Consider the following 72,089-nt stretch of genomic DNA (forward strand, 5'->3'; position numbering starts at 1 on the left):
CTCGGGTAATGGACCTCCCTGATGAAATTGGCTGCGAGGAGCTTCCTGACCTCCTCGTCAACTGCTCTCCAACGCTTCGGGGCTAGGTTGCGTTTCTTCTGTCTAACGGGCCTAACTACAGGATCAGTGTTCAGTTTGTGAGTGATGACTCTAGGGTTTATGTCGGGCATCTCTGTCGCGCACCATGCAAAAATATCTAAATTTTTAAGTAAAAAGCTTACCAACTGAAATCGTAGAGGCTCCTCAATTGAAGCACCGATCTGGAGAGTCCGAGCTGGATCCTCTATCGAAGTAGGTACAACGACCGTCTCTTCTATGGGTGTAGCTCGCTCTTCATGCTACTCCGCTAGTCGCTCCAACTCGAGGTCGTCTGCCACCTTGGCTTTCCCTTTCAGGGCGGCAGCGTAGCATTTGCGAGATTCGAGTTGGTCGCCTCGCGCTACCCCTACTCCGAAGTCCTTTGGAAACTTCATAGCCAAGTAATAGGTGGACACCACTGCGCGTAGGGCGTGGGTGATTGGCCAACCTATTACGGCATTGTACGGGGAGGGAATCGCGACTACTAGAAAAGTATGGTCGAATCTCACAATACTAGGCAATGTGCCAACCTCCACAGGTACTATAACTCTTCCCAGGGGCCTGACTTCCTCTCCGCTGAAGCCTACCAAAGGAGTGTTCGCGGCACTCTCCTTGAGCTGGAGCTTGTCGAACGTGTCCTTGAAGAGAATATCCGCCGAACTGCTAGAGTCGACCAGGACGTGCTTCACCTCGAAGTCATTGATCCTTATCTTTATGACGAGAGCATTGTCGTGGGGGCACTGGACTCCGCGCTCGTCATCTTCGGTGAAGAAGATCGGCTCTTCTAACCTTAGTCGCTTTGGAGGATCCTGTTCTTCCCATTGGATTTCGTGAGCTGATATCTTTGCCGCAGCTGAGGTGCAGTTCGCGACAATTGACCTGCCGGTGATCATCTGTATGATTCCTCGAACTAGCCTTTCTTCGAGCAGCTATCTCTGTGGCTGCTCGTTCTGCCTGTTGCTTGACTCGGGAACATCTCTACCTTGCTCCCCTTGCTGACCTCTTTGATTTTTATTATTTTGTACAAAATTTTTCAAGTATCCGCGACGAATGAGTTCTTCTATCTCGTCGCGGAGATTTTTACAATTTTCGGTGCTATGACCATGATCTCTATGAAAATGACAGTACATATTTCTATTTCTAGTATTCGGGTCTCCTCTCATCCGAGGTGGCCACTTCACATAAGCTGCATCCTTGATCGCCATGAAGATTTCTACTCGCTTCGCGTTCAAGGATGTGTAGTTTGTCTTTTCAACTGGAGGAGCTCGAAAAGACTGGTCTGGCTTTCATCCCCGAGCTGGTTCTTCTTTCTTCCTCTTATTGTCCCCATTAGTTGAGGGCTCACCTTCTCTTTTCCTCTTCTCAAATGGATTCTCATTCTTTTGGTTCATCTCCTCCTCTATTTCGATGAACTGGTCCGCGAACTTGAGGAATTCAGTTACATACTTAGGCTTGTTGGCAACCATGTGCCATTTGAATTCTTTGTGTGTAATGCCTCTTTTAACTGTTGTGAACCTCACTACGGGGTCTAGGTTGGGTATCTGCAGGCATGCATCATTGAACCTCTTGATGTAGCTACGGATAGATTCTCCCTTCCTCTGGACTATGCCGAGAAGGCTTTCTTGGGACCTCGGACACCTCTTGCTGGTGATGAAGTGTGAGGTGAAGATCTGCACGAACTGCGCCCAACTCTTGATTGTCCCGAGCACGAGGTTTCTATACCTTGTGCGAGCTACCCCCTTAAAAGTAGTGAAGAAAGCTACACACATGTAGGACTCATCTGCCCCAGCTAAGTGCATTTGCAACTGAAAAGAGTCTACATGGTCATTCGGATCAAATGACCCATCATACTTGTTCAGGGGAGGTACCTTGAAGTCTTTTGGCAACGAGGCGGCCAGGAGTTCGGGAGACAGGGGAGACGGCACGGAGAGGAGTGGAGTAGTCTTTACGGTTCCCGAGCTTGCCTCCTTTTTTCCTTTGATGAGGTCGAGCAAGTTCTAGGCCATAGCTCGGCGAGCTCTACAACGTCTCCTTTGCCTCTTGATGGGCTCCACGTTGGTGCTACTAGCTTCTGTATTATCAGGCACAGTCCTGGCAGGGAGTGGCTCGGACTGCTGGCAGCAAAGGTTGTGGATGGAGGGACCTTGTCTTGAGCCCATGCCTAGGATCCCGAACCGGTTTTCCACGAGTGGGTCCTCGAACTAGGAAGGCCAAGGTGATGCAGGTCTAGTAGGCTGAGAGTCTCCCGACCTGACTACATGCTGCGAGGTGGGAGGAGTAACTTGTCTTTCCCTCCTGCCACGAGACGAGACCTGACTCCTAAGAGGGTTCTGAGTTTGGGAGGTCTCTCCCCGGTAAGGGGGGCATTCACTCCGACGGCGGGGCTTAGCTTGCTGTGTGGCCTGATGCCGAGGTGGAACTGGTTGCTGGTTCTGAGGCAGTGGGGGAAACTGCTCTTGGTACTGCTGCTAATAAACATGGTGCAGTACTTATTGCTGATACAGCTGGAACTGTTGGACCTGCTACATTTGATATTGCATAGCTCACATGTAGTGTACCAGGTCTTCAAGTTGGTTCTATCCGGCCACCGGGGGAACAGACAGTTCTGCAAAAGTTGCACCTACCGTGGAGGGGAGTGGAGCATTTACTGGTGCCATGATCTAGGGCACGTTCAGAGTAGGGACCACATCCGCAAAGAGAGGTACGATGAACTGACCTATGCATACCGTTGGGATCTGAGGTTGTCCCCCGGAGGTGTTCATGTCAGCACTGCGTTCGGCGTTGCTGGAGGAAGCCATGGAAATTTCGACTCAAAGTGCTTGGTGGAAAAGAAGCTTTTCAAAGTGCTTCCCACAGACGGTGCCAATTGATGCATCACAATCCAGCTGCTCCTAGCTGGAGGTGAGGAGGCTTCTGGTTGACGATGGAGGTGGCTGATCTGCAAGAAGTGATTCAGAGAACCCGGGGGTGTTTACCCGGCAAGGTCGCTCCGATGCTTAAGTCAGTATACTGCGAGCTGATATGAATTCAGAGAGTAAGGGCTATAGAGCAGAGATTGTGCGCGTACCTTAGGCCCCCGAAGGAAGGGCCTTTATATAATGGAGTCCTTGCGGGCTTTGCGGAGTAGTTCTGAGATTATCGCCATGATAGAGTTTGTTTCCGCGTTAATTAGGGATAAACGTTATCCAATCATGCTAATCACTTCCGCCCGAATCGGGCACGGAGATAATGTTGGGCGTTACGAGGTGTAATCCCACAAAATTAGGGAGCCGTTAAGGGTAGCTTTTTAGGACTCTTAGGAAGGCAGATCGGTATACTCGAGATAGTTTACCCGAACTAACATTCTCGAGCTGATGCTCGTATACTTCAGATTATTGTCGATGTCACGACCTTGTACCGAAGTACTCTTAGCTCGGGGTGATCCCAGCTCAGGAGAGTTTTAGCTCGAGATAGCGGAGTATTACCTTGTAGCGAGCTTTCATGCTAGGTTATAGCGAGCTAGTCATGCTGAGTTGAAGCGAGCTCGTTACGTTGAGTTGTCACTTATGTCAAGTCACGTCCACGTGTCTCCTTATTGTGAGGTCGGGCCAAATCACCCTCCATCAAGTAGTTTCACCACTTGGGCATCATCATGGGGGAACTAGACCCTGCGCATATCATCTTCTGTAAAATAAATGACTTCCTCCTTTCGTGGGCGCTTACACGGCTAGCTATCTTCTTGCTTCAATTCTCGCACTACATTCCTCTCGACAGACATGGTACAACCTACTATTATTGAGCCCCAACAATTACATTTATGGTCCCTCAGACCTACCTTTCTTGTGTTTGCTTACTCTGCGTAGTTTGATCCTGCCGCCTGATGTCCTGATGTACCTCCTTGCTGGTTCCCGCTTCAGGCTGTCATTCATCCTTGATGAAACATTTCAGGTAACCTCATTTGATGAGGTCTTCTATCTCGTTCTTTAAATTCCAACAATGCTCATTGTCATGTCTGAAATCCTTGTGAAAATGGCAATATTTATTTGGGTTCCGAGTATTGGGGTCTCCCCTCATCTTGGGAGGCCACTTTACATAATAATTGGACTGAATTTGCATTAGGATCTCATTCCTCCTGGTGTTCAGCAGGGTAAACACCCTCATGTATGCCAGTGGTGTTGCTGCTCATTGTACTGCCCTCCTAACTGACGACCTATGATAACTTTGTATTTTGATGCCTTAAGGGCATCCTTTCAGGGGTATTTTTGGCTTTAGAATAGTCAAAATGTGCCCTCTTCCCAGTTAAATTCAATACAGTGACCTCTGAGGGTCTTTTTGCAAATCTTGTGGAAAACTGGGGAAGTTTCAAGGCTGAAATGCAGCTTTTGGGAAGCTAGTGTGAAGTTCAGCCGAGAGAGGGGTGTTTTAATGAAAAACTGAGAACAGGAGGGCGCCTCCTATCTGCTAAACCAAGAATGGCACCCCTCCTACTGTATTAGCATGCTCTCCTCTCCTTAGCAAACCCTAGGGCGCCTTTTAACTCATTCTTTTCATTCTTAACAAACCTTAGCCCCCCCTAGTTGCTAAATCTCCACCTTCTGTCCCTTCTAATCTCCACCATTCATTTTAGGGCACTTTCTTTTCAGCTTTTTAATCGTAGGGCGTCACCTAACTTCTAATCCTCACCATTCAGCCCCTAGCCACTAGATCTCAGCCCTTCATTCCATTCTCTATATCAGCCATCCACTCTATGGCGCCACCCACTTCTTTTAATCTCCACCTTTCAACCCTAGGTGCCTCAATCTCCACCATCCATTTCTGGGCACCCAAATCTTAGCCATAGATAATATTGGGCATCCTCTCCTTTTCTTCTCAGCCTTAGGATCACCTTACACCTCTGAAAGGTTGCTGGTGCATTACATAATCCAAACGGCATTCTTTGGAAAGCAAATGTGCCATATGGACAGGTGAAAGTAGTTTCCTCTTAGTCTTTAGGGTAAATGGCTACTTGGTTATACCCAGAATACCCATCTAAGAAGCAAAAATATTTTTGCCTTGCAAATTTTTCTAGAATATGGTCAATAAAGGACAGAGGCAAGTGGTTCTTTTTTGTGACGGCATTGAGTTTCCTGAAGTCGATGCATACTCGCCATCCCGTGGTAAGCCGGGTGGGGATCACTTCACCTTGATCACTGGTGACCATGGTGAGTCCACCCTTCTTAGGCATCACTTGCGTAGGACTTACCCAACTTCTATCTAAAATTGGGTAGAGAATACCTGCATCCAACCACTTGATTACTTCTTGCTTGACTACTTCTTTCATATTTGGGTTCAACTGCCTTTGCATTTTCCTACTTGGTTTGGCACCCTCCACTAAATATGGTGCATACAAATGGACGGACTAATCCCTTTCAGGTCAGCCACCGACCAACCAATGGCACCCCTATACTCTTTTAAGACATCAATCAGTTTCTCTTCTTGTATAGGAGTTAAATCGGCTGCTATAATTACTGATAGTGTTTGGTCGGGTCCTAGAAACACATACTTAAGGGAGTCCGACAAGGGTTTTAATTCTAGTTGTGGAGGAGATTCAAGAAAAGGCATGGGTGGCTCACTCTTTAGGTCTGGGAGAGGTTCAATAGTAGGCCAAGACCGTAATGGGTGTGGAGACTTTGTTAAAACATTAGGTTCCTTCATTGGGTCATCCGCTATGACCGGTTTAATTTCTCTAGGGTTTCTATTTATATTTATTGTACAACAATCTTGTTCTGGGTAGGCAAAAGGATTCCAGACTCATACAGGTCTTCACACTTTCCCTCCCTTTGAAGAGCTGAGATTTCTTTATCATTTAGAAGTATGGGACATTAGAGGTTGTAAGATCTTGGTATTGGGGAAGACCTAGGGATTCGTTTTTGGGGTCTACAACTGGCTAACTAAGCATTGAATCATTTTCCCACTACAAGTTAGCTTCCATGAGCTGAATTACTTGGCTCTCTAATCTATCAATGGAATGCTGCTGAGCTAAGATCAGTTGTTGAAGCTGTAGAAATCTATCATCAAGTGAATCAGTTTGATAAGGCTGAGGGGAGGTTTGATATGGCTGAGCCGGTTGAGTCTCAAGGTAATCATTGTACTCACAGTGAGTCTGGGCTTCAGACCATTGAGAGTGCACATCTGTCAAAGTGGTTTCTTGGGCTTGGGACCAATAAGCGAAATTGGACTGATTTTCCCACCCAAGGTTATATGGACTAAAGGATGGGTTAACATTGGGTTGGAGAAATCTGTTAGCTGCATGTACTTGCTCTAGAATTACCGGTTGACATGGGCCCGCCGCAGGGCACTGACTAACAACATGATGGGCCAGACTTACACGGATGGAACATGTTGGGCAGGATGACAAGGTTGGGAATGGGCTAAATTGTTGACGACATGCAAGGACTTGGTCAAGTCTTTGGGCCATCCCATTAATCTTGTCCAGTTGTTAAGACACATGGTTCCAATCTATTTGTGGCTTAGGTTGGAAGTAGTTTCTCATTCCACAAAGTCTGGCCATTGAATTCATTTTATTTTGTTTTTAAATTTGATTTTCTTTTAATTTTTTTTGAAATTTAAATTCAAATTTAGATTTTAAAATTTAAATTCCTAAAATTTAAATTTAAATTTGAATTTTTTAAATTTTACAAAAGGATGCAAGCAATTCAAACACACGACCTACGGGCTAACCTAAGGTTTCCTATACTAGTGGTTCAACCAATGTGAGTCCTCTTAGGGTCACTTGGAATTACACCACCTCCCTTGGTTAGCCAGGTAAGAGGTGGGGATGTGGGAGGCTCCCCTTGCTCTCGCAAGGACCTAATTAATTAACCACAAAACCTGCTTAGGCTTAACCATTTAATCTCTTTCCTTTGACACCAACCATCGGTTATGTAAAGTAATTACAAGCTTCCCTAAAATTCAGCACACTTTTGAACCAAATCTGAGGCTCCCTAAAGGATCTTTCTATCCAAATTTTAAATTAGGTAGTGAACCGCACGTAAAGGGTGGTGATTTTTGGGCCAAGGAAGGGTGATGAAATCCCCACCTTAACTTATTTAAGTTGGATTGCCCTTAAATGGATTAATGAAAAAAAATAATAAACAAAATAAATGTAACTAATTACAATGCATGAACAATTATTTATAATATGCAATTCAACAATTTAACATAAAATAATAAAATAAACTAAGCAAAAGAAGCAATTAAAATAATAATAAAAAAAGAAAACCTAACACATTCACAACTAACAAGATAATTTCAACAATTAAATAATCCTATATGATGCATGCTCTAGCATATCAAACCCTAAATGTTGGAATGCAAATGCAAAACTTTTAAAATATTAATTAATTTTTTTATTATTTTTATTATTTTTTGAAATTTGAGATTTGAAATTTAAATTTTTAAATTCAAATTCAAATTCAAATTCAAATTTAAATTTAAATTTAAATTTTAAATTTAAACTCAAATTAAAAAATTTGTACAATTTCCTATTTAACAAATAATTATTCAATTAAATAACTAAAAAAATAAAATTAAATAAAGCAACAAATAATTATTGCAAACAGAAAATAAAAAATTAATTATGCTAAAAATAAATTAACAACTACCAAAATAAATTCTAACAAGAAAAAAATTGGCTACTTAAAAGATGAAACTGAAAATACAAAAAAAAAGAAAGATTATGCGGCAATAAAAAAAATAAAATAGACAAACAATTTTTTTATCTGAAAATAAAAAACAAACAAACCTAATAAAATAGAGATTCAAACAAGAAATTAAAATAAAGAAAAAAAATAGATCTAGAAACAAAACGAAAAAAAAATATAAATCAGATCTAGAAAAAAATTAATTAAAAATTTGAAAATCACTATTCTACCAAAGAAAAAGAGTTCAAAAACAAAACTAAAAAATAAAAAATAAAATGGGATGACTACACCTGAAACGCAATCCAATTTCTCTTCTCTTTTCTTTTCTTCCTCAGTCCGACAATGCTCCGGTACCCCACCTTTCGCTATTACGTCCTACAAAATCAAAGAAAAACAAGTATTAAAATAAGATTGCAGATCAAGTAATCAAACAAAAATAAAATAAAAAATAATGAAATAGATCTAAATGAAGCAAATAAAAATTTTTTCTTTGTTGCTACCCGGCAACAGTGCAAAAAACTTGGTATATCCGAAAGCGTGTCGTTAACCACTTTGGAACACCAGTTTAGAAATTTATAAATTTTTCCAATCCTCACGTAACCTTAAACAATGTAGTGCATGGTGAGGAAGGGGTTGAACCTACAAGGAAGCGAGGGAAATTTATTTTTTCTCTTTGTTCCGTACAAGTAAAAAGAAAATGGAACTGGGGATTGTAGAAAATAAGAAAATAAAATTTATTAATGCTGAAATTAAAGGTTCAGAATTAAACAAGACATTTATTAGAATTCAGAAATAAAAGAACACTGAAATCAACAAAAGAAATAAATAAAAGTGATCCAAAATTCTGATCCAGTGGCGGTAATTGTAGATTGGTTGGACGGCTTGCAGGAACCCCTCCTAACAAGATCTAGGCATCCTTCCCTTTTTCAGCCCCCGAACCCCTCGAGACACCTTAGCCTTGAACTGGACAAATTCGGATCTACAAAACACACAAACGAACAGAAATTAAATCTAAGAGATTGTTGAAATAAAAATAACATGAAAGAAAATAAAAGGATGGTTGATCAGATCTAGTGGCGGTAGTTGTAGATTGGTTGGACTGCTTGTAGGAACCCCACCTGACAAGAGTTGAGCGTCCTTCCCTTCTACAACCCTTGAACTCCTCAATAAACTTTAGCCTTGTGAACTGGGTGACTTGACCAACCCTTTCTCCAAGGCCCTTGGGGTCCTTTTTATAGACAATGGTGGACATAAATGAGATTAGAGAAAGAGGGGGGTGGTAGCTGGGTTTTTGCAAAAATATGGGTGCCCTAGGGTTGAGAATGGAGGGTTGGGATGGTTTCTCTATCTTCGGGGATTCCTTTGAAACTTGTCTCGAACACTTACGAAAAGTTTTTCAATGATGTGTCGAGACAAACTTGATACTCAGTTGGGAGAAGAGTCACTTCATGGTCCAAGAGGGTGTTGTCTTAGGCCATATAGTTTCCAAACGAGGGGTTGAGGTAGACAAGGCAAAAGTTTACATAATCTCTAAACTCCCACCTCTGTTAAGCAAATCTACTCATTTCTTGGACACATTGTTTTTATTCCTAGGTTCATTAAGGACTTTTCCAAGATCTCTAGGCCTCTATGCAATCTTTTGGCGAAGGATGTCCCATTTAATTTCGATGAGGCTTGTCTTAAGGCTTTCGATTATCTGAAAGAGTCACTGACCAAAGCTCCAATCCTTCAACCTCCCAATTGGTCGTTGCCCTTTAAAATAATGTGTGATGCCTCTTACTACGTCATTGGAGCAATTTTGGGACAAAGGGTGAATAAATGTCCTGTGGTAGTATATTATGCTAGTCACACCCTATCTAAAGCTCAGTTGAATTACACCACCACCGAGAAAGAACTGTTAGTTGTAGTATTTGCTCTGGAAAAGTTTTGCCCGTACCTATTCGGCACCAAAGTGGTTGTCTACTCAGACCACTCGGCCTTAAGACATTTGTTGTCTAAGAAAGAGGCCAAACCTAGGCTCATTGGATGGATCTTTCTTTTGCAAGAATTTCACTTTGAGATTCGTGATAAAAAGGGCTCTGAAAATGTAGTGGCTGATCATCTGTCTAGAATTCAAATTGAAAAGAGTGAACCTATGCATGACTACTATTTTCCAGATGAACACCTCTTGGCGGTTTCCCATAGTACACCCCCGTGGTTTGCTCATATTGTCAACTATTTAGCGGTGGGTAAATTCCTGAGGGGTGGTCCAAGAATGAGAATGATAGATTCTTCTCACAGCTCAAATATTATTTCTGGGAAGACTCTGAGCTATTCCAGATCTATTCGGATCAAGTAATCTGAAGATGCGTCCTTGAGTCTGAACACCAAAGTATCCTTAATTTTTGTCACACTCTTGCTTGTGGGGGCACTTTTCAGGGAAGAAAACGACGGCTAAAGTACTACAAAGTGGCTTTTATTGGCCAATTTTATTTAAGGATGCCCATACTTTAAGTAAAAATTGCCTAAGATGCCAAGCTGTTGGGAATGTGTCCCATAGAGACATGATGCCACTTAATCCCATTCTAATTGTAGAAATCTTTGATGTCTAGGGTATTGATTTCATAGGACCATTTCCGCCATCATCCAGTTATGAATACATCCTGGTGGCCATTGATTACGTTTTGAAATGGATTGAAGCAGTAGCAACCCGGACCAATGACCACAAAGTTGTAATGAAATTTATTCAAAAGAACATTTTCTCTATGTTTGGGTGTCCGCGATCAATCATTAGTGATGGGGGGTCACATTTCACTAATGCACAATTCCGTACTTTGCTCCGCAAATACGGAATCACTCATAAGATAGCAACCCCCTACCATCCTCAAATGAATGGTCAAGTGGAAGTTTCCAATCCGGAAATTAAGAGTATTCTGCAAAAATCCGTTAGGCCTAACCGAAAAGATTGGCCCGACAGATTGGATGATGCACTTTGGGCTTATCGGACAGTGTATAAAACTCCCATTGGAATGTCTCCTTATAGGCTAGTCTTCGACAAAGCTTGTCAATTAAGTGAGCTGGAAGAACTTCGCAATGAAGCTTATGAAAGCTCTCGCATTTATAAATCCAAAATGAAAGCGTTCCATGATAAAAACATTTGAACCTGGTAAAAAAGTTTGTCTCTATAATTCTAGGCTGCGATTGTTTCCGGGTAAATTAAAGTCCAGATGGGATGGGTCATTTGTTGTTGATAAAGTGTTTAAGTATGGTGCGGTTAGAATAGTTGATCCCAAGAATGGAATCATGTTCAAGGTCAATGGTCAAAGGCTTAAACCATACATAGAAGGAGTATCTGAAAGTAGAGGAGTTGAGAATTTTAGTTTGAGTGATCCAGTTGCATCTGGCTGAAGACGTTAAACTTAGTGTTGGCTGGGAGGCAACCCAACATAGCTTTTAGTGTTTCTTCTATTAGGATTTGAGTTTTTTTTCTTTTCTTGATTCGAGACTAGTTGGCAGACCTTGAACCCCTTGGGAAAACCCTAGATTGTTCCCTTTACCCCAAGTCCCTTTTGCATCAGTCCAATTATGCCATTGGGGACAATGGGACTTAAGTTGGGGGTGAGGAAAGAGAGAGAGAAATTTTGAAAAAATTGAAAAAAAAATGAAAAGGTAAGCCTCTAGAAATGCATAACTAAAAATTTTACTGAGAATTTTTTTTTAATTTTTTTCATTAAAAGAGATTCTCAAATAGAAAAAATTGAGGAAACTGATAAAAGAATATTGAATTTTGTAGAAAATGGTAGCAAGCGATAGGAGTTAAAATTGGTCTTATTTGAATATTGTCAAAACTGTTTAGAAATTAAAAATACTCTCAAGTTTGCCCCTATAAAGATAAAAAGAGAAAGATTAAGAATTTAGACAGAAATTCTTCAAATTGTTAGAAACAGTTGACTACCCTGAACAGTGTTGCAAAAAGGAAAAAAAATGTCAATGGACACCCTAGACTTAGTAACCAGGTCTCTTCACCTAAGGCAAATGTTGAGATTCACATCAAACGGTGGAAGGTAGCAATAAAAATAAGTGTGCATATCAAGTTCAGGGATAGAAATCCACTGTCAGAAATGATAAGAAGAATACACGCCTGATTTTAAAAATCAATCCCAGCTTATCGAGACAGGCTACAAATGGAAGGGTAAATAAGATTTTTAAGCCAAGTTTCTGTAATATTCAAAGCAAGACAATTTTACCCCTTAAGCCTAATACCGATCTATACAAAGTTTGAGAATTTTGGAATTCGGATACTTGGCTAATTTTGTTAAGGATGATCTTGCAATGAGAATGATCTATATGCTCAGTGTAATCTTAAGGCTGCATTGCTAAGGGACTAGCAATGGTTAAGTTGGGGGTGTGATAACTCTATATTTTGATGCCATAAGAAAATTATTTCAGGGGTATTTTCGGCTTTAGAATAGTCAAAATGTGCCATCTTCCCAGTTAAATTCAATACTGTGACCTTTGAGGGTCTCTATGCAAATCTTGTGGAAAATTAGGGATGTTTCATGACTGAAATGCAGTTTTTGGGAAGTTGGTGTGAAGTCCAACTGAGAGAGGGGGTGTTTTTGTGAAAATTTGAGCATATGAGGGCGCCTCCTATCTGCTAAACCCATAATGGCGCCCCTCCTACTGTATTAGCATGCTCCCCTCTCCTTAGCAAACCCTAGGGCGCCTTCTAACTCATTCTTTTCATCCTTAACAAACCTTAGCCGCCCCTAACTGCTAAATCTCCACCTTCCATCCCTTCTAATCTCCACCATTCATTCTAGGGCACTCTCTTTTTAGCTTTTTAACCCTAGGGTGCCACCTAACTTATAATCCTCACCATTCAGCCCCTAGCCACTAGATCTCAGTCCTCTATTCCATTCTCTATCTTAGTCATCTACTCTAGGGCGCCACCCACTTCTTTTAATCTCCACCTTTCAACCCTAGGCGCCTCAATCTCCACCATCCATTTCTGGGCGCCCAAATCTCAGTCCCACATAATATTGGGCACCCTCTCCTTTTCTTCTCAGCCTTAAGATCACCTTAAAACCATCCTAACCCTCCATTTTCAACCCTAGGGCACCCATATTTCTGCAAAAACCCAATTGTCGCCCCCCTCTTTCTCTCTAATCCCATTTATGTCCACCCTTATCTATAAAAAGAACCCCAGGGGCCTTAGAGAAAGGGTTGGTCAATTCACCCAGTTCACAAGGCTAAGGTTTCTTGAGGAGTTCGAGGGTTGTAGAAGGGAATGACACCCAGCTCTTGTCAGGAGGGGTTCCTGCAAGTAGCTAGCCAATCTACAACTACTGCCACTAGATCTAATCAACCATCCTTTGATTTTTTTTATTTTCTTTCATGTTATTTTTATTTCAGTAATCTTTTAGATTTAATTTATGTTCGTTTGTGTGTTTTGCATATCCAAATTCGTCCGGTTCGAGGCTAAGGTGTCTCGAGGGATTCAAGGGCTGAAGAAGGGAAGGACGTCCAAATCTTGTCAGGAGGGGTTCCTGCAAGTCGTCCAGCCAATCTACAGCTACCGCTACTAGATCTGAATTTTGGATCACTTTGGTTTATTTCTTTTGTTGATTGCAGTGTTCTTTTATTTCTAAATTTTGATTATTGTCTTGTTTAATTATGAACCTTTAATTTCAGCATTAATAAATTTTATTCTTATTTTCTACAATCCCCAATTCCATTTTCTTTTTATTTGTATGGAACAAAAAGAAATAATAACTTTTCCCTCATTTCCCTATGGATTCGACCCCTTCCTCACCATGTACTACGTAGTTTAAGGTTACATGAGGATTGGAAAAACTTATAAATCTCTAAACTAGTGTTCCGAAGTGGTTAACGACACGCTTTTGGATACACCAACCTGCTTTTTCGGCATGGTGAGCTGCTACGTCTTCTCCTTGGGGAGTTGCTCTTTCTGGGCAGCCTACTCCTTCGCCTAGTTCTGCTAGTGCTTGCTTCTTCTGCTCTAATGAAATCATTAGCTATTTTAAGGTATTTCTCCATGATAGTCGGGGGATGCAATTCAATTTCCCACTTCAACTCTCGGTGTTTAACTCCTTTCTTGGCCCCAATGAGTTGTATAGAGGGATCCAGGTCTAGAATCTACAGTCGTTCCATGTTGAATTGTCGAATGTAGTCCCTAAGTGTCTCATTGGGCTTTTGTACAATGTTGAATAAACATGTAGCCGATTTCGAATGTCACTTGCTGGTGACAAATTGATTAATAAAGAGTCTGGCGAACTGGTCCCAGTTCTTTATAGACCCTAGGGCCAACCCTGAATACCATAGCCATGCTTCTTTCTTCAAAGTGGTGGGAAACGCAATGCACATACTAGCGTCATTCACTCCATGGAGGAGCATAAGGGCCTAAAATATGGGGTCTGTCTTTCCTTGATAGGATTCAAGGGCGAGGGCCTGGAAGTTTTTGGGCCATGGTGCTTTAAGGATTTCGAGTGCCAGAGGAGTCTCGCGGGTCAGGCTATGTTGTTCTGAGAGGGAGACCAATTTACCAGTTGCAATGCTACATTCTCTAGGTGGTATCATACTTTTGTCTCGGACGAGCTATACTTTCTTTCCCGCTCAGTGTGTTCATTTTTTCTTCTTGGTATACTTGATGGAACTAGCTACATTGGACCCGGTCGATGCATTTGCTTGACTATTCATTTCAAACTACCGCTTCTTCTTTATCTGGGACCTGAATTTGGCTTCGCATTCGCTGAGGGGATGGGTTTTCATGATTGGAGTTATGACAATGAGGTTGTTGGTTGTTGCAAGGTTGACTTCCTCGCGGTATTTGCTGATTGTCCTACTGAACCGGTTGATCTAGTACCACAGGATGTGGTTGCCAATACTAGTGTTGCCAGTGTTGTTGTTGCTGTTGCTGAAGAGGTTGTTGTTGTTGTCTAGAAATGAATACAAATATATTTTCCCACGTTCGTATTTGCCTTGTCATGTTGTGTACACATCGTACCAAATCATTAAACTGTTGTACGTCCACTATTGCAAGAGGTGCCACAGGAGGTGGGAGTGGCATGTTCACATTGTTCTGGACATCAATTGGTGGTAAGGAATGTCAATTTGGCCTATCATGATCGTTGGCATTTGGCCATTGACGTTGGCAGAAGGGTTGCCAGAAGATACCATTGAAAGGTTTCTTTGAGGAAAATGAGAGAGATAAAGAGATAAATGAAAGGAAACACGAGCTTTTTGCTGTGTTTCCCATAGACAGTGCCAATTGATGAGGCATAAATCCGCTGGCTCCCTCGTGTCCCAGTGATGTGGCTCGCACTAGGTTCCAACCTGATGATGCCAAGCTGTGAATCTGTATCTTTGAGCTGAGGGATGCTGTGAAGGAACAAGGATCAGAGTGGCTGTGTATCTTTTACCTAGGGGAACACTCCAATGCTTAAGTTAGTAAGGAGATTTAGTGAGAATCTTGGAGAGAGTTCAAGAGCTTCAGTGCGCGTACCTTTTAGAGCGTCCCTCAGTTCTTTTTATAGTTACTAGGCATTCAGGTGTCATTGATCAACGTCTTTGAGCTTTCTGCTAAGTTATTTCCGCAATTTGAGGGAATAGTAGTCCGTTAGTTGGTAAATTCGTGCAGCGGTTACAAGTTGCCCACGAGTCTTGTGGCGCATGGTTCGACGAGCTATTCTTGTAATCTCAGTAACGATACTAGATTGGATATGGCATGCACGATGGTTTCGGATGAGCTATTTGTTGTCGGTGGGTCAAGCTCGCCTCAGCTCGGCCAGACACCTGTTATAAACTACCACGTGTTGAACTGACAAATTATCTTACTGAGTTGGATGCTGCGCTGCTGACAACGTTTACGTATCCACCATTAAGTGAGTTGACCAAAATGTCCCTCATCATTGAGGAATTTAGGATTTCCATATAATAAGTTGGTTTCGTTTTTATATAGATTATAATCACTATTTAGATACTGAATATCAAGATCAAGAATTCATTTGTTGCACTTTTTTCAACACTTACATTTCCTTGAGAAGATGACTGATTTGGCATTAACAATCTAATCTGAAATTGTGCAAGTGGATCTTTACAAGTTGATCTGAAACGTTATAATTTGAATCTCATTTGTTTATCTAATATTTATAATCTTAGATTGTGCAAGTTGATCTTTACAAGTTTTATGGACGTCAGATTTGTTTTTATATTTTTTTCTTGCTTCACCATGAAAAGGACAAAAATGGATTTTTGAAAAAATTTACATTATGCAAATCTTAACAAATTAGTAACGTAGAGGTCTTTGCCCGATGACGTCACCTAATAGGGGGTTTTAATCCATTTTGTAATGAAAGAGGAGGTTTCAGTATTTATGTTAAAATTATATATATATAATAGAGGTGACCAATCCATGGGGTGCTTCGATTGATCAAAGCTCTTTAGGTGTCATCATAGATTTAATTCTCTCTCTCTGATCCCAGCGCTGTCCTTAGTGCTACGTACTAAGGTTCACTCTCTCTTTCCAGTTTCCGCTAAGAGAAAATCACGGGTAATGTATATAGAAAATCCCCATTATAACGCTCATTTTTTACTCCTTACGTTTACTTTGTAAGTTACAATAGAGGCTAGCGCGCTACAACTAGCAGAGCAGCCTGCGGAAAAAGGCTAACGCGCTACTCTGGCTCGCTTCTGAAAGCGGAGCTCGCTGCTTTTCGCCGTAGTTTGCTGCGTTTATCGTAACTTACCGAACAGTCTGACTGTTTGAACTGAATAGTCGGCCCATTCTAACAAAAAAATAAAAATAAAATAAAAAACGATCAAAGCCATTGAATGGTTCGAACGATTCATTCGCCTGGATCAGTGGTTTGCTGATTAAATCAACGTTTTTTGGTAAAAATCCAGTTTTAGGGAAAATGAAACCGATCACCTGATCAATTCCCAGTTTTTCCAGTCCAACCATCCGATCCGATCCAGTTTTGAAAACTATGCTTAGAGGACAACAGGCTCACATTTCCATTATTGCAAGCTTTGGTTTGCGCGTAGGTTGACTGTTTGAGAGTGGTGAAGCAATCCGAAGAAGATGAGCTCCATTAAAATCCCCCTCTCAATTTCTCCCTAGTTTTTTATTAAAAGCTATATCTTGGTAAATCTACAAACTCTATTTTCTGTGTTAAAAGAGGGCTTGGCTCTATACATGATCTATTCATAATAATCTTTTTAAATTTTAATTATATTTTGTTTGGAAAATGCAATACTTTATATTTTATTTGTTATTTTAATTTTTACATTTCATTTAAATTAATTAATCTAATTAAATTAACTTTGTCAACTTAAAGTTAACTAGGTATTTGGCCTCCTTAACCTGATCAAGTCAGAGATGAGGACTGCTCTGGTGAGGATGAGACAAGGACGAGGAATAATTAGAATATCCAATTAAGAACAAGGGTGAGGATAAGGATTAAGGAGTGAAGTTGCAACCCTGGTAAGGAACCTGTTAGAACAAATTTTGAAAATAATTCTGTATAATCACAATAATGCCATTACATATGTTCCTCAAATTTCAATTTCTATGTTATTTTAGTGATTAATGATGATAATTAAGTGTCAAACCAGTTTAGATAAATGAATTGATACTTTTTTTAAGTAAATCATTTTCCCAAAGCATGCTTTAATTAAATAATAATAATTTAGGGATTCAAGTCCCTAATGGAGAACCTGTCCCAATCGAGGATGGAGATTCATTTTTCTCCTGGACAAAGACTCGGGACAGGGATGGAGAGTTCGCTTAGAAATTGGGGAACAGGGATGAGAAAGTATGGTGCCCAAACCCAACCATTGCCATTCCTAAATTCTGTCATGTCAATATATGTAATAATAGTAAAACAATAATAATTAATACAGCATCAACCTAGTCAAGCCTCATCCTAGTTTCATGGAATCAGCAACAACCTCACTCTTTCTAGCACCTAATCTTCTTTTTTATCAACCAAATTCCCAACTGGTAAGGAAAAAGATGACACTCTGCTGGGAAAAAAATAGTTTTAAATGCCGCACGGAAACTGTAAAAGAAACTCATATATTATAAATAGACTTGGTTTTTGTTTTCATGTAAACCAAATTTCAGAGAAAGAAAATATAAGCATTCTATCTGGAAATAAAACTCTACCAATAGAAATGGCTGCTTTCATTTTGTAAGAGGACAGTCTCCAATGAAATTTAGTCAAACAAAATTGTTAGTTGCTGCCCAACCCCAGGAATTGATCCACGTGCTGAGCTACAGATTTGGCAAGGTTCTCTGCTGCTTCCTGTGTGGATGCCTCTGCATATACACGTATGACATCCTCTGTACCTGATGGCCTTATAAATGATCGCCCCTGAGGGTATTTTGCTGCATTAAAAATAAATCAAGAAAATGGTAATTACCCATCCTTTGTCTGAAGAATGCCAAGCAAAGAGCAGTAACATCAACCGATTTGGTCCTAAAGGAAAAATTATCATAGACAAAATGTGCAGTCCTCATTCCCAGTTGTAAGGATTTCTAATAGGGTTACAGAACCGGTAATTGATCCAGTATTCCCAAATTTGGCCAACAGTGACCATCTTGGCTGAACATGGTATATGCATCTTTTTGTTCACACTTTCATAATCTCTTGATTTTGGAAGGAAACCACCCTTTTACTAATATTTTTTTGAAGGTAAGATACTACAAGTAGTATTTCCAAAATAGTATGAATTTTGGCTCATTGGTTGCAGTATATCTAAAGGATGGCCAACATCTGGACAGGCCAGATTGATGACATTTTGAAGCACATTTATGAGAACCCATATCAGCAAATAGATGAAGATTGGAATCAGTTTAAGAAATCAGGCTACAATAATATATGTGGTTACCAGTTTCAGCATCAATAACTTTCTGAAGTCCAGATGGCTTCACAACCACTGTTTCCGCATTTGCTGTAACAACAGCAGTTCTATCTGCAACTTTTACCTGAGTAAAAACAGAAAGCAGTTGAACCATTAACTTCCAAAACAAGAACAGCATTATTTTCTCTAAATAGATACATGAGGTACAAGTTTTCAGGCATGTATTTTTTTTTTCAGATCAGCAAATTTTCAGGCATGTATTGCCATCCCTAAGAATGGATGGATATTTTCAGGGGTATTCAAACTCCAAAAATGTGCAACCCAAAGGCAGTTAGTATATTCAAGTGTTTTAACCTATGATTCCCAGATACAGATATGGACATGGACACAGTCACACAGGCATGGGTACAGGTATCCCATTTAATATGCTTGTCTTGTGCTTTTATATCTGGCTTTTTTGAGTTCAAGGTCATTTCTCAAGACTTTGTCTTGCCAAATTTTATTAAATTTCTGACATGTATAGACGTTTTTATAGTATAGATTGTTAAAACATACCATTAAACATATTTCAAAAGTGCTAATGCTATAGGATACATAGTGTCTATGCACTATCCCTGTATCATAGGTCTCAAGTCAATTTGAAAACCAGAGTACCAAAACAAAGAGGATGGAATAACATAAGAGAATTTCCATAATTGGCAGTCTATGGCAGACCTTAAGTTGCCTACTTGGGAGATCCTGATATAGTTCATTCCATCTCTGGATTGACCATCCCTTATGTCGCAAGATGGCTTCCACCAAAAGCAATCCACTCAGAGCATCTCCCACTGCCTGATTGATCAACTTGCTCACTGCCAACAGTCTCAAAGCAGCTTTTTGCTGCTCTGAACCTGAAATAAGAAAATTATTTGTCAATTAATTTTGATACTTATAGTAATACAAACACTGCCAAAAACTTGAAACCATATCAAAAATAAACCTTTAGATGTTTTATCAAATTCAATATTTTTGCCCTCCAACCATGATACAAAATGTTCTGAGAACAAGATAGTCCCATGCCCATTTGCCTCAAAATAGATTCCAATATCATACTCAGCAGCTTTCTCATGTAGATACTTCACTCCTGTGGGAGTAAACATGACTTCTAGGCCCAACTTTTTGAGGTAATCTGTCGATGCTCCATTGGCATATGCTGTTTGAACAATGCCTAGCCTCACTGGATAACCATTTTTTGCTTCCATATTTTCCTTGTTGAGAATGCTTAATTGCTCCTGGATAAATAGAGCAAATAGAGATAATATCTTGTCTCCATCCACAAGATCAATCTTGTTACTTTCTGAAAGAACACGGAAATATACAAGTCGATCAGCATCTCCATCCAAGCTTGCACACCTGAAACACTAGAATATACACTTAGCAACTCTAAATGCAATGAATAGTGTTCAAAATCTCTAAAATTCACCCTAACTATTGGTAAAGTCAAACTGATTATGATGCAACAAAGCACAGTTTTTCAGGAATAGGCAAGTTGGTACTCGGCCAGAGTTTCGTTATTTAATCATCACCATTTCCTCAAATGATCATATGACCAGGACAATAAGAAATCTTAATTTGAGAACAAGATATTGAAGCATAATCAATGCCAGATCTGAACAGGAAGAAATATATTGATGTGAATAAACCCAATAAAGTATGTAAAAAGCTAAAGTATGTGGAAGGCTGGCCAAGTTACAGGTTTCTGGAAAAGCTGAAGTATGTAAAAATGAATCTAAAAAAATGGGGGAAAGAGGAATTTAAAGCATTCAAGGAAGAGAAATTAACACTGTTATCAGGTGGGGAAAAGGGATCTCATCTCATGAATTGGTCCCAGGTGTGCAATTCTAAGGAGGACGGAGGCTTGGGAATAGGTCATTTGAGAGAAAAAAAAAAATACAGCTCTTCTAAGTAAATGGTTGTGGAGATTTCCTCAGGAATCGAATGCCTTATGGACAGAGATCATCAGCAGCAAGTATGGGAAGCACGCCAACGGTTGTGACTGCAGTTTACACTTGAACCGGATCAAGGACATAAACCCTTGGAAAGGTATACTCTCAACCTACCAAACTTTCATTCCCTTTATCAGGTACAAAGTGGGAAAGAAATGGGGATAAAATAAAATTCTGGACTGATGTTTGGTGGGGTGACTCTACCTCAGCTGTATCCTTTCCTCGCCTCTACAGCCTTACTCGAAACAAAGAAGCTCCCATCTCCCTTGTCTTATCCTTATATCACTCTCAGTTCAACTAGAACCTAGACTTTAGAAGACCTTTGAGAGAAAATGAACTTGAGGAAATATCTACATTCCTACACACTCTCAGAGAAGTGTACCTCTCCCCAAATACCCCTGACACTCAAGTCTGGACCCTACACCCAGCAGGTAGATTTTCAACTAAGTCCTGCTTCAGGGCTCTAATCAAGGAAGCTAGACTCTGATGTGGTGGCCTAGCAAAAGCTGGTGCTCACAGGGGTTTCTTGTTTAGTGATAGTTTTCTTCCTACTTAACATTTGAGTTGTAATTTCTGTGTACATCTTATGTACCCACTGTTTCATTAATAAAGTTACCATCTTTTTCAAAAATAAATAACAAAAGCAATAAGCAGATAGTTCCAATAATTTGTTCCACCTATTGTCAAATACACTTTAAAAAGAATAAATGGTCAGATGGGTGAAACAGTAAGTAAAGCTTCATTCTCGATCATGGTGAAGGCTTCCCCCTGTCTCCTCTTATTGTTACTCTTGTGTAGATGTTTTTGTCACCTAGCCAAGAAAAGCAAAGATGGAGATTGGATTTATAGATGCCATGTAGGGAGGGAAAGGGCTCAGATATCTCACCTTCAACTTATAGGTGATATGGTTCTCTTTCTGGAAGCAAATAGAGAGACAATATTTCAAGGATTTATTGGGTTGCAGGATGGATGTTGGAAGGGCACTGATCAAATATCTTATGTCCCTAGGAGGCAACTTGAAGCTTCTCTTTTTGGGAGGCAGAAATCTAATGCCACTTCATCAGCAAGTTTTTTTTTTTTTTGATGAATGTTATCGGCAAGTTTATTTACTGAACTTAATTTTTATTTACAAACAAATTTTTCTAGTTTAGGTGATTCTTTCGACTTGAAGGAAATGTATAATTTTAATATTTTAGCCTGGTAGAGTGGACATGAAAAAAATTATCCAATCCTTGTTGCCATGACACGTGATCTACTAACACCTCTGGTGTCTACAGTTCCATCAGAGTCTTGTTTTAGTGCAGGTACTAGGGTGCTAGACGACAAGAGAAGTTGCATGGATGATGAAAATCTAGAGATGCGCATCTGCTTTAAAGATTGGCTGGATGTTGAGGATAGATTACAAGACAAAGGAGGGCATGACATTACACCTAATCTTTCACCTAAAACAGATGATCAAAGTCAAGGAGATGGAGGTGCAAGTGGAATTTAAAGAAAATGATGAAGTCAATATTTTTTGTATACTCAATAATTGTGTAGCATGTTTTCAAATTATTGTAAATTGTGTTTTCAATTTTATTTAAATTTGTTATGATTCGGTCTACCTTGAAGTTCTATCTGTCTGAGATCAATCACGTAGAAAGAGGTAGAAAGGTGAAAGAAAGAGAGAAAGAGAAAAGGAGAAAGTCTGGTTCGAATTGGAAGTCAAAAGACCATTCCTCCCATTCGGCCAGACAGTGCTTTTATTATTAAAATTAATTGAAAAGACATATGTGCCCTTATTTAAGTAAGGAGCACTGGTTCTAACACAACATTACAGATCAGCAACCTTAATCTAGGTAATAAAGACAGAAATACCCCTACGCTAACACTCCCCCTCAAGCTGGTGAGTATATATGTAGTCCACTCTTCCCCGACTCAAGCCTTTTGTAAATAAGTCAGCCCACTGATTTCCTGTATTAACATATGTAGTGTCTAGCTCTCCATTCAGCACCTTCTCCCTCACAAAGTGATAGTCAACCTCAATGTGCATGGTTCTTTCATGAAACACCGGATTAGAGGAAATATGAACTGCAGCCTGATTGTCACAATAGAGCTTCATTGGAGTATTGATGTTGTACCCTACTTCCTGTAGAAGGTTCCTTAGCCACACTAATTCACAAGCAGTGTGCGTCGTAGCCCTATATTCTACTTCTGCACTACTTCTTGCCACGGCTGTCTGCTTCTTACTTTTCCATGTCACCAGGTTACCTCCCAGGAAAGTGCAATAGCCTGTGGTAAACCGCCTATCAGACATAGAACCGGCCCAATCAGCATCAGAATACCCTTCTATTTCAAGTTTTCCGCCACTCTTGTATATCAAACCGCGACCCGGAGCCCCTTTTAAATACCTCACAATTCTCAAAACTGCATTCCAATGAGGAATCAGAGGTTTCTGCATGAACTGACTTACCACACTAACCGCAAATGAGATGTCTGGTTTAGTAATGGTTACGTAGTTCAGTTTCCCTACAAGTCGTCGGTATCTGCCAAGGTCTTCAAACACTTCACCCATATCACTGCTTAGCCTAGTATTTGTGTCCATAGGTGTTTCAGTTGGTTTAGCACCCAACAAGCCTGTTTCTTCCAACAAATTAATACCATACTTAGATCTTGCTACCTCCATCTCCAAGAAATATTTCAGTTTACCAAGATCCTTTGTCTGAAAATGATCCTGCAGATAAGTCTTCAGCCTGTCAATACCCATGTTATCATTTCCAGTCATAACAATATCATCTACATACACCACCAACAGTATTTTTCCTCCCGGAGAGTCATGACTGAATACAGAATGATCAACTTGGCATTGTTTCATACCAAACTTCTTTACTACCTCACTAAACCTACCAAACCATGCTCGAGGAGATTGTTTAAGCCCATATATAGCCTTCCTTAGTCTGCACACCTTACCATCCTCCCCCTGAGCAACAAACCCCGGAGGTTGCTCCATGTAGACCCCCTCGAGTAAGTCACCATGCAAAAAGGCATTCTTGATATCAAGATGATATAGCGGTCAATCATACATAGCGGCAAGAGAGATCACAACCCAAACTAAACCTATCTTAGCAACCGGTGAGAAGGTCTCTGTGTAGTCAATACCATAGGTTTGGGAGTACCCTTTTGCAACCAATCGCGCTTTCAGGCGTTCAACACTACCATCAGGCAGATACTTAACTGTATAAACCCATTTACAACCAACAACTTGCTTCCCAGGAGGAAGAGCGGTGAGGTCCCAAGTATGATTATGATGAAGGGCAGAAATTTCTTCTTCCATTGCTCGGCACCACCCTGGAGAGGCAAGGGCTTCTTGGGCATCCTTAGGGACAACAACTGAGGATAACAAGGTGACAAACTAGCGATGGGAGGCGGAAAGGTAAGTGAAACATAATTAGAAATAGGATGAAGGGTGCAAGTGCGTTTACCTTTCCGCAAGGCAATGGAGAGATCAAGCTCAGAGGCTGGGTGCGGGTCTGGTGCCCGATCTGTCGACGGAGATGTAGCCGGAGGAGTAGCAGCTGGTACGCGTAGGCGATGTGTATATACATGACGGATAGGTGGGCGTTCAACAAGTGGTGGCACCGGAGGCAAGGGTTTGGTCACGGCTGGAACAAAGGGAAGAGGGTCGGCAACGGGAAGTGGAAGAGGAGGAGGTGATGAGGAGGAAGAAGCATCACCAGACCCCAAAAAGAACGGAGTAGACTCAAAGAAGGTGACATCAGCACACACAAAGGACCGTCGAGAACTAGGATGGTAACACTTATACCCTTTCTAGGTCCGAGAATAGCCAAGGAAGATGCACTTAAGAGAACGGGCATCGAACTTGTCATTCCCGGGACCCAAATTATGGACGAAGCAAACACACCCAAATACCCTAGGCATAAGAGGAAATGGAGACAAGGCGGGAAACAAAACTGTAAACGGAGAATGACCATCAAGGATGAACGTGGGCATCCGATTAATCAAAAAGCAAGAGGTAAGCACTGCATCACTCCAAAAGGGTTTGGGAACATTCATGTGATGCATTAGGGATCGTGCTGTTTCCAGGAGATGGCGATTCTTTCTCTCAACCACCCCGTTTTGTTGTGGGGTGTAGGTAAATGAGGTCTGATGGATAATGCCGTGTTGGTCCAAGTATTCTTGAAATGATGAGGATAAATATTCACGGCCATTATCAGAACGGAAAAATTTAATGTGGGTACCAAATTGATTACGAATCTCAGCATAAAATTTCTGAAAAATGGTAAACAATTCAATTCTTTCTTTCATTAGATAGAGCCACGTCATCCTTGAAAAATCATCGACAAAAATGACAAAATATCTATATCCATTATATGACATCACTTTATAAGGACCCCAAACATCGAAATGAATCAAAGCAAAAGGACTCGACACACGATTATCAACCCTAGAACTAAAGGGAACACGATGGTGTTTCCCAAACTGACACGACTCACAATCCAAAACAGAAAGTTGACTCAAAGACAGAACCAAAGACTTCAAAACTTTTAGCGACGGATGACCAAATCGGCAGTGCCACTGGAGAGGAGAAAGGGATGACTGGAAAACTGTTGAAGTTCTACCACCGTCGTCAAGATAATACAGTCCACTAGCTTCATGCCCTCCACCAATCTTCATCCCCGTCTTGAGATCCTGAAAAACACACATAGAAGGATAAAAAGTAATGGAACAGTTAAGTGATTTGGTCAACTTACTAACAGACATAAGATTAAAAGGCAATTTAAGAACATACAAAACTGAGGAGAGGGATACAGGGTCTAGGTCAACATTACCAACACCACAAATGGAGGATGCGGAACCATTAGCAAGGGTGACAGATTGTGATGTTGAGCAATGAGATAAGGAAGAAAACACGCCTGGAGTTCCAGTCATGTGATCGGAGGCTCCAAAGTCGATGATCCAATGATTGGGTGTGGATGCCAAACAAGCCATACCTGAGTGAGCAAAAGTTGTCGTGTTCTGTTGTGATTGGATAAACCTCTCATATTCATCACGGGGAACACTCACCATCTCCTTCACGGGACCATCTGTGGATGTAGGAGGTATCTAATCAGATGAATGATTCTCCTGTCTAAAGTTGGAACTGGAGTCACTAGTCACGGCATGATTGGCCTAGGTTGAGGGTGGACCATGTAGATCATAACAATAGTTAATGGTATGTCCATCCATACCACAATGAGTGCACTTCCTCGGGCCTGAGCCACGTCCTCTATCACGGGCACCCCCTGAATCTTTGCCCCCAGTACGACCACCACCACAATTATAAGTAGGCCCACCATTGCCACTTCGGCCATACACCGAACCACTACTACCACCACGGCCAGACTGAGCTCCCCGAGCTCCACCTCTAGCACCAAGGCCTCTCGACACAGCAAAGGCAGATCTATCTGAGATATTAGAGTTCTCAGTAGATCCGATAGAAATCCTCTGGAATCGAGCAAATACCTCTTCTAAAGAGGGGAGAGCTGATCCTCCTAGTATCTGAGCCTGCACTGGTTCATATTCAGATTTCAGTCCCACCGAAAATCTAGTCACAACAAGTTGTTCTCTCTGTTGTTGCTAAATCTTGACACCAGAAGTGAGAGGGTGATAGACATTCAACTCATTACGAATGTTTCTCATGTTGGAATTGAAAGAATGGTAGGATTCATCGTATGGACGCCAAAAAGGTTGCGGAATGGGTGGGCGAATTTCAAAAATTTCCTACCTTTCTTCCAACTGGGAATCGTATTCCCTTATTTTAGAATCAAGATTCAAGGATCCTACTCGAACCAAACCAGACCAGATCTGAACCAAGACCAAAGGGAAGGGTTATACCTGATACGGAGAATCACGATCTCCCAACGTCGGTGTTCACGCCCAAAGAAAGATCCAAGATCTGCTCCCGCTGAAGATGACACAGCGACGGTGGGGCAGAACCAACAGTGTACATCCTACGTACTAAACTCTTCGCAAGAATCCGTTGGAAGCTTAGAGCACCGAACCAAATCAATCTTTCAGCAAAGACTGATATCAAGAACTAGCTTCTTGATCATCCCTTCAGAGGAGTGCGAACCAAGCAGTAAGGTGGCGGCGGCTGGAGGAGTTCCTAAGGCTAAAAGTGGCGTGGATGCAGATTTCAGCTTAGGAAGATGAGATCCTATCTCAAACTTGCAGGGTTAGTTACTGCAAAACCCTAGGTCGAATTCTTGTAATTCAAGATTAGGGTTTCCTCCTTTCTTAGTGATTAAGAAACCTCCTAATCCTATTAGGAGTTATCCCAATCCAAGTCAGCATTTGGATAGCATCTTAATCCTATCTGTAGATTAGGTCAGCCCACTCTTGATCTTATCAGGAGGTTACCAGATTCAAATCACATTTGAATTTGGTCACCAAGAGTGGATAGGGTCAAAACCCTAATCCCATATACGCCCCTTAAGTGGGTGATCACATCAGCCCAGGTCGAAATGGGCTTTAGGCCCAATAAGTAATCAGTGCTCAATAAGTTTCCAAACTACTGCCCAGTTGGGCTTCTTTGTATGGCGTGGGACCCAAGCATTGATCTACACATCAGCCATATAGGTTCAGCCCAACCTTTGTTACAAGGCCTAGCCGAAATCACTAGAAAGCCCAGTGAACCCCTTGAGCCCATCACATGGACTCTATGGGCCCAACACTTACACTAAGTGGTCCCTGGGCCAAGCCATCTTATAAAAACCCAGGGACTGTGGGCAGATGCAAGATTAGCCCATCAGGTATTACCCTAAATGGCCTTACACTTAACCTCTCAGCCCATAATGATCAAACACTGCCCGACAAGAGATGACCTTTCTCTCGGCTACAAGGAACAGTGTTGCACTCTCTACTCACTTGGATCTCGGGAATTAAAACCATTTGCAAACATTTTGAAACCGTATATAAATATATATCATATATACAAATTTGCAAAACAAAATTCCAACGATTGAAATCAACTGCCGGCAGTTTGGTTTCCATCAGAGAGAATGCATTCCCAATCATTACCTTTGTCCGAAAAAGGGGTTGATCCTATCACTATGATCACCCACTCAGATGAATTCTCAGATTGTCCCAACATACCTAGGTTTTGACCCCCGCTAAGGATCTCATTGATTGGCATATCAAAGACAGCCCAATCCGACACCTAGTGCAGTATCATAATCGAGTCTAGGGGTCAGGTGTAACTTTCCAATTTTGCCCATCAATCTCTAAGGTCCAGGGCAATACTGGAAATCTGGTCCGGTTCAAAGATTCAAGTAATCCTACACTACATGTGCCTTGGGTCTCACCCTGGCGGCTGAGACAAGCCACCCCAACATTTGGCAGCACACCAGTGTCAGCCTTGGCAGGATAAATCTCCCCAGACTTATCCAACGGCTGTGAACATTTAAAACTAACACGAGTCTCATTAAGTGTCCAGTTTTAGGGTATTACACAGAAGCATACCGCACAACATGAATCAAACATGTACTTTATTCATTTACACTAAATGTCAAAAGTACATCAAATCTGATTGGAGCTAAGGGCATACAAAACTATCTAATAAGCATAATACTCCTCAAGACTCTGATTGCCCTATTGCAGATTAAAGTACTCCTGATACAACTGATACACTCTGGTTGTATTGTCCTGACCCGAATACAATTTCTTCGCATGGTCCCACACATCTTTGGTAGTGTCAAGAAACATGAAGTTTACACTAATCCGGGGTTCCATACTATTCCACAACCATGTGATGATCTGAGCATCCTCTTGCTCCCAGTCTTCATACTCGTGAGAGTCAACGGAGGGTTTCTCCTCTCTTATGTGTTTTACCTTCTTCTTTGCCATCAGAAAGACTTCGACGGATTTAGCCCAAGGCACATAATTCTCTCCATTTAGTTTAATGGAGGTCATCTGAACATTCAGGTAGTCGTAGGCACCATCACATTAGGTTTACAATCACTGTTATCTCCCATTCTGTTATCACCAATTCTACACACTTGCTAAATTCTATTACCACAGAATTCTGCACACTGCACACGACTAGATCACACTCGTCACACTAATTTCAACACTTGTTGCTAAAAAGTGTACTCTTTACACCACAAACCCTACTCCTACGGCTACCTGAAATCTCACCACTATATGATCACAACTCTTCCTTCGAAATACACAAAAACAGCATAAACCCTAGCACGCTATTGTCTGAAACCCCAACATATGATCTGAAACATACTACCTATTTGATCCATAACAGAAATCATGCAATAGAAATCTCTTATCTTATCACTGAAGGAACAACCATACGAGGAGAAAATCAGTCCACACAAGACATCCACTACACCAGACAAACCAGCCCTACATCGATTAGGGGAGGGCTTAGAAACCACAGCAACCAACCACACAAGACACGACTGGAGGCATAGAAACCTCCAAGGGGAGAGGGCAATCACTCATTTTCAGCCCTTTCCCTTATCTCTAGTTGAATTCAGAAAAATCAAGAGAAACCCCAGATTGGGTGCGCAGAGAATAGAAATCTAGGCAGATTCGAGTTGCTTCGATACCATGTTATGATTCGGTCTACCTTGAAGTTCTATCTATCTGAGATCAGTCACGTAGAAAGAGGTAGAAAGGTGAAAGAAAGAGAGAGAGAAAAGGAGAAAGTCTGGTTCGAACTGGAAGTCAAAAGACCATTCCTCCCATTCGGCCAGACAGTGCTTTTATTATTAAAATTATTTGAAAAGACATATGTGCCCTTATTTAAGTAAGGAGCACTGGTTCTAACACAACATTACAGATCAGCAACCTTAATCTAGGTAATAAAGATAGAAATACCCCTATGCTAACAATATTTGATATTTTTTCAACAATATAATTTTCTATTTTCAATTTGTAATTGTATTGTACTTTTCTATATTTTATTAATTTATTCCATTTTCCATGTTTTACCCATCCGACCATTGTATTATTCAAATTTAAATGAAATAAAATTCTTATTTTTTCCAATTTGTTGTCCACTTTGTATTTGGTTAAGTATTTTTTTTCATTTCTTTGTTAGATTTCTTATTTTTTCAATTTGTTCCCAATGGAAAGTTAAGTATTTTAGTTTTACTTAGCAAAAAAAGTAAAAAAAAAAAATCCAAATGTCAAAAAAAATTAACAATCTGGCCTGGTTCAACACAGGCCTAGGCCCAAGGCCCGGCTTGTGGCCTAGCCCGGCATGGCCCAGTCACCCAGGCCCACGACACGGTTTGTAGCCCGCCCAGCCCAAGCCCACAGCACAACATGGCACAGCACGGGCCTGCATAGGCTCGGGCCGTGGGCCGTGCCAGGTTGACCCCCCAAATTATCCCAGGGAGAGAAGAATGGCCCAGGACGGCCCGCGGGCCAGCACAGCTCGTTTTACAGGTCTATGTCTACAGCCCAAATACTGATAGGAAAGACAGCTTTTCTAGGAGGAGCTGGTTGAGATGAGAGGAAACTCAACATTAACATGGATAATCGGTGGCGACTTCAATGTAACTAGGTTTGTTGAAGAAAAGAAAGGAGGTCAGGATAGAACAAGGGCAATGCAGGACCAATGTTCAAATTATCGGTACGCCCGGCGTTTTGATACTTGTTTTCACTTTTTTTTTTCAAAACTGGTTCAGGGAAGCCGGTCTAGGACCCCTCCATCCCCTGAACCGGTCAAATCCCCGATACACCCACTGTAGGGGCATATCGGAAGGGTCCCGGAACGATACGTATCGGCCGATACGGGTCGATACGTAACGATATTTTGAACCTTGTGCAGGACATTTCAGACTTTATAAACAATTTTGAGCTGATAGATTTACCTCTCTTAGCTACAAAATTTAGGGGTGTTCAAATTCGGTTGATAAGCCGAAAACCAAACCGAACCAAACCAAATAAGCAAGTTCGGTTCGGTTTCGTTTTTGTTTTTTAAAAAAATCGGTTTTCGGTTTGGTTGAGATTTTCAACTGAACCGAATCAAAAACTGAATTAGTGTTTATTTAATGAAGTATATTAAATATTTAATGTGATCTATTTAATACTTTATGCTAATTAATCATTATATTTCCCAATGACCAATTTGGCACTTTCTCATTGGGCTTTAATTGTCTGTGAATAACTTTTAATTAATAATTGTTGATTAAAACCTAGACTAATTGGCAATTTAATGAAAGTATTTCAAGATTTCCACCAAACTGCAGCTCTGGAAAGAAGCCTAAATTCCACTTTCATCTCCTTAATTCCTAAGGTGGAAGGGGCCACTAACATTAAAGATTTTAGACCCATCAGTCTGCTAAATAGTTTCTATAAAATTCTATGGTTGCAAAGAATCAGTTTGCATTTGTGCCGGGTAGACAGATGTTAGACAGTGTTCTGGTGGCAAATGAACTGTTAAACTCAAGGAAAAGGGAGGGTAATACAGGGCTGATTTGTAAATTGGATCTGGAAAAGGCCTACAACCATGTCAACAGGAATTGCTTGGATTTAGTCTTGGAAAAAGATGAAATTTGCACAGAAATGGAGAAACTGGACCAAAGTTTGTGTTTCTTCCCCCAAATTTGCAGTACTAGAAAATGGTGAATCAGCAGACTTCTTTAAAAGCTCTAGAGGCCTCAGGCAAGGGGACCCCCTGTCCCCTCTGTTGTTTATTTGTTTAATGGAGATATTGTCTCTATTTGTTAACCAAGATGGTGAAGAAGGTGTGTGGAAGGGGTTTGAGTCAGCACTAGGAGGAGAAAAGGTTCAACTACTTCAATTTGCAGATGACACCTTGTGTTTTATAGATGCGGATCTAGATCAACTGGAGGTCATGCTTGGGGTGTTGAGTTGGTTTGAAGTGGTAACAGGCTTTAGGGTTAACTGGGCCAAGAGTAGAGTAATTCCAGTGGGGAAGATAGAGAATCTTGAAACTCTAGCAGAAGCTCTTGCATGTCAGATCGGTTTTCTGCCAACAATGTACCTAGGCCTCCCCTTGGGGGCTAAGTGCTCTACCTCCCTAATATGGGACCCGGTGGTGGAAAGATTAGAAAGGAAGTTAGCGTCCTGGAAAGCCAAAAATCTTTCTTTGGGGGGTAGAATCACTCTACTGAAAAGTTCTCTTTCTAATCTCCCCTCCTACTTCCTCTCCCTCTTCCCAATACCCACTAAAGTGGTGCATAAATTAGAAAGGCTTCAGAGGGAGTTCCTATGGAAGGGTTGGGAGGAGGAAAAGAAAATCCACCTAGTCAGTTGGAAATAGGTTTGTACTCCAAAGGAAAAAGGTGGCATGGGGGTGAGAAGTCTGAAAACTTTTAACAGAACTTTAATGGGAAAATGGATCTGGAGATTTGCTAGAGAAAGAACTAGTTGGTGGAGGTCTTTAATTGTAGTCAAGTATGAAACAGATAGAGGGGACTGGTTAACCACTTTGAATCTCCCTTCCCTGGAATGCTCTCTTTGGAAGAAAATCATGGAAATCTACCCTCTGCTCCATAATGGTCTATCCCCTAAGTTGGATTCAGGACATCGTCTGAAACTTTGGAAAGATAAGTGGTGCAACAACAGGTCCTTTGAAGAGTTGTTCCCTCGACTTGTGGCAGATTGTTGTGAAATGATTGGAAATAGTCTTGCCTGGATTCCTGTTTTCAGAAGACCTTTCCAAGACAGGGAAGTAGACCAAGTGGAAGATCTGTTAGACTTGCTTTCTAGCCAGATCTTGAACCCCCTTGGAAGTGGAATGCAGATGGAATGTTCACTGTGAATTCATTTGCCAAAAGATTATCTGGTGGAGGAATTGAAAACTTTCCTGCTGCTAAAATTTGAATTCAGATTCCTCCTTTCAAAGTGAATGCTCTGCTTTGGGCGATAGTTTTGGATAAAAACCTATCTAAACAGAATCTGGCCAGAAGAAGAATTCTGATTCAGAACATGTTTTGTGAGCTGTGTGGTCAAGCAGAGGAGGATAATAACCATCTTTTCATCCATTTCCCTTTTGCAGCAGTATTATGGAGCCATCTCCTCTCTTCTGAAGGTATTTCCTGGGTCATGCCAAAGCAGGAATCAGAGCTGTTATGGAGTTGGGATCTGCAAGGTCTATCTAAGCTGGCTAGAAGTGTGTGGTGGGCTATCCCTGCAGCTGTGATCAGTTCCATCTGGACGGAGAGAAACAGAAGAATCTTTCAAAATAAAGCAAAGGAGGCAGACTGTCTTGTTTCCTGTGCAGTGGGAAAATTAGTGTCTTGGACTGCAGGCATGAAAGGCTTCCATCCTAGGGTATTGGGGACTCAGTTAAGGCCTAAAAGTGTGCTTGAATTGTAATGTAATCTGAGAGTCTGTTCTCAGTCTTTTCTCCTTCTTTGGGGCTTCTTTGTATGATTCTGTTTTCAGCTAAATGCCCCATTGGCATAGGGCTTTGGGCATAGCTTTTATAGCTAATTAATTAAAACCATTGGGCTTTGGGGCATTCTAACTCTTAATTAATAATAATAGTCAATTAATTAAAACCATTGGGTTTTGGGCATAATACTTATTAATTATAAATTATTTATTAGTTGTTGATCAATGTTTGTCATTTATGTGAAATTAGGGCCCAACTGAACCGAAAACCGAACCGAATTCGATTAAGGTCGGTTCGGTTCTGAACTCTAGTTTGGTTTGGTTCGGTTTGGTTGGAGAAAATGGTCAAACCGAATAGTCGGTTAGGTCCTCGATTCTAACCGAACCGAACCGACAGATTGTACACCCCTAGCAAAATTTACTTGGTCCAACAATCAAGAGGACCCAATTCTAGTGAAACTTGACAGATTCCTAATCTCAGCCGATTGGGAGGTGTTAGTGGAAATTTTTTTTAGTAATTTCTCACGTAACACGATTCACCCAATTAGACTAATAACTAGGTTTTTTGTTATTTGGGTAAACCCCATTCAGGAAATCACGTAGATATTCCCTTAATTACATCTCTACTAGGGGGTAGAGAAAACCTTTTGATTCTGATTCAGAAGTACCAATGAATAAAGACTAAACTAAGTATCATTTTTCTACAGAATTTTCAACCCTCTTTGTTTGAGAGAAAACCAGCATATAAAGAAACATTGTATGCATAATAAGTAAATAGGCATCATAAAAAGCATGTTTCATCAATAAGGCTACAAATGGCCTTTAAATTGTGGTTGTGTGCATTATTATGCTGTGAGGAACCATAATCAGCCAAGTTTCATGAACAAGGCTGTAGATGGTTTTTCCCCTCACACATAGGTTAAGAGGTTGTAAGGAACCATAATCAGCCAAGTTTCATGAACAAGGCTGTAGATGGTTGTCTCCTTACATGTGTTTCAATATGAAACAAGGAAGAAAAGAAAAATAAAAGGAAGAAAGAAAGGAGTGAGAGGAATAGATAGAATATGGTCTTCCATCTCATGTGGGAAGCACAAGGAGTATCATACTGAAGAGGTGTAGGAAGGAAACCAGATTCCCTACCTTCTTCTTCCTTTTCTTTTATGCTCTCCACACCAATCTTCTTCTCTTTTCTCTTCCCACTTGTTTCTTAGTTATAGAAATCCTGCAGATAAATTAGTAATAGCCAACAAAAAGGCATTAGCTCCTTCTCCTTGTACAAGAGGGATTTATATAGAGGAGGGAGGTGGTTAAGCAACTCCCCACTCCCCTCTTTTTAGAGTGCCAAGTGTCACCTCATTTAAAATGGGTGAAGGGGGGAAAGAAAACTCTTCCTTCTTAAGGTGACAAGTGTCCCCCCACTTCAAGTGGTTAAAGGAGGGAAAATAACTCTCTCTCCCTTAGGGTGACATGTGCCCCCCCACTTCAAGTGGTTAGAGGAGGGAAAATAACTCTCTCTCTCCCTTAGGGTAACATGTGTCCCCCCACTTCAAGTGGTTAAAGGAGGGAAAATAAATCCTTCTCCCTAGGGTGACATGCGTCCCCCTACTTAAAGTGGTTAGAGGAGGGAAAATAGTCCTCTTGTTAGAATAGGACAAGTGGCATCCCCTCATAAATAAGTGGGACACCTCACAATTAATTAATCAATATGGATTTAGGGCCTGCTGTTCCACTAAATGGGCTCTACTGCAGGCCCATTAAATGCTTATTGTATTACAAAGCCCAAATAACTTGGGGCTTGTTGTTCACTAAACTAGATTGCAGGCCCCTTTCTTTATTAAAATGTTTCAGCCCACTAATAGGACTGGTCGGGCTTATAAGAAAGCCCTTTTCTCTTCTTTATTATTATTTTTTTTTAAGCTGTGACTGGGAGTATCTTAATAACCTGCTCCCAGTCTAGCAAATTTAAGGACTTAACAGGAGGATAGCTTTCTAAGCACAAAACAATAAGCTTTACCACGTCCACTATCAGATCACTGCCCTATTTAGGTGACTTCTTGAAGAAAAATCATTAAACATACTCCTTTCAGACTTGACAATAGCTGGCTTGAAGAGTAGAAGCTGAGGAATTTAATTGTGGAGAAGTGAGATGAAGTCATGTGGATGGTACAAGTTCTTATGTGCTGGCCAAAAAAACAAGGGGCAATCAAGGTTGTCAAAAAAAATTGGAGAACAGAAAAGCTGCTTCAACTAAGCAAAAAAAGTTAGTGCCTGGAGCTGATCAAGGAATTGGATAACTAGAAGAACAGAGAGTGCTTTCTGAAGAAGAGAGAAGAAAGAAAGATGAAGCAAATATCATCTTTCATAAACTAGCTTATAAGGATGAAATAAGCTGGCAGCAGAAAGCAAAAATGAAGTGGCTAAAGGTGGGGGACAAAAACTCCAAATTTTTTCATAGGATGGCTAATGCACAATACAAAGTAAACAATATTAACAGGTTGGAATTTGATGGTCAGATAGGGGAGCAGCCGAGTGAAATTCAAACTATTGCCACAAATTTCTACAAATCTCTGTTTTTAGAGCCTTGGAAGAGCCAATCTCTGCCAAAAGGGATACAGTTTAAAACTTTAAATGAAGCTCAAAAAGAGGATTTGGAAAAACCTTTTTCGGAAGAAGAAATTTGGGAAGCTACCAAGAAAATGGATTTGGATAAATCACTGGGGCCTCATGGATTAACAAATCTATTTTACAAGAAATGCTGGAATGTTATTAGAGTTGATATATTAAAGGCTTTTCAAGAGTTTCATGATTCTACTTCTTTGGTGAGAAGTTTGAATGACACTTTCATTACTTTAATTCCAAAGGTGGAAGGGGCATTAAACCTTAAACATTTCAGGCCAATAAGCCTGCTGAATAGCTTCTACAAGCTTCTTGCAAAAGTGCTGGCTGAAAGATTAAAAAAGAATCTAGGAAGTGTAATTTCAGAAAATCAGTGTGCTTTTATTAGGGGAAGACAAATCTTGGGCAGTGCTTTAATTGCCAATGAAGTGATTGATTCAAGAATGAGGGCAGGAAAACCAGGAATTCTTGTAAAGTGGATCTTGAAAAAGCCTATAACCATGTGAATTGGAGATGCCTAAATTTCAATCTTGAAAAAATGAACTTCAGTTAGAAATGGAGAAACTGGATGAAGGTATGTTCTTCACCAAAATTTTCTGTTATAATTAATGGAAATTCCTCTGGTTTCTTCAAAAGTTCAAGAGGCATTCGCCAAGGAGACCCCTTGTCACCTCTTCTTTTCCTTTGTGTGATGGAAGTCCTGACCCAATTCATCAATCGGGCAGGACAGGCTGGTCTTTGGGAGGGCTTTGAAATTAATCCAGGGGGTGAAAGGGTAATGTGCTTCGCTTTGCTTTGCTGATGACACACTGTGTTTCATTGACACTTCTTTTGCTTAATTAGAAACACTAGTGAGAATTTTTTCTTGGTTTGAAGTGATAACAGGGCTAAAGCTGAACCTGGGAAAATCTTCTCTGATTCTGGTGGGCAGAATTGAAGACATAGTTGTGTGGGCAGAAGCTCTAGGTTGTAAAGTGAACAAGCTCCCAACTACCTATCTTGGTCTTCCGTTGGGTGCAAAGTGCTCTTCTACAGCAATCTGGGAGCCGGTGTTAGAAAGACTTGAGAGGAAACTCACTTCCTGGAAGACAAAGTACCTTTAAAAAGGGGGAAGAGTAACCTTGATTAAAAGCACTCTTGCAAATCTGCCAACGTATTTTCTATCTCTCTTCCCCATCCCTAGCACAATAGCAAAGAGAATAGAAAAATTACAAAGAGACTTTTTATGGAAAGGGTGGGAAGATGAAAAAAAGATCCACATTTTTTTTTTTTTGATCAATAACACTTTCATTAATTCATCAATAGAAGATTTACAAAAGGAAGACAAACACGCTTATCTTCCAAGAGCAACAAAAAATTTCAAGAAAAGGAAAAAAGAAAGAGAAAAGAAAGAAAACACACTAAAGTTACAGCTTGGCCCAAAAAAGTGAATCCCTTTCTGCCCCTTGTTTAGCTAAACCGTCAGCTAGGGAATTAGCCGATCTTTTAACCCAACGTATCTTAACCTCCATCTCCCGCACCAGCCACTTGAATTTCCTCCTCTCATTATTGTACTTCCATAAGCCATTGTGATCTTTAAGCAGCCACCCTATCACCACCTCTGAAAAAAAGATCCACAGAATTCAGGTGGTTTGGAACTGAGAAGAATCAAAACTTTCAACACAGCCTAATTGGAAAAGTAGATCTGGAGATTTGGAGTGGAAGAAAACTGCTGGTGGAGGAAACTCATTGCATCCAAATATGGTCTTCGACCGAGGGAATGGACAACTACTATCAACTTGCCTTCATACAGATGCTCATTATGGAAAGCTATAATGAAAACACTTCCTAGTGTCCTAAAAGGAGTGAGTTTCAAGTTAGGAGATGGGGAAAGAATCGGCTTCTGGAAGGATAAATGGCTTGATGATGCATCTTTGGAAGAGAAATTTCCTCTGTTATTCTCAGTGGCTGAGGATAAAGAGGCAATGGTTGCTGACTCTTTCAAGTTAGTCGGAGGTGAAGTGGTGTGGAAGCCCAAATTCCAAAGAGATTTCCAAGACTGAGAGGTAGATGAAGTTGTGAACTAGCTGAGTAGCCTAAATACATTTTCCTTTCAGCCCCTGTCAGAAGACCAATGGATCTGAAATTGGATTGCTGATGGAAAGTTCTCGGTTAGATCTTTGCTGATGATCTGACTATTAGAAGGGCTATGGTCAGAGAGGAATGGCAGAGTTTTCAGAAAATAGAAGAAAGAGCCTGAGGTGTTAATCCAGTGTATTGTGGCCAGACTTGCTTCTTGGTTTTCTATCATCCCTGATTTTTGGAATCAAAACTTGTTTTTGATGCTTAGTCTGTGGGATCTATGATCATATCCTTTGGGGGTGAACTGGCCTGTGCTTTTCCCCCACCCTTGTAGATTATCTTATCTTCATGAATAAAATTTACCTTACCTCCATTCAAAAAAAAAATATTAAGCTTTTTTTTTAATTTTCTTGTCCAAAAGTGGTGCCCCCTCTGTTCAGACGCATACTCTGCATTGCATCTTGCACCTCAAGCTCTAGGAATCATTTGCACTTGTCACTTTTAAAATGCCAATCTTTAGAAGACCACCACCTGTACCCATAAGGGGTGATCTAATGCAAATTGAAAGTTCTAAACCACAGCAAAGGTAAGAAAGGGGTGGGTTGGAGTAGCAAGAACAAACCAGATACTCATGGCTTAGAAAACAACATGGCCTTTGACAGGGTGAAATGGCAAAATAAGATTCATGTAGTTGATCCCTAATAGTAGGGGTAAAGGCCTAATTGAGCTCAAATTCTATGGCCACTGAACAAATAATTAATGAAAAAGATTTGCTTGAATTTTGAGTTTTAGCATTTTATCCCGTATTTGTATTTTAAAGGATAATGGAAACCTTCGAAAAGAAGTGTACTGTAACATAACTTTTGAAGTTGAACACACAGATTAGATAGCTAACCTCATCCCAACATCATTTGGACCAAAACCATGTGGAACAACCTTCTCCTTCTGCACGTAATCAGCTCCAACTCCTTCATTAAGAACACCGCCCTTCTTGCCAGAATTCCGGATGTCAATAACTATTTCCTTCAGAAAATTTTTCAATTCTTCAAGCTTTTCCCCACCAACACCATTAGCTCCATCCACAGTCAATTTATCATCCATCACATTTGCTGTGGTTTCCTTGGGCTTCAAATCCATCAAGCACCTATATTAATTAATACCATATGCATGTTAAGCAACTAAGGGTTTAAATGCAATATACATGCTACATCCAAACAAGTTTCTATTGAACTAACCCAAAAGAGTTCGAGAGTTGTTCAAAATAAGCAGCTTCAGATGCTTGCATTCCCTTGTTTCTACTGCGAACCATCCAATGAAGTTGTGGAGTTGTGACAACCCCAACGTCAGTGGCAACAGCTCCAACTATGGAATTGATTCCCTTTAATCCAAAAAGGAGATTACGACTAAGTTATACAAGATAGTAAATAATTAAAATAAGACAATATGGAATTAACGGTGGATAAGGTTATTCTTACCTGCTTTGCCGCTTCGAGGAGAGATTCTCCACTAGGTCTTGTATCTCTTCCCAACAATATCTCCGCAGACTTCACTCCAAATTGAATGTTTTCCTTCTTCACAAACTCGATTATCAACTGTTTTGAGAGTCCACCAGAAAGTGCAAATTCACTCATTCGGTTGAGCTCTCAAGCAATACTGAATTATTACAAAAGAAAAAAATAGAAATAGTGGGAAAATCAATACTAAAAATAAAAAGGGCCCTTCTAGATTTTTCAGTATTTCAATGCCATGAACAAAATTTTTATACCAATTACGAGATAAGCAAACCAGAGTCAAAATCAAGTCCCGGGATCAGAGTTTTAATCGGCGCAACAGCTTTTAAACTACAACCAACACCAATTGATTCAAAACCAAAAGGCTGTAAACTGACCCGGACGAGATCTTCAGCATCAATAGCGTTAGCGAGGGAGTCAGCGAATGGCTCCCACTCTTGGGTCAACATGCCACCACTCGGGTCAGCCACCTTGACCCCATTGTCGGAAACTTGATTGTGAGAAGCAGTGATCATCAATCCAATAACCGCCTGAGTCTTCAAGGATCTCAGAGCTGCCAGAATCCCAACCCTGAACACCGTCGACGACAAGATCGAAGCGTCTGCCCTGAATCCAGCCGTTCCATATGAAAGCTTCACCCCTGTATTTAAAATTTCAGAATAAAAATAAAAAATAAAAAAAGCTAAAGACATTCGTTCTGACTGCGAATGCGGGTTTTACAGACCTTGAGGACGTGGGAAACGAGAGGCCGCTTCGAGGAGAATCGCTATCTGTTGTTCATCCATGATCGACTAAAGCAGCAGCACTGACACAAATTCTCAAATAGAAAATCTTCCACAAAGCCTCTTCACCACTGGCCGGATGCCGGAGTCTTCCTCCCTCTTCAGCACTGTCACATTCAAGTTCAACTATGCAATCTCACTTTCACTTTGGAATCAGATTATTCTAGATGGCCATATGGGCTCTGCGTCCAACTCCAACCCATGTGAGCCCGGATATGCTGTATCCACTATGCTTTGGATCTTCAACCAGACTCTTGCGTGATTTGCGCCCAACCCACGAGACAGATATGGGTTTTGACACTGTTCCAACCCATTGTCACAATCACACTTTAAAATCAGATCCAGATAGGTATGGGCTTCACTAGTAAAAGCCTTGCACAGATGGCCCAAAATCAACTCACAGGCCCATCTTAAGCATGGAAGATGGAACTACTATTAAGGTAAGATTAGAAAAGCGCGGGAAGGACAGACGGAGAGAGAGAGAGAGCGAGCTCAGAGAGGGAGAGATGGAACACGAAAGTTGCAGAGGAGGAGCTAAAGCAGTGTTAAATCTTCAACCGAACTCCTCAATCTCGATCGCTTATCACCCCCACTTTGGGCCCCATGATGATCTTATGCTTCTTGAAATCGACGAGAAGCTGCTTCCTGATATCCTTCACAACAGGTAATCGCAATGAGTTTTCAACTCTTCAAATTCGATTTTTTAGGTTTCATCCATATTTCTTTTCTGTATCTCTGCAATTTCTTCCACTTGGGTTATGATTCAGTATTCAGTTCTAGGGTTCTTTATTTGTAGAGTGAGTCTACGAGGTCAGTCCGACGAAGAAGCTGTTCTTTGTACGCCGTCCAAGACTTATGCCGTCAAGTTCGTCGGAACCTCCAATTCTGCGTTCCTCGTTCCTCCATCAGATCCGTCGGAGTCGAGTGAGACTGCTAGCGATGAGCCAGTGGTTGCACCCGTACTCAAAGTGGCACTTGGAATTATGGAACTTGTGGAAGTTGCTCCCAAGCTGGATAAGCTTAAATTGCTCCTCATGGAGAACCCCTACAGACCAGAAGATGAGATGGATGTGGAGGAATTGGAGGAGATTGAGAAAGACAAGACGGGTTTGTTTCGATGGGAGGACTTAGTTGACAGGATACAAGCTAGTGATGAGGAATTGAAAGCTGGTCTGCGAACTCTTTCGGCTGTGGAGATTGATGGCTATTGGAGAATCGTGGATGAGAAGTATATGGATATTGTTCTGAGTATGCTTTTGCACAATGCGGTGTTGAATGGATGGTCTTTAAATGCGCTTAAGGAAGATGAAGTTGTGGGCATGCTGGAGGTTGATGGGTTTCCCCGCAGGCTAGCACTGCATTGTTTGGAAGTGTATGGAGGCCAGGTAGGAGAGGGGAATGGAAGCAACGGTAGAGCGTGGGTTTTGGATGAGAGGCGGGTTTGTATTCATTTTGCCAGAGTGGTTCTGAAAGGAGGGAAGATGAAAATTGAGAGTTTTATGGATGAGTGGATGAAGAAAATTCCTGCTGGGATGTCTGCAAGCTTTGAAATGTTGGAAGGGGAAGTGTTGGTAGAGAGGCTTGGAGTTGAGACATGGATCCGTGCCTTCAGTGTTTCATCTCTGCCCTCCACTCCTGCTGATCGTTTTGCGGTGCTCTTTAGGGAGCGACAGAAGTGGGAATGGAAGGATTTACAGCCATACATCAGGTTTGCTCGAATCCCTCTCTCCCTCTTCCTTTCTCCTTCTCTTCTTGGCTAATTTATTGAAACTGTTCTCCTTATATTTATTACTGGATTGGTTGGAATTGATTGCTCTAACTTTTGTTTCTGGTTTTGTATTTATAGAGATTTGCGTATACCAGGTCTCTCATCAGAAGGATTGCTTCTAAAGTACACTCGAAAAACGCAGCCTACCTCAGATGCTGAACCTGTTTTCAGTGCAAGATAATCTCACCATGCATCTCGCGGGGTATTCCATGCTTGTCTTCTAATGAGTGGTTAAGATGGACTGTTTACAAAGTTGAACCACATAGTGCTATAAACAATTAGTTCTGAAGGCATCTTTACTGTCCCATCAGTTGAATTGTTCAGTGGCTTTGCCATAAAAATTACTAAATCTATTACAGAAATCCTGTTATTACTTGTATCTTGTTTTACATAATAATTTATTAACAACAGGCTCTCTGATGGGATGTCTGGAGTTTTTTTTGTTGACCACCCAAGATATGTAAAGGGCCCAATATAGGTTCATTGTGGGAGAATGGAATTGGTTTCTCTTAGCCCCCTATTAAGGTGCTGCCTTTAATAGTTGATAATTTCTTTAGTTAATCTTTTTCAACAACACACATTTTCATCACTAAAGTGTTTTTTTCTGTGTCTTTCTGCTGAAGTGACTATCGGTGTTCTTCTGTTGCATCTACCCTAGAACCTAGTAGAGGGTTTTATCTAGCTTTTTATGTGCCTTTGTTGTCTTCTTTTGGTGATGCAAATGACAATTACATACTTCGAAGATGGTTCTGCTTAATCTTTGATGGTTTATAATCCCTTGGAAGATACTCCTTGGTGATGTTTGTGTAAAATTTGAATATTGAACCAGATAATAGGCTTTTAGATTTATATTGACAATTTGTTGTGGCTAGAGAAGATGAAAAATCTTTGGCTGATATATTGTGTACTGGTTTGTTGAGGCAGAGACCTTGTTAGTTCTTAAATAGTTAAGATGCACTTTGGTGGGTTTGTCCTCAATAATCAAGACCTGGGTCCTTTGGGGCCCAAAAGATCAATGAAGGTGACTATTGTATCTTCTTAATCGCCTTTCTAGGTCCATGATTATCAATGATTTAAAAAGGCAAGGTTTATGGATTTTAATGACGGTGGCATGTCTTTCCATGCATTATGTGGGGCAAGTTAGGAGAGCTGACCCTTTAGATATTATTGGAGAATTTATGTTCCTTGCATTTCATAATGCATGGATTTCAAATTCAAAAAGAGGAGAAGGTTAGCATGTGAAGAGAATGAAAGTTATTGAGAAGAGGGAGGGCTAGGATTTCATTTCATAGGTGATTAGCTCTCAGCAAAGGAACCACCTATCCCCCCCCCAACCCCTTTTCCTTATAATCTAGACTCTTTCATTGCAGCTGCAAGTGGAGCCAAGGTTCAAAATATCAGTATCAAGTATCATATCAGAAAGTTTGGATACAGATATGGGTAAGGATACACTTGGATGCACATGGAATAGGTGGAAAGATTGGATATGCTTGGATAAACCAGGGTCCAGGGAAACTCTTACAAATCCCACAAATACATTAAATAACACTAAATCTGAGGTTGAAATAACTATGAATAAGGTATAAACACATAATAAATGTGCATTTTAATAGTTTATATGAAGAGATACATTAAATCTACAATACTGGGATATACATTACATAAGAATCACCCTGCCCTAACTTCCTTGAAATAGACACTCCACTCTACTCCCATTTGGGTCAATAAAGCAGTTAGTGAATCTCTGGATCCAAATGAAGAAATGGTTTAGGCTAGAACTCAAAGACCTTACCTCCTTAATCTAATGGTTTAACCTCTGCAGATTGCTTGATTTTCTCTGATTTTGTCACCTGAATGCTTAAGCTGCACTTATTTTGAATCTTAATTTTTTTTATGTGGAAAATGCTTTACATGAGTTTAGTCCTTGTTGTATGAGGGTAACATTGTCTAATTTAATATATGACAACATGAGAAGAGCTCTTTTGTGATGACTGTCAAGTTCCATGGAAAATGCTAGTCTAGGTCTTTTAAGATGTGCATAATTTACAGCACAAACAACCTAATAAAAGGATAGACACAAAACAACACTAAAAAGGTGTTCCCTTTTTTATGATTCAAAAAGTATGATCCTTTCTATTTTTTTTTTTTCAGTAGTACTCTCTCATAACTGGTCCTACTGTAATGAGCTTGTGGAAGAGAGGAGAGAATGATGGGCTTAGGATGGTAAGCATCTTATATAGCCATGGCCCATGGACCTATATCATGTTGTTATAGAATGGTAAGGACATATGTTTAGGTCATGATTGCTGATAAGTAGGTAAAGAGTGATTGCTATGTACATATTATATTGCTGAGATGTAAAGTCTTTTTGCTTAGACAATGCTCTAAGGAGACTCCCCATCCCTGCTGCCCCATGCCTCCATTCATGATCAGGCCAAGATGGCAAGGTTAGGCCAACCTATGTTTTTCCCCTAGGCCTGACCCTTCAAATGGAAGCATTGATCAGTATGAACTATACAGGGAGGGCAACCACTGTAACATTTTTGTTATATACTATGGATAACTATATGTGTTCTTTCTATTCTGTGACAAATTACAGATGGATATGGTTGGTCTTTCTTTCCTTTACCAGTGGAAATAGAACTTTGCTTACCTTCTTATGTTTTGATATCTCATTCTGTTACTTGCAACTAATATCAGAGTAACAATATCATTTCTTAAATTGGTAATTATTATTGGTAGTGGTGTTGTACATTTAAGTCATCATTAGGCATCTCAAGCATGTTTATTTAAACTTATTTGTCTCTTTTTTACCAAATAAAAAAACACTCAATTGTCTCTGTATGGAGAAGGTGATTAGTTCCACCCTGATTTTTTGGATGGCTGTCTGTCTTATTTCTATTTTTTATCATTCAAACTTTTTTCAGTTAGGAATATTTTACATTTGTCTTTTTTGGTAATTTTTCTGAATTATCTCTTTTTTTCGCTGTGGTTCTTAATACTATCTCTTGTTCTCAGCCTTGCCTCTTCTCGTTATGCCTACATTTGTTTTTCTTTTTTTTTTTACTTTTTTTTAATTACAGTAAAGGAAATCGGTTACTTAGAAAACAGAACACAAATAACCAAATAACCATGACAAGAACAGAGAAAACTGATGGCACAACTGAAACAAAACAAACTCATATTCAACTACGACTTGACAAACACCTCAACCAGCCTCTACTGAAAGCCAAAGAGACATCCCTAGCAGCAATAGGGGTGGGGTGCAAGTCTGGCTGGATTAGGTTGGGTTGAATCAACCCTAGCCATTCTGAGTTGAGCTTTCAATCCTTCAATCCTAAACCCTAACCCAACCTGATGGGATTGGGTTGGGTTCAAATTGGCCTGATTTCTTTACTTCTTTTTGCTAAGATATTCTTATTTCTTAGACTTTATTAACATATTATTAAGGCTAACTGACTTAAGCATTATCATATGAACAAGGACAAAATTATGATGCTTTAGGGGTATTGTTCTTATGTTACAGTAGAAAATGTTTCCTTTTTAACTTCAAATTTTTTTATACTTATATATAGATACATACATTAATGGATGCATAGTTGGCTAGTTGCATATACACATACCCAAAGTTAAGTCATGTTATTTTTCAACCGTAACCCTAACTTCAATACAATCCAACCTGACTATTTCAGGTTGGATTTGGCTAACCTGGCCCAAACTGCACCCTACCAAGCACCAAGCAAGAATATCAACCAAACAATCTGGGGTGTAGAAAACCTTTCTTCCTGACACGATGGGATTCTCTGCAAGCAAAAACTCTGCACACACTGTGAAAGCATGGGAATCCAGCTGCAAATTGGGAACATCTCCCCATGAATTTAACAATTAACACACATGTACAGGAGACATTCCCAATGTGCAGATGGATGCTATGTGTGGAGTTTTTATTTGCAGGAGATCCGGGCTCCTTCCTGACAGCACAAATTCATACCTACAGTCACATGACCCCAGATAGAACCATATCCAGTCCACCCCTCCCAAGACCCCAGATAGCTGGGATCCTGGGACCAACATTGGTTAATGGGTAATGGCCTTTTCAAAAGTAAGTCATTCTTTGTGGGCAAGTTTTATATTAAAAAGTCATAATTTCGTACAGCTAATAACTGGAGGATAAATCACCTGACCAATCTAGGGGGATTCTACTTGATGGATGGTATGGATTTGCCACATATACATGCTATGTCTTTGGGTCAGATGGTCAAATTCTTTTTTGTTTTCCTTTTTGAGGACATGAAACAGACAGTTATAATATGCAATGCATATAGAAATATTTTTTATAATGTTTTTGTGTTTTTCTTTTTGAAAGCCGTTTTTGTGTTAATTGATCAGTTTACTGTAACCTATAATGATATTGTTGTATGGAATTGGCAACACCCAAGTTACAGAAGTAAAGCAGGATCATATATTTCTTTACCGTTTGTTTCTGCAAGTGAATCTCAATCTCGTTAAGAGAAACCTAATACATCACCTTGGAATTGAGTAATTTGGGTATCTCACTTGTATGCATTTTGGATATAGATTCATTCTGTATTTATTAATTCTAAAAAAATGTCATTTTTCTTATAGAACTCATGTCTTGCGATATTTGATCATTAGTGTACAAGTACTTCTAAGAGATAAATTGTATGGCTTGTTGAGAACCAGTGTTTGGTGATTTATTTCTCTCTTTTGTTTATTAGTTGAAGCAGTGAATTGTAGCATAAATGGTGAAAACATTGCGTATCTGCTTTTATGTGGCTGTTTGACGCTTTGTATGGAGAATGTCTATTATGATCTCATTGCATTTTGAGATATGAAGGAATATGAAGCCTCCTGAAATGATCATATGAAAGCTATGTTTGCCCCAGTGTCACTAGTCTTTAGGCTATCTATGTTCTTTTGTTCTTGTTCCCCGCCTGTTTTTTTTCTACAATGAAAATTCATCACGTAGAAGGACCGCCATTCAAAACCAGACATTGGCTGGAAAGGGGGACAAAAGAGGTGGTTTAGCAAGCATATGGGCTACCATGAGATTGAGAAAAAGAAAAACTGAAAGTGCGAAGTGCGAGCTGGTTCAACTGTATATGCAGTGGAAGTAGTTCTCACTGAACTTAGCCACCATCATAAGTTCAGAACATGAATTTAGGCATGTAGGCCTGGATGGCCTTTTTAACACGCATCAAAAACAGGTCAAGCCCGGCCTGTGAACTGTGTGATCAATCCTACTTCCCTACCAAACAACGTGGACGTGGGTGAGTAATGGATTTCTTATCTTCTTTACTTCTTTAGTTGGGTCGCCCAAAAACCATATTTAGGGCAGTCTTTTTTCTTTTGGTAAACATGAAATTCCATTAACACAAGAGAAAAACGAACTATAACAAAGATAGAGAACAGCAGAAAGATCTGCCAACAGACAAAGAAAGAAAGAACATGAGGTAAAATCGGAATTTTAACACAGAAGAAAGCCCAAAGGGGGCTTCCTCAAAACTCTGAGAACTACCTTTCAAGCCAAGGGAAGCTGCACGATGTGCTACTGAATTTGCCCCCCTGGGACACCAGAGGAACTTGAAATTCTTTCCTGAGCAGAACACTTTTAGGTCTTTGAACAAAAAGTAAATGCCTTGATGGCAAACATTTGTAATACCATTCAAAACAGATATCAGCTGACTGCAATCAGATTCAAACACAATATTGTCTAGGTTATGATTGACTGCAAATGAAAGAGTTTCAAACAGAGCAGTCTGTTCAAGCTCACTATTGAACCAGATAGAAAGATGGAAACTGCGTCCAGTTTCATAAAATTTCAAGACAACAAACAATATATACGATAGGATCTTTTATCAGACACTGATACACACACACACAAAAGGACAAAATAGGGACGCATATCTCCAATCTTCACATCGTAGTAGTGCGAAGGTGCAGTATTTTGTGCTCAGATTGGGTGAGATGCAACATACGGATCAAAAGGTTGGTAATATTGTAAATCCTCGGGAAAAGGCTTCAAACGAATAGCCCATCTTCATCTTTTCTAAGATAAGCAACACAATACTGTCGACTATCAAATCAAACTGTGTTGACCCAAAAAAAAGGGCTGTTAGGGGTGAATTTGAAAATTGAAATTGAATCACCTCTCACCTATCCAACCAGAATATAATCAGTAGTAGGCAATCTATTTGACCCTACAGCTGGTTGACTGACATTAACAAATTGCTTCGGGCTTGGCAAGGGTGGGAGTGGGACTTTTTACGGTGGCCAGATCAGTGGATCTATCATTCCATTCCATGCTGCAAATGTGTTGGCTGGGGTGGGAGCAAGGAGTATGGGATGGGATGGTAGTTACTCTCGTTAGCTTTGAAGGCATTTTCTTTATTTTCGTTAGTCCCACATCGGTTAGATGCGAGAGAAGGAATGAGGAAGAGTGTATATAAATAGGAAGAAGAGAAAAAGAGAAAACATACTTACCTGGACGGGGTCGATGGGTGAGCAAGAAGGCTCATGGCCTAGGTTGGTGACCTCCATTGCACTTAGGAGGGGTGCCCGCCTAACATCTCCCCAAGTGGGAGAGTGTACGTCATAATTTGTGGTAGAGGGGGTACGCGTTCGCGCGGCCCCTACCTATTCTTCTTAAATATTATTAGCCATTTCCCTGCTGGGTTAATCATAACTCCTTGTTATAAGTTGACAATTATTTTCATTCTAGATTTAATTACTAATGTTTTCAGTCTCTGTAACCTAGATTTAGTCATGCGTGATGAGCTAGTTTTAATCTGCCTCTCCCTCAGGTTTCTCTTGATTACCCCCAAATACTCAAGTACTTCACTTTTAGTTTTAAATGTTATCTGCGACAGTTCGTTATAGATGATAATTTCCCATGAATTTATGTATAAATTCCAAGTTAAATAAAGTAGGTATTTGAATTTATTTTTTGTAAAAATATATTTTATAAATTTTTGCTAAGGCTTAGTTTGGAAAGAGTACAAATGCATATAAAATACAAGGATTTACACTCTACATATCTGTATTTGTACTCCATCCAAACTGAGCCTAAATGTTTAGATATTTGAATTTTATCATGTTTTTTTTTTTTTTTTGTTGATGCCAACCATTAGTAATTTCTTAGTTACTGTAACGTACATGTCGCTAAATATTAACTTTTCATTATTTTTTTCAATTTTTTGACACAAATCTTGCTTGATTCGAAGTTTCTAACCAAACAGTAAACTGTAAACACATCGAGCATTTGAATTTTGTTATTTTCATACTAGAATTTGCTCGTGTGCTTCCAAAATACCCAGAATCCTGAATAAATCTGCGTTTCTGTAATCAGTATTCTCAATTCGGTCATAGCTTTCATTTTCTGAATCTAACCATAAAATTCCCCCAAGACTTGATTTAGTTTTGAGTATCAGAACAAACTACAGGATAGAATAGGACAAATTTTCAATTTTTCACCAGAACTCAAATGCTGAACCTGAGCGGCTGAACCTATCATATGGTCTTCCTCCGCACCCTCAGATTGTTCCTATCCATTATTTGACAGGAAGCAATTCTAGATACAACTCCAACATGGTTAATGCGAGAAAAGCACAAAAGGAAAAGGAAATCAAAAATCAAAATGCACACCTAATTTCATTCCATTAAACAGAAATTGCACATGCGCTGCTTTTGTAAACCACAAGAGTGAAGGCAAAACACAAACAATGAGAGAACCTATGTAATGGAATCGATGAGAAACCTCCTTTTATACAAACCGGAATGGGAACTCTTGTTTCAATATTCTCAAAACATGCTATACTCAGATTCATTGTTCATTTGAATGTAAAAGACTATGGCTATAACAAAAATAAGAAAGGACGAAAGCTCCATTGCCAGTGCTCCCCAACCAATAACGTCAGCATGCTTTAAGATGGCCGGTATTGCAATGCTTCCTACCGCTGATGCTCCAGTCAGGAACTTTGTAGCATCAACCCAGCTGTTACATAGGTTTTGAAAACAATAATAAGAAATGAAAAATGATCTCTACTATCTTAATTAAAATTGATTAGATAAATTTTACAGGTGAATTAACTAAGAGATAATAAAAAGCTGACCTATTCCCACTTTCCAATAAAAGAGAGGTATCAGATCCCATGAAAAACATCAGAGGCATAGGAAGAAGAACATACATCAATACTGCAGAAGAAGAAAATCACGTTAGTGAATGTTCAAATTTGGCAAAGGAAATTCTTCTGGCTCATAAAGTTCTCTTGATCAGCTATTGATCAGGGAAAGGGTACAAAATTTTCCATCCAGGTTTTCAGTTGACAAACCCCAGAGAGTTCAAACAATAACCCAGAGATCTAACGACTGAAATCCTAGGGGGTTTTTGACAACATGGTTAGTTTCGTTTTCAAAAAACAAAAACTGGCACATCAGCAAAAACAAACCAATCTACCTTTTGCTTTGAAAACCAATGCACCCAGAAGAATGCTATATCCAAAACCGACTATACATCTCCACATAGTGACCTGAACTGGATTTTGTTTTTTTTTTTTTTTGAATCATTGTTTGATTATTGAATGCCAGAAGAATGGTCTGGACAAAGAGCTTTACGGTGCCTATGTTCAAAACCAAAGATGATATATACAAAGTTGTACCATTGGATTAAATTCGTGAGCACAATGAAACTTTGGGAGAGAATAATTAAGCAAAAGTTGGCAAATATATCAGAAAAAACAAGTTGGGTTTATGCTAGAGAAATCAACCATAAAATCCATCTTTCTGTTGAGACAATTGATTAAAAAAAAGTTCAGAGAAAAAAAGAGAGATCTTCATATGATATGATGGGTCTTTACCAAGGCTCAGGCACTCAGCACCTTATTTATTTGCATCAACCATGGATGAATTGATTAAACATATTCAAGAGGAGGTCCTGCGTTTGTAGATATTTGTCTTGGTTTTCACGTCTAGTCTAGACCACCATGAAAAAAAACTAGTCCATTTGCATTGGTGCAAAACAAGGTTCAAAGTATCAACTCGTATCGGGCTGATGCGCCCCTACAGAGGGTGTATCAGGGTTTCAACCGGCTCAGGGGGTGGACGGACCTTAAACCGGCCCCTCTGAACCAGATTTGAATAAAAAATAAAAAAAATAAAAGCTATTGATACTGCCCGATACGTCTCTACCAGCGTATCAGGCGTATCGACATTTTGAACCTGGGTGCAGAAGTATGAGACTGCAAACAAGTTGAATGCAAATTTTACCTTGTTTTGTTTGTTTGCAATGTAAATGAAGAAAAATAAAACTTAGAAGAGTGAAAACCTAAAATAAAAGTGAATCACAATTTACACTTTTATGGTTTGTACTTCCATTCATGTGTACTAGTGCAAAGGAGATTGCATTGCAAACAAATGGGGAGCCTTACAGAAAATTGAATTTCTAGTACGCTGGCCTTCAACTTTAAATAAGAGGACCTTTTCTAATAGTTCAAGGAATATATTATTTAAATAATTTATTGTTATCCATATTCATTTTTCTTTTGTTATTTTCCACATACAGGAAAATAATTTAGAAAATATAACAAGGCGACATGATATCAGAAGAAAGTAAAAGATCTCATAAAATATCCCTCACTAAAAGATATTCAGGGCTAAAGCTTGTGACTATGCAGGTTTAATAACCTATTACCTGTTAGCATTGGCCACCAATTGTTGTACAAAGCACATGCCTGCAACATCAAACACAGCAAAGAAAGTAAATGGTAACTTCAGAAGTAACAAATTGAAAGTGCACATCCATCTGCATAAAGCAGAAAGCCAATCAGACAGTAAGTAGTAGCACTGACCAGAATTTGCATTACAATTCCTGCAGAAACCAAAATTGCCAAGAAAGCAAGTTTTCCACTGTACAAGCAGGTGGCCATATAACCTGGTAAGTCTGCCATGATCCAAATCGGATCAAATAGACAGTTCAGCTAGATGAATGGCTAGCGGGGTAGCAAGCCTGTTGGGCAACATGTATGGAAACAGATTTCAAATAGAAGCTTAGCATTCACTCGACAAGGAAAGAATTTAAGTAGACAGGCAAGTAGAAGCACAAAATTACAGAATTAACAATAGAAATAAAAAAAAAAAAAAGAAAAGGAATGTGCTTGTTGGACTATGGAAAGTAATTACTTTCTCCTGTAAAAAAGGAACAGTTTTTTTATTTTTTTGGTAGTCAAACTCATAGTACAAAAATCAAGATTGAGTAGCAATCGTGAAGACTATGATATTGATAATACCATTAGTGTAAATTCTATTTCCTTGCTGTATCTAGGTATCATATCTTTAAGATGCGGATATCTAACTGAAAACAAAACCACATAATGCAATAGTGGAAAATGGGGCCAAAGCCACAAAAGGGATGTAAAAAACACCATCACCAGAAAATAATGAATGGTACAACCTTGATATTAATGGTTCATGACCTATCAAAGTCATCAGATGTCCTGTATTCCAAATGACATTTGAAGAAATCCCTCTGGCCTAGACTTGGTAGTGGGACTGAAATCCTTTGTGTCCAAAACTTTCACAGAAAAAATAATAAATAAAAAAATAAAAGAGTCATATGGATTAGGCTCAATGAGCACTGTCCAAGCACTCTAAACAATTAAACATTACTAGTGTCTTTTTAAAAAATTCCACTAGTCTGGACTTTGTAGTGAAGTCAATACTGCTTCCACAATGTTATAAAACCACCATTTAAAATGAATTAAAGCAACATTTACTAGTTGACCTTATAGATGGTACAATCTCCATTATATAAAGGGCAGCTCAGTGCATGAGGCTCCCACTAATGTGGGGTCTGGGGAGGGACAGATGTATGCAGCCTTACCCCTGCACATACAGAGAGGCTGTTTCCAAGATTTGAACCTTGTCACCCAGGTCCCAGGTCACAATGGAGCAACCCAACCATTGCATCACTGACTAATTGACTTAATACCCATAATCACCTAGGATAGGAAGACTAAGCATCAACTAGGTCAGCTAGTGAACCTAGTCAACCATAAAGTCGTTTCAAAGCTTTATTTGTTTGTTTATATCTCTAATTATTTGAAATAGTACAAAAAGATGTTTACGTTTTGTTATATTCACATTGTTGCTTAAATGTTTGTGATGGAACATCATTGTATGATGGCATATAAAATAAGAAAGAAGGCATAAAAGAAAAGACACCAACGGAGGATTTATTTTAAGTTTTCTTCCAATCAGTAATGTGTTGATACAGAGTTTCCACAAACAAAAGGCACACCAAATAGTCAAAGATGCACTCTTTATTTGCAAAGGCTTTGATTCCCTATCCAACATAACTTTTTCTTTGTTTGCAAAACAAAGAAAATAAATTAAATGTTCAATCCCATTCTTTTCTTGCATAATTGTAGCCTATATCAACTTATTTATGAGATTGCATTAATATCTTAAATTTGGAATATCTTTTTTATGGACTAGTTAGCACCTAGGCACCAACTAGTCATCACATCAACTAGAGAGAAAAACAACTAATCATCACTTCATCACATTAAAAACATGCTTCTTTTATCTTCTTTGTTTCCTTCCACAGGCCCATATGTAGATGCAGGGCTGTGTGTGTGTGTGTGTGTGTGTGGAAAAAGGTTTTGTAATCAGATCAAGTTGGGAACTTCCCTACACAATCCCTCCTATGTCTGCATTCTGCCATGTCAAGTGGTTAGTTTTCTTCCACAGGCCCATATGTAGATGCAGGGCTCTGTGTGTGTGACTGTGTGGATAAAAGGTTTTCTAATCAGATCAAATTGGGAGCTTCCCTACGCAATCCCTCCTATTTCTGTGTTCATCCATGTCAAGTGGTCCTGTGGGATATCCGGAGTGTTCATCAAACAGGGGATCCACAGCATTGGTCACATGAATAATCCAGAGCATCATCTATCTAATGGATGGTTAAGTACTTAAGTTTGGTAACAGGCTTTCTCCCTGAGATATAAATAAGTAGGGATGTCTAAGGAGCTTCCCTACTTGACCCAATTAAAAAACCTTTTATGCATGTTTCCATGCCCTAACCCATAATCATTGTCATGGAAGGTCCCTCAAGGTCATAGTAACAAATGTTGCAAATCATTGCCACTGAAAGAAGAATTCACAACCATAAATGGGGTTTTAAAAGTTATCAAAAACGGGGTTTTAAAAGGCAAAGGCATGAGGGAAAGCAAATGCCTTACAATTTAACTTTTGGTGCATTTACATACATAATGAAAAAGAAAATCGATGTTCTCTCATGAACTCATATCAGTGTTAAGTAGATTTTTTAGCTTTGGTTCTGAACAAATGGTCACAAAATCCATATATAACTGAATTATGTACCCATAAATCCCAAACAACATTTAAGTGATCATTAACTTGAATAATCTGGTATATGCTTTAAAAAAAAAAACCCTTAATATGTTAAGAATAATAAAGGAAGTACTAGTTGAAAAATATTATACGCATTCCTACCATTAACAAAAAGTTCTTGTGAAGTTTTCCTTTTCTAAGAACTATGATTCCGTTCATCTATTAAGAAGCTTGCAACCTACTTAATGACTTATCAACTGAAAGACAAAGCAATAGTTCATTTAGTTCAGCCACTTCAAATGTTATCATACAGCCCCTTAGTGTTGATAGATGAAACTGCATTGTTGGGCATTTACCATGAAGAATAAACAACCTAAGAAGGGTTTGACTTGAGTTTGATGGACTGTCCAGTCAATGGATTAGGCTGTGTTTGGAAATATAACCACTTAAGTTGGGAAATAGGAACTGTGAGCTTGCAGGATATCGTGCTTGGGTTAAAGCCTTTAGTTTGGGCATGCTACAGCCTACAAGTGCAGTTTAATTATTAGAGATTGAAAATGGATTGGCCCCATGCCTGAGAATGTTGCATCCTTAAACATATTGTAGTTGATCAAAATAATGAATGAGATAAATATGAGTAGATTATAACAGATGTACTTTATAATCTTTCAGGGATAACTGATCATTATATTTATCATGTTCCTAATGAATATAAGAGCACTCGTATTCTCCATGGGAATTTTAATATGCCAAATAGTGAGAAGACATTTTTTTCTGACTGTAGGCCATTAGATTGCCACAAGACTGCATAGACAAAACAATATTAGCAAAATAACATTGATAAAGAGAAAATATTCCATCTATGCCTTCAATAAGAAAGAACAATAAAAGGGAATCCCTGATTTGCCAAGTTGGAAGCAGAGGTATTTTAGAGTCCTTTTAAACATGACTATGAGGTGTCGATTGGACACCATTCAAATTTCAGGAAAATTTGGCCCAAGATGAAAAATAGGACCAACTTGTTTCTGGGGATTCATCCAAATTATCCGTAAGTGGAGAGTTTATTACATTTTATTAACTGTTTACAATATTCTGTTAAATTAGGCCACTTAATTAGAACTTTCCAAAGATCAAATTGCTTTCTCGAACTAAAACATTTCTACTTCTGTCTATATATAAGAAGCGCCGATTAAAAATCCCAAATTACAAATGCATATTACACATCTCTAATTTTATGATGGAACAAATACTCCAATCTTTCACATTCCGCCTCTAATTCATAATCATGTCTATGCTGGATTCTTAACAAAACTTTGACATTTAAAGGCATTCCTTAAAAATATCCCATTTACTTCAGAGTTAAACCGATCTCGAGCTCGAATGGAGAATCTGAAATTAAAAAACAAAATCGAGGAGAGAAAGGCATCAGCATGTACCGTAGAAGCTAGTTTACGATCAGAACAGCATAACTCCAGTTGCCCATAATCCAATGCTTCCAGCAAATCTAGGGTTTCGACTTTCTTCTATATCATGGATAGAAGCATCTATGAACTTTAAAAAATCCTTCCGGCCAACGTTTTTAAGAGTAGGAAACAGTATTAAAAATGGAAGGAGAAAAGGGAAAAGTAAAACAATGGAGCTAAGCTCTATCGTTGTCGATGGATCTCACGTAGTATTCCAGAAGTCGCTTCGCCAATTCGTTCATCAAGACCGTTCAGTTGGTCCTGGTTGAAGGATAGCTCTGATCTGTCCACATCCCAGCGTTGGCATTTCTTTGGTATGACCTTATCGGGCTATTTGAGAAGAGATGGCCCACTCAAGACTCAACCCGTTTTGCAAACATTAGGTTAGGATGCAACGTGCAACTTCCTCGAAGATTCACCTAACGGTTTAGGTGGTTGGTCCGACCCGAAATGTTGTATGTTGACGGTTGGGTTCAAACAGTTAACTGGGTAGTACATTATTAAGACAAAGAATAGAAAAATATATTTTTATAACATATAATATGAAAAAAAATATATTTTTTTATTTTATATATAATATAAGAATATATTATATGTTTTAAAAATATATCATATATATTTAAAAATATAAAAAATATATTTATTTTCAATCATTCAAATCGAACTTGAACCCATTAAATATTTTATTGAATCGAACTCAAATTCAATCTCGAACCTGATAGTATTTTAGTCAAGAAATACACATTTACACCCCTCACCAAATTTGATTCAATCATTCAATTACAAACGGACCGAATTGGGATAGCCCTTAGACAAATCGATCAGTATTTCAGTAAGCCCAGTGGCTAGTCAGCTCCATCCAAAGGCAGCTTTGTCAATATATTTGGGATGAGGACGGAGTAAGTGTATGTGTATCAGGCCAGAATGCCCATCTCTGTTGTATTTTTGTTCCGGAGCTGAGTTGTGTGACAACTGACATCTGAACTTTCGGAGACATTTCCCTACTATAAAATATAAAGCTCTCAATTTGCTAGACGGCAAACCCAAGAGTGTAGACAACAGATTCTTGTACTGGTTTGGATCGAAGTGGGAAAGTAAAGAATTGATATTAAATGAAATTGAACTCCAGAAAATTGAATTCAACCCATTTGAAATCATATCTGGAAATGGAATCCAATTTGACAAATTTTTAGGCTTAATTGATTAAACAAACATAAATCATAAATGTAGGTTGTGGCCCATTGGCCTCACTTGGATGAGTTCAGATATGCGCCCCACAACGTCCCACAACACATCCCTGCTGTGTGTTAGGAACATCTTTTGATGATGACAATTATTGGTTCTAGTACTATCATCGGAAAATGTTCTCAATACATGACGGGGTTGTGATGTGGGACATTGTGGGGCACCCCTTGTGGAGCGCAGATGTGAACTCTATATGGACAAGGTTCAAAATATCGATACACCCGATATGTCGATATGGGTGTATCAGACGAATCGATACCCCTTTTTTTACATTTTTTATTTTTTTAGAAACAGATTCAGGGGGGCCGATTCAGGTCTCCTCCACACCTTGAACTGGTCAAACCCCCGATACAACTACTATAAGGGCATATCGAAGGGGTTCTGGAACGATAGGTGTCAATACTTTGAACCTTACATATGGATAAGGTGAATCTCACGATGTTCTCAAGATGATAATGGCGTGGCGCATCTCATTGCTATGGATATGTACAACCCGTAGAAACCCTAAAAGCAAAGTAGCATCAAGTATATCACAATGAGTCCCAGAAAGTGTACTTGCACACATGCATATAACACGTGCTCTCACACTAATCTATATAAGAGGACTTACAAAAAGTAAATAAATGTCCGAGTGTAAACAGTGATTTTGTATATACAGCTCATCCACAAAACCACTATTTACATTCACATATTCTTTTTAATAAGAAGTTGATCTAAAACAGATTCTTCCAAATGAAAAATAGAAATTAAGACCCAAGTGACAACTTATGGTTATTGGTTAATGGTATCCAATCCTTCTTGTCAACAGGGTCTTTAGCATGAACTACGTTTTCATGTTAATTCTTTTTTTATCATTACAATGCTTTTATGTCATCCATTAAACCATTGACAAGCTTTAGGGTTTTGCATTTGCCTGAGCCTGAGCTCTGGAATCTTACAGACTTCTTATACACTCTTTAATTTTGCTCCTTTTTAGAAGAAGAAAGCATATATTCCTCTAGTGAAGCAGCCATTCTTGACCTAAGCGTGTTCTTAGGTTTACTTTTTATTGTTTGATAGTGGGTTAAGCAACATGGAAGATGATCATACTTTTTCTTGCCAAGTCCAAGACCATTAAGAGAGGTAACATACTAACATCATACTAACAAAGTTTGTAGCACCTGCACCATCCCCTATAGCCCCATCCCATCCGCCTTCTTGCTTCCACATAACTTATTACAAAGTGCATAGAAGACTATCTACAACACCGGTTAGGTAAAATGATCTGTTACAAAGTTGAAGGAACTAAAAAAACTAGGGGCAGATTGAAAAGGACTTAAGTAGAATAATAAGAAACGATTTAAGCTTCCACGATTTGATGATGGATAATTGGATATGGTACTGACCAGAATAAAATGGTGAAACAGGATTCATGTAATGGACCCCGTATAGTTAGGAAAAGACTTAGATGATGATGATGGTGGTGGTGGTGGTGGTGGTGGTGGACACGATAATATGTAGTTAAAAAAATTGTAGCATACACCTCAACTTTAAGTTCTCCATACATTCTATTGAATAAACAATATGGTATTCTTGGTCTAATCCCATGCAAATCCACTTCGCCTAAGCATGTCAGTAATAAAAGCATAATGTATCCTCCAGACTTTAAGATGATTCTTCAGTTTTTTGTAATGGAAATATGTCGAAATTTCATCTTCATTGCCTCAGTAACAGTACCATAAGCACAATTCGCTCCCATCCCTCATCTCTGTTATAGCCACTGTTAAGTAGTTCAACGAGGATGGAAGGCAATGCACAACCTTTTGTTTTACAATCCAGGTAGCTTCTTATTCTTACCCATGTTGAACAACCTGAATAAAAAACACCATAAAGTAAATAAACGAGAATGAATTCAAAGTCATCTACACATTAAAATAAAAAGGAGCAACCATATGGAAAAACCACATTACACCCATTTGGTTCTGGTCTGGTCTATTCCCATAGTCTGTTTGGTTCAGACATGAATCGGAATGGGAATTGGAATCATCAGCTGGAATGCAAGAATGGGATTTTCATTCCATGGAAGGGAGAGGGAATGGCCATTCCCTCAAATGGGGAAATGTCATTCCACCAGGAAAGGAAATGGGATTCTGATTCTGCCCAACCAAATAGTTGGAATCTGAATGAACCATTCCTATTCCATTTCCAGACCCCTATTCGTGCAAACCAAACAGGTCCCAAGTATTAACTTCAGTACAAGCTCATGTACCATGTTACTCAAAAACCTACCATAATAAGATGAATACAAAATATATGTCACCTCTACAATTAAGATGAATACAAAAATTACAATATGAAAATTCTACAACCAAAAAAAAATTGTTGGGAGATAGATGAAAAGAAAGCATAGAAAAATCAAAATATGGATCAAACAATTCCGCTACAATAAAAAGAGAAATAAATATCAAAATTCATTTTCATAGCCTTGTTGGCCTTGAAAAGTCTCAAACATCTCCATAGCTAATTTGTCTCGAAATTCTGCCCATTGACTTGTTGCTTGAACACATGCAATCTCATCGCCAGGTTCATCTGCATTTTTAGGAACCAGCTCAGCTTCTAACTCATGATCAATATCTTGTAATAATAGATCATCTGGCTGCTCATCTAGTATGAAATTATGAAGGATACAACAAGCACTAATGATCCTAATTTGAGTCTTCAAATCAAAGAAAGATGTTGTCTGCAATATACCCCACCGCCTTTTCAGAAGCTTAAATGTTCTTTCAATTACATTCATTGCAGTTGAGTGCCGAAGATTGAACAACTCTTTATAATTTGTAGGAACGTTTCCAGCCCATTCTTTCAAGTCATACCGTGTCCCTTGATAAGGAGCTAAAAATCCAGGCCCATTTGCATATATCACATCCGCAAGGAAATATTTATCTACAACATAAAATTAAAATCTAAGTAATTCAAATAGCCCTAGTGTTCACCAACTGCAATACTATTGGGAAAAACTTTTAACATACCAGATGGAACATGAAGGTGGTCGCGTCTTGTCAAGGCATCTTGTAATACTTGAGAGTCTGAAGCAGATCCCTCCCACCCAGGCAATACATACATGATCTTCATCTCTGGAGAACAAACTACCAAGACATTTGTGGAAATTTCACCTTTTTTATTCCTATATCTAGATCGGTCTTCCAAAGGAACATTTAATGGGATAAATGTCCTGCCCAATGCTCCAAGGCAACCCTAACAAATTGATAAATGGCAGTATAAGTTAATTGTAGATACACATCATTATACTTGGTATATATAGTTTGTAAATACCTCAAACCATTTCCATTTTTCAGCCTCCTGGCCTTGAAGTTTTGGTTCATACGATCTCAAAAAATCCTTGCTTAGTTTCATCACAGCTCGTAACACTCTATTGAATTGCCTGCTTATTGTTTCAACTGAACGACAATAAGTAACCTTAATCAACCTATACTTCAGATTTTGTGCAAGGATATGCAGGAACATTGCAACAGCTTCTTTTACTGGGACATTTTTTGTCTCAACCAATCCACCCTTTTCACATAAGATTGTACACAGCTTTAAGAAGCTTTGCTTTGAAATATGTAATTGCTCCATGCAATATGTTTCTGAAAATAAAGTCTCAAAAACAGACTGCCTTTCAACATTCTTTTCAGCCTTGTCAGCTGGCATTTCTTTCACAATAGACTTCCGATGGTACCATGCTGCCATTGTCGTTAGAAGCATAATGGAACTCACAAAGATTTTCTCATGCCTTTCCTCTTCTTCACAATCTTCCACCATTGCTCTCTTCTGGCATAGTGGCGATACAGATGAGTCCATCCTATTACCATCCATTTATAGTTAATGAAGCGAGAAATCCTTATATGTGACCATCTCGAGTATGGTATCTAGGAGCAATCACATTCCCATTCTAATTGTCCAGCTCATTGATAACATAAATATATTCATCCATACAAACAATATATATACAGGAAGTCCCATTCAAACTACAATCAAAATTCAAAAGTCACCCCTCAAAATATTCTTCATCTTTTAAGTAAACTTAAATCTTGTGTATTTACATAATAACAACTAGAACTGAAACACAAAAACACATAAAAGAGAAGTAAATATCGTCGTGATTGAATATGGGAAATTTGATCCATCCCATTTAATGAAGATCCATATGCCAAAGAGAATCAAATGGTAACGTTATCCATTACAATGTAAGTGCAAACAAAGTACCACATAACTCAAAAAGCAACTCAATACCAGTAGATTTATCAATGACTATTTACAAATGGAATTCTTTATCAGCTTTACAAATGGAATTTCTTATTTACAACTCAACAAGCCAAAACAGTATAGATTCTTAATGACTTTATAAAGAGATAATCCTTATAAAGCCATTGATGTTCTATAATTTTTCCTTCATTTATCATATTATTGCCCTTTGAAGGATCCACTTAACTCAAAAAGTAAAAGACCTAAACCACATTATCCCAGAAAAGGCAAATAACTCCAACCTATTTACAACTTAACAAGCCAAAACAGTTTAGATTCTTAATGACTTCATAAAGAGATAATCCTTATAAAGTCATTGCTGTTTTATAAAAAGTAAAAGACCTAAACCACATTATCCCAGAAAAGGCAAATAACTCCAACCTAACCAGAAGTTTTTCAAGCTTTCTGATTATCACTTGTCAATTCTTGTGCAATACAAGATTTCAGGAAGTTGAACATATTGATTCATAAATATCTTGTAAAACAACAACCAGATCCAATAACAAATTTATTAACAGAAAAAAAGTGTTACTAAACATAGGGTACCTTTTTTCTCAATATAAACAGAGTACTTTTTATCAATTTAAGTATGAAAAGCTGAAACCGAAAATTCAGAAGCCTGTAGAATACATTATAGGCTTATAGCACCATCCAAAACATACCATGGTTGCTGGCCTTCAAGGAACAATATTATTTTTGATAGGTAAAGATGATATTATCTAAATAAAAAGTAAAGGCAAGGGGCTCTGCTCCGGTAATATACAACTTATCACCATTTACTGATACAAACATAAATCACTAAAATGATCAGATAAATTTCTGAAGCTAAGGTCTTTTAAATCTGAAGATGGAGGGGCAAAAGTGATTTTTTTAAGAAGGTAAAGTAAAACTCCGCCTTTCCTATAACAAATGGCTCTGGATTTTCCTGCTGAATTATTATAAAGCTATGAACTAAAGATTTCAAAAAAATTGAATGCATCGGTTCATAAATGTTTCTCTTGCAAAAAAACAAATCCATGCTAATAAAATTATCAAAAAGAAGGTGCTAACTAACATTGACTGCTTCATGATCATTCAGAGCTGAGAATCAAAATGCAGCATCCCAACAATATGGTATAACACTATTCAGGACAGAACATGGTTGTTGGTCTTCAAATGATAATTTTTCCTCTTGATTACTTTGAGTGCAAAGAATAATAATAGTTATTTGACCAATGATACTCCTCAAATACCTACAATGTGTTTGGATTCTGCTGGAAATGGAATTGGAAGAGGGAACCAGGAAACCAATTCCACAAGATCCCAGATTCTGCCATTTGGATCTATTTCCAAAGTGAAGCAAAATTTGATTTAACAAGGAATTCAAGATTCCCAAGGGATAGGTATACGATGGAAACAAGGACTTTAAAGTAAGACAAGTTCTTCAAACATGGTAATTGAGGTAAGAAAAGGCAAAATATTATGAGACATTATACAGTGTGCAAATGAGTTTATCAAGGAGAGAAAGCTAATAAATTTCCATTGCTTTTCAATGTTAACCTTCACATGGCATGTCTGTTCTTCTAAGAGAATGTAATCAATATATAGATTTTGGTATTTTGTAAACAAGCTCCCATATAATTTCATACATTTATATTCAATATTGCATACACATGGCCAACCTTACATTGCACTATTGCAACCTTTGTTACAAGAAACCTTAAAACCCATACTTTTACATTATTATATCTGATTTTATCTTGATAATATCTAGATTAAAACCCACTAATTTTGTAAATGCATGCAGTGTCCGTAATAGGGACTATTACTTGGTGTAATGGTAAAATCTCAGGTTGTCAAGTGTGAGAATGCAGGTTCGAGTTTGAGAGCAACCACTTTGTGCAAAGCCAAAGGTTAGGATTGTATCCCAGTCCACCCCTCCCAAGACCCCAAATAACTGGGACCAACATTGGGCAATGGGATTGTTTATGCAGTGTCCATAATAAAAGCCACCAAGAAGAAATCAGAGACTACTCTGTAATACAGCTTCAATGCCAAAATATACCTAACCACCTAGACCCATGGAGGCATTGTTTGCATTACAAGCAAAGGCTCAAAACCCCATCTTCTTATTGCAATTTTAGATAATGAAATACTAGTAAACAATGACTCCATGCAGGCATTGTTTGCATTACAAGCAAAGGCTCAGAACCCCATCTTCTTATTGCAATTTTACATAGTGAAATATAGGGGTGTAAACGGATCGAATTTCGAATCAGGTAATATCCGAATGTGAATCTAATTAGAAAATCCGATATCCGAATTCGATTCGATATCCGATGGATATTGAAAATTAATATTCGAATTCGAATATGATTAAATATTCAATTCGATTTGAATTTGATTAATTAATTATTTTAGGTAATTAATAAATATATAAAATAAGTATTTTATTTATATAAATATATAAATTATTTATATAATTTAATTATTATATATAAATTATATAAAACATTTAAATATTTTATATATTATATATAAGAATTAAATAATCGGTTGAATTTGGATATTTATCGAATCGAATCAGGTCATATCCGAATTCGAATCCGATTAACTAATTCGATATGAATAGGATATCCGAATTCAACCGATTAGATATTCGAATTATCCGAATTCAATTTGATTGTGTCGAATCTCGAATTCGAAATCGAATTTTCAATTACCGTTGACACCCCTGGTGAAATACTAGTAAACAATGATTTTGTGCACCTCTTTTTTTCTTTGCCTTAAAAACATGGTAGGACCCATGGAATATATACAAATTAGTATTGTAGTTGTCTTTTTATGGGGTCCCACCATGTTTATAGGGCAAAGCATCCAAGATTTGCATAAATTCATTTACCTTTTTCATCTATAGAACAAACTTGCCATTAATGATTAATCAATTTTGTTCAATATCTCACAGAATGCACCTCTGATTTTTTCCCAGCATTTCATTGCATAACTATATAAATAGACAAAATCATAGTAATTTTCAACATTAGTAACCACAGAAAAGGTCATGTGTGAACAAAAATAATTTGCTGAAGTTCCAATGTTCCGCAGTAACCATTCTCCCAAGTATTGTGTGGCATCCTGGAAAAAAAGAAAATGTTCGAAATCTAAACAATACGATCAACATGGTATTTGATGGGGAATAAATAAAATAATATAGAAGGTTAAAAAGGGAAATCAAGAAAATCAAAAGAATTTTGAATTTTGATCTGAAGTTTTTATTGTTTTCTTGTGTCTTGATCTACAGGTTTCTTCTTTTTTTCTTGGTCAGTGAGCTTTTTGTCTTGCAGTAGAAATTCGTTAGAGAGTCCAACATAAGCGCATAATGGGATTCATTGTAAAATACTGCAATTATTAAAAAAATTAGCTATTTTTCTTAATTATCTGATGTACTATACTCATCGAGTAGCATGCATACCATTTGATTTTGATTTTGTTTATGCATCATGGAAATTTCTAACACAAAATAAAATGGAAAAGCCGTTATAGAAGGCTCATAATATGAAACAATTCATGCACAAAACTTGGCACGAGCTCATAGGTAAACCTATTACAAATAAAATTGTACAATGCAACAACGCAAAGACAGCAGTTAATCAAATACAGTCTTAGATACGAGTTCAGCTAGCAACAAAGAAATGCCAAGAAACATAGCATCAATGGTTACTTTAATTAGTAAACTCAGTAATTAAACCACGAACTGAAACACGGAAGAAAAAAGTAAGAAAATAGAGCATCTTACGTCGACCCATATTGGCTAGATGAAAGGAACAAAAAAGAGGAATAGAAAAGAAAGGGGTAGGAGAAAAAGCAGACTAAATTAAAGCCGAAAAGATTTGGCATTGCCACACGTACATATAATATAAGCACACACAGAAAGGGGAGATAGAGAAAGAGGTCTCACTGGACAATGAAGCCCGACGGGGATGGAATGCCTGAGGTTTAGTTGGTATTCTAGTTGGCTGGACTCTGATAAATATAAACGGGGAAATGAAAAGAAAGAGAGAAATTTCCTATTAGAAAATATAAATAAATATATTGCGCTCTCGGTGGCCGGTAATCGGAGAACAGAGAGATAGGATAGGAGGTGGAAGGAGCGATCTCCAATTTCAACAACACCGGATGGAAAACCGGGGAGAAGGGAAAAGGAAATCAGTTCAACTATGGCCGTTGTAGTCAGCGGAATTTGAGAGTGGAAATGGGGAAATGGGAGAAGTCTAACAATTTCAAGGCTGAAGGAAGAATTGGGGTCGAATTCATTTATGATTTTTCTGCCCCTCGTCTAAAGGCCCAAACGGAGGAATCACGAAACTTGTTTGGGTATCGGATTCGGGGCATTAATTCCGCTTTCCACTCACTTTTATGGAAGTATTTTTAGGAAATCATTTTTATGAAATTATTTTTATAAAAGCACTTTTATGAAAGTATTTTTAGAAAATAATTTTGTAAAAGTACTTTTATAAAATCACTTTTACGAAAGTATTTTTGTAAAACATCTATGTCAATTGGTAAACATTGACTATTGGAGACTTAGGCCGGCAGTTTGTGAATACCTGCACTTTTTTTTTTTGAATAATGAAAATGAACAATATATGACATTTGTCGGTCTGAAAAGAATTTATTTTTAGGAAAAAAGTGTTAGGTCCATATCAATATGGCCTATTTTTACCCATTCTTTTCCATTTTAGAATGAGAATTGAACCAAATATGGCGTAATATTTCCAACATTTTCCTTTACTTTCTCCCAAAAATACCGGAAGAACTTTGGCCAATGAAAGCACCCTGAATTTTAATGAATACCACTGATGGTCATCTTTTTTTATTATACCTATTAGGGGTGAGCATGGGTCGGTTTGATTTGGTTCTATGGTAGTATAGGGTTGGTTCCAAGTTTTTGGAATTAGAACCTACCTATGGAATATGTTATTTCTTTATTCTTCTCCTTAAAAAAAATGAAGCATGTCATTTAAAAACTTAATTTTCAATAATGATAATATATAGTATAAAATTTATAGACCAAATTTCTTAAACTACCCCCATTGTTAAGCTAATTAACTAACTATATATCCTTATTGTTTAACCATTATCTTGCACCACCCCTACTATTTTTCATAATTGACATCATCATCAAGTGATAACGGAAAAAATGGATATATCAAATTTGCCCTCTATTACTCCTCATATTTTCAAAATAAAACCCAACTGCACTAGCCAATCAATTCAAGTCTCATAAATAGAGTACTAGATTTTTGTTGACAATTCAAGATGATGATAAAAAAGAAGGATGGTTCTTGTCTATAGCTCCATCTCTCTTCTTCGTCTCTGCATCTATACTTGTTCATTGTAGCTCTGCAAATATATTTTATGAGAAAGGAAGACAGAGGGCTTTGTTTATTATCTAGTTCACACTTCACAATTCTCTTTTTATTTATTTATTTTTGTTTTTTCAGGTTTTGCCTGCAACTATATTCCAATGATAATATTCAGTTATGTACCGATAGCTCATTTTATCTAGCCACGAGAGAATAGGGGATGATCTCAGGAAAACCTTTCTTTATGCAATTGCATTAGGAATCAGAGATAGGTTCATCTACCTTTGACAATTTGCGAAGCTCTTAAAGAATTGGGGATGATTTGAGTATCACTCATATTTCAGATTTGGTTCCTTGTATATTTGAGAGATATTCAGCTTTGATTGCCTCAAATCCATATACCCATATCAAAATTTAGAAAAGGGGAAAACAAAAAAAAGTGTAAATTACAAAGACCCCCTTGTATTATGACTGTGAGACAAAGACCCCCTTCTGTTAGCCTTCCATCCAAAAAATGAGAAGTCCGTCGTTGCAATATTTTTTTAATCCCCATACTACCCTTGTAATAACTATTCGGACAATTGGGAGAAAACACTATTCATCTTATCTGACCTCACGATACACGAACAGCAATAGCGGTAATCCCCTCAACCTCAGATTCCTTCACATTTCTCTCTCTCTCCCCCGATCTCTCTTCTTCCCATTCCCCTTTCTCTCCTCCTCTTTCTTCTTCCTGCTTTTCGTTCCTCTTGGCCATAGCCCCCACAACTCGTTGCAGGACTAATTCGAGCATACCCCCTCTTATGGACTATTCTCTCCCTCTGTTCCTTCTTCTTCCTCTTTCTTTTTTTTCTTCATTTTCTTCTTCCCCTTCTTCTTGTCCATGACATTAGAAATCATCGACTACCCCTGTTTTGGGAAGCTTCCATTCATGACATTGTTGAAAATGTCAAGGTACTACAACCAGCAAAGATGCTCCGTGAAATGTTGCAACTTGACAAGTCGAGATGTGTCAAGCTTCGCAAGGTTCTCCATCCTAGAAGGTAAAACTCTCAGATCGTTGTGCGGGAGGTTGAGTACTTGGAGGTTCGAGAATCCTAACAGATGGACCAAGTTGGTGAACCTATTGTGCGAGAGATTAAGCTTCTGAATCGATGACAATGACGAAACTAAACTGGTTTTCAAGGTGGGGCGGAGACCAACATTTCCTCCAAGACGATTCATGGTGAGATTGACTTCGACGAGGCTTGGCATCGACCAAAACCAACATGGAATAGACCATTGTAGTTTATTGTAGGATAGATCCATATACTGTAACTTGGATAGATTTCAAAGAAAATTCCATGAAACGAGTCCACTTAGATTTCTTCCCGAAAGCTTTATTTCCCTAACTAGAGGATTCGAGCAGTTCCCATCTCTAAATTCGAAAAGCGACAAGTCAAATCCAATGACGAAGTGAAAGGCTCGGGAGATTAATTCCCGGTCTATAGTATTACAACTAGATTCCACAAAAGCAATAAGAGACAAAATGAGCGCAACCTTGCAAAGAACTCCATTATAGAACCCAGCCTTCTGTTTCCCATAATCTTTTCAGGTTTCAACCTCCATGTACTTGTAGAGAAAGAGAACAAGTTTCGATGATCGGAGCTTGTGACCAAGGTTTGGTGAGAAGAAACAATTTGCATACAAAGATTCTATTAGATAATTATGCCCTTAGCTCCAATAAGATTGATGTACTTTTTTGACATTTATTGTAAATGAATAAAGTACATAATTGATTCATGTTATTGTGGTGTTTTTCTGTATAATACCCTTAAACTGGACACTTAATGAGACTCGTGTTACTTTAAAATCTTCACAGTCGTTGGATAGATCTGAGGAGATTTATCCTGCCAAGGCTAACACTGATGTGTCGCCAAGTTGGTTATGGTGGCTTGTCTCAGCTGCCAGGGTGAGACCTGAGGTATATGCAGTGTGGGTTTTCTTGAAACCCTGAGCCTGACCAAAATTCCAGTATTACCCTGGACCTTGGAAATAGATGGGAAAATCTGGAATGTTACACTTGACCCCTAGACTCGATTATAATACTATACTAGGTGTCGGATTGGGCTATCTTTGATATGCCAATCAGTGAGATCCTTAAAGGGGGTCAAAACCTGGGTATGTTGGGATAGTCCAATAATTCATCTGAGTGGGCGATCATAGTGATAGTATCAACCCCTTTGGCGGACAAAGTGAATGATCAGGGATGCATTATCTCTGATGGAAACCTAAACTGCCAGCAATTGATTTCAACCGTTGAAATTTGTTTTTGCAAAATATATTTATATAAAGATATACACACACACACACATATAAATATATTATGGTTTCAAAATGTTTGCAAAAAGGTTTTAATTCTCAGGATCCATGTGAGTAGAGAGTGCAGCACTTTTCCTTGCAGTCGAGGGAGAGGTCCTCTCTTTTCGGGCAGTGTTTGATCATTATGGGTAGAGAGGTTAAGTGTAAGATCATTGAGGGTAATGCCTGATGGGCTAATCTTGCATCTGCCCATAGTCCTTGTGTTTTCATAAGGTGGCTGGACCCAATGACCATTTAGTGTAAATGTTGGGCTCATTAAGAGCTCATGGTAATGGACTCAGGGGTTCATTGTCTCCTACAGTGAATTCGGCCAGGCCTTAATAACAAAGGTTGGGCTGAACCCATGTGGCTGATGTGTAGATCAATGTTTGGGTCCCACGCCATACAAGGATAGCCAACTGGGCAGCAGGTTAAGAGGGCTAGTGAGCACATAGACTTAATGGGCCTAAAGCCCATTCGAACTGGCTTAATAAGATTAATTAAATAAAGGGGGCGGTTCAAGGATTTGGATCAGTTGATAGGATAAGGGATTATCCCTATCCACTCAAAGAGTCCATATCCAAAGAAAGATTTGGATCAGGAAACTTCTAATTTGATTAGGAGGTTGATCTTTATCTATGGATAAGATAAGGGATTATCCTTATCTCTTAAAGAGAGTCTAGATCTAAATATAAGATTTGGATTAGGAAACTCTTAATAAGATTAGGAGAGCCTCTCTTTAAGGCTATAAATAGGAGAGCAGGGCAGACCTCCAAATACACTCACAGTCTGTTGAATTAAAAGAGAAGACAACAAACGGTTCGACTGTTCCTGTCTTCTGCTATTTTCTTCCTGTTATTGTCGCCCCTACCCAGTTCGATCTCCACCTGTGGGAGTGATCAATAACCATTCTTGATATTTCTTCTAGCTAGAAGAGGCAATCTAAAATTGTACTCACCAACCCTTTTTTCTACATTCTTGCTGAAGAATTTGGATCTTGTTGATTCTGCTTCACCTCACACTGTGTCATTTTCAGTGGGAGCAGATTTTGGTTTTCTCCTTGTGCGTGAACACCTTCGTTGGGAGTTACTGTTACTCCGTATCAGGTATATCCCTCTCCTCCCTTTTGGTTTCAGATCTGATCTGGTTTGTTTCAAAGTTGATCATTGAAAATGTAGTTTTCTAAAATAGGGAATGTGATTACCAAATGGGAGAGAGAGAAATTTTTTAAATTTCGCCCAACCTTCCTGTCGGGTTCGACCATCCATATGATGGATCTCTCATCCCTTCAGATTCCCCCAATCACTCGATGGTCGACTCCTTGTCTACCCCACCTCCTATTTTTGCATTATGACAGAGCTATTGCAGCTAGTGGTGGGAATAAATAATATATATTTATGGGAAATTGTCTAAAACTCACCATGAGTTTTCAGCATTTCTCTTAAACTCACCACAACTTTTCAAAATGTCTAAAACTCACCATGTTAGTAAGTTTTTGTTTTCCAAAACTCACCTTGCATTAGTGCATTGTTAATACCTCTTAATAGAGGTGTCCACATTAGCATAAATAATAATTTTCATGACCAAATTACCCTTTAGGGGCAAGTTAGAGGAAAAGGGTATTTTTCAATTTTTTTGTATTTCTAGTGTTTTTTTTATAATTTCCAATGTTTTTATAATTTATGCTTTTCATTTACATTTTCTATTTTCTACGATATATAAATTTTACTATATTTTTTGTTATTTATTTACAATTTCTATGTTTTTCTATACTTTTTTGTGTTTTTTTCTACAATTTTTATTTTCTGATTTTTGTTTTCAATTTCTATAATTTTTATAATTTGAAAATAATTTTTTATTTTTTTTTTCAATTTCTATAATTTTTTTTATGTTTTTTGTAGTTTCTATATTTTATGTATTTTATATTTGAAAATATTTTTTGAACTTTTCCTTTTTTTCATGTCTAAATATTAATATATATATATATATGTGTGTGTGTGTATTTTATATTTTTCTATGAAGGCTAAAATGATAATACATTAACACCATTAGTCTGTTTAACGTCAAGTTAGTGACATGGTGAGTTTTAGACATTTTGAAAAGTTGTGGTGAGTTTAAGAGGAATGTTGAAAACTCATAGTGAATTTTAGACAATTTCCTTAAATTTATTTAGGAATTAATTATTTACAAGTGTTTCTTAGTTGCGTTATATAAGATTTTGGTGCCACTCCCCATCGGATTCACGGTAACCATGGTTCACCTAGCCACCATCCCAATCACCGGAACCCAACATCAACCCGGCAAGGAGTCTTGGAGCCACTGTCATCTACAACCATGTACGTTTTAACTTTTAATTAATCTCCTTTATACAGTTTAATTGCACCTCTAATGTTTTCTGACCGGGTAATGTAACCTTGTTTTCTTTTGAATGTTTTGTGGGCCTGCAGTGGATCATTTGGATTGGACCTTTCATTGGAGCTGCCCTCATAGTGGATCTCCTATCTCTTTCAATGCAAGAGACGGGAGTAGAGTGTCATTTGGATGAGATTTTTTCCTTTCAATATAAGAAATTAACTCCAACTAAGGCCAAGAGGAGCGCTACGTTGGATGTCCATGTGTTTATTATGAATTAAAACCAACATATAACAGTGATGTTGCTCAATCCAAGGTAGTGCACGAACCGAGGAGGGCAATTAGATAGTCCTCACTGGTAGGTCGGGGCCGAGCTTCAATATCTACAATTAAGGAAGAAGTCAGGAGCCCGAGGAATTACCCCCGGGTAAGAACTCCGATGATCAAGTTAGTAGGAGGCGGTGGGATGATCGGGTCGAGCTATAAGGATGCCGGTCCGAGCTAAGTAGTGGTGTAGGTCTCAGAAGTTGGGTCCCTTACCATGAGCAAGGAGTACCTTTTTATAGCCGAAGATCCGTGTCCTGGACGGATTGGGCTTCCGGGGTTGTTGGGATGAGGTTAGCCGCCGAGGTATTAGGGATAGAGTCTCGTTCCCCAGCGGAGTCATCCTCCTTATTCCTCTTTATCCGTAGTTGTGCTCATCCATGTGACGTGTAGTTGACGTGGCTGGAAGGATAAAATGGAGTGCCACAGTAATAGCATAGCTTGGTCGAGCTAGCCCGACGTGGCCGAGTTAGGATGACATGGCAGGGCGATAGTTGGGCAGCCACGTGTCTCGCAGGGCCAGCTCAGCCATGACTTGAACACCACTCCCCCAGTTCTGAAGTCAAGGAATGAAGTTTGTTGCCCGACTGAGGAACTTTTGAGCATGCATATCGTCCGCGCCGTGTTGGTCGTTCCCAAGGAGTCCTCCGATCGTTGGTTGCTGAACTTAAATAAG

At 38.9% G+C, this 72,089-nt stretch overlaps 3 protein-coding genes and 1 non-coding gene across 6 annotated transcripts; 2 read left to right on the forward strand and 2 right to left on the reverse strand.

Moving 5' to 3' along the window:
- Positions 1–17,801: 17,801 nt before the first annotated feature.
- On the reverse strand, positions 17,802–40,008 carry DRT101 (phosphoglucosamine mutase-like protein). Of its 2 annotated transcripts, none has more exons than XM_088895935.1 (9): positions 39,866–40,008; positions 39,519–39,781; positions 39,106–39,222; positions 38,866–39,008; positions 38,526–38,774; positions 19,585–19,997; positions 19,320–19,495; positions 18,633–18,729; positions 17,802–18,129 (listed from the first exon to the last, which is right to left on the reverse strand). In XM_088895935.1, exons 1-9 carry the CDS (start codon positions 39,924–39,926, stop codon positions 17,975–17,977), a joined length of 1,674 nt encoding a protein of 557 aa, XP_088752061.1. In that variant the 5' UTR covers positions 39,927–40,008; the 3' UTR covers positions 17,802–17,974. The 2 variants fall into 2 exon arrangements, with proteins under 2 accessions (XP_088752061.1, XP_088752062.1); XM_088895936.1 differs by having other exon boundaries at positions 39,106–39,283.
- A 180-nt stretch (positions 40,009–40,188) lies between these two features.
- Positions 40,189–48,348, forward strand: LOC104594810 (uncharacterized). Of its 2 annotated transcripts, none has more exons than XM_010255303.3 (3): positions 40,189–40,587; positions 40,720–41,631; positions 41,770–48,348. In XM_010255303.3, the coding sequence occupies exons 1-3, from the start codon at positions 40,340–40,342 to the stop codon at positions 41,870–41,872; spliced, it is 1,263 nt and encodes a 420-aa protein (XP_010253605.2). In that variant the 5' UTR covers positions 40,189–40,339; the 3' UTR covers positions 41,873–48,348. The 2 variants fall into 2 exon arrangements, with proteins under 2 accessions (XP_010253605.2, XP_088752063.1); XM_088895937.1 differs by having other exon boundaries at positions 40,449–40,587; positions 40,704–41,631.
- Positions 48,188–48,347, forward strand: LOC148804406 (U1 spliceosomal RNA). The gene has a single exon (XR_016081504.1). It is a non-coding gene; the product is annotated as a U1 spliceosomal RNA (small nuclear RNA).
- Positions 48,349–49,336: 988 nt separating the features above from the next.
- On the reverse strand, positions 49,337–55,658 carry LOC104610414 (Vacuolar protein sorting 55 (VPS55) family protein). The gene is made up of 5 exons (XM_010277031.3): positions 55,497–55,658; positions 51,558–51,715; positions 51,401–51,440; positions 49,824–49,905; positions 49,337–49,705 (listed from the first exon to the last, which is right to left on the reverse strand). The coding sequence occupies exons 2-5, from the start codon at positions 51,654–51,656 to the stop codon at positions 49,513–49,515; spliced, it is 414 nt and encodes a 137-aa protein (XP_010275333.1). The 5' UTR covers positions 51,657–51,715; positions 55,497–55,658; the 3' UTR covers positions 49,337–49,512.
- Between the last annotated feature and the right edge of the window lie 16,431 nt (positions 55,659–72,089).

This window comes from Nelumbo nucifera, chromosome 1 (assembly GCF_055504915.1).
Source record: "Nelumbo nucifera cultivar China Antique chromosome 1, China Antique-T2T, whole genome shotgun sequence".
NCBI classification, from domain to species: Eukaryota; Viridiplantae; Streptophyta; class Magnoliopsida; order Proteales; family Nelumbonaceae; genus Nelumbo; species Nelumbo nucifera.

Bases quoted from the DNA above. Each gene is read 5' to 3' on its own strand.
- DRT101 (XM_088895935.1), bottom strand. From the start codon at position 39,926: ATGGATGAACAACAGATAGCGATTCTCCTCGAAGCGGCCTCTCGTTTC. The intron at 39,223-39,518 runs GTCAGTTTACAG...CTCTCAAAACAG, and splicing joins ATGCTGAAGATCTCGTCCGG to TTGATAATCGAGTTTGTGAA. The intron at 18,130-18,632 runs GTAACCACATAT...TTTTTAATGCAG, and splicing joins AGTTATTGATGCTGAAACTG to CAAAATACCCTCAGGGGCGA.
- LOC104594810 (XM_010255303.3), top strand. From the start codon at position 40,340: ATGGAAGATGGAACTACTATTAAGGTAAGATTAGAAAAGCGCGGGAAG. The intron at 40,588-40,719 runs GTAATCGCAATG...CTTTATTTGTAG, and splicing joins CCTGATATCCTTCACAACAG to AGTGAGTCTACGAGGTCAGT. The intron at 41,632-41,769 runs GTTTGCTCGAAT...TTGTATTTATAG, and splicing joins GATTTACAGCCATACATCAG to AGATTTGCGTATACCAGGTC.
- LOC104610414 (XM_010277031.3), bottom strand. From the start codon at position 51,656: ATGGCAGACTTACCAGGTTATATGGCCACCTGCTTGTACAGTGGAAAA. The intron at 51,441-51,557 runs GTCAGTGCTACT...TTGATGTTGCAG, and splicing joins GAATTGTAATGCAAATTCTG to GCATGTGCTTTGTACAACAA. The intron at 49,706-49,823 runs GTCAGCTTTTTA...CCTATGTAACAG, and splicing joins TTATTGGAAAGTGGGAATAG to CTGGGTTGATGCTACAAAGT.